A 72089-nucleotide genomic window follows, 5' to 3' on the forward strand; every position below is an offset into this window, starting at 1 on the left:
AATTGGACACTTGTCTTATACCTGGCCTAAAGGGTATACTTCTTAAGACCAACACTTAATATAAATAATCAGCGGTAGGGAATACTTCAACTCTCAAATATCAATCACAAACATTTTGTATTGGGCTGTCACTGTAAAAACTTGAAATTGACATTACTTGACAGTAGGGTAAACCTACAGAAAAAGCTGAGTTCCGTTTGCACTACAGATTCTGATCACAGCTTGTGGAGAACATTAAAGGGGTATTCCGGGAATGTTTAATACGAAAACCCATTATGCTACTCTAAATAGTTAAATACAACAGAACTCAATGTCACTAATCACAAAATTGCTTTTATGATTCACAATATGTATGAGCTTTCTAAAGTAAACTGACACAAGATACTACAATTCCCATCATCTCTCAGTTCCCAGTAACATCTCCTCTCTAATATGCTCTACTCCCAGTGATGATCTAATAGACTGTTCTGCTCTGTTACCATAGTAATGATGTATGTAACTGCTATCACTGCACATTACCTCACTGAGATGGGTCTCATCCCAACACTGGCCGTACTGGATGCACTGCAACCAACCGACTACAGCCAAACATAGGAATGATCACGCCAAGCTAGGTGCAGGACACGTGAAGTGGACATGTGGCCAGCAGCCATCTTCTGTCCTGTGTCTTATTCACAGGGACAAAATCAATGGACTGTTTAAAGGACCAGTAGCATTTACATTTTTTATTATTTTGTATGTCCACAACAGTTTTCGGCTAAGTAGAGCAAGATTTTAAATAACAACTAGTTACATGTTAGCTTTTATTTCAGGGACATAACTAAAGGGGTAGCAACCATGGAACCTGCTATGGAGCCTAGAGGACCCCTCGGAATCTTGTGTATTAAGTGTGTATATGCTATGTGTGCGTATGGTGTATATATTGTATGTATGTGTATGGCATGGTATATATGTGCGTATTTGCTGTATGTATGTAAATGTGATATGTTTATGCTAAATATCTGTGTATATGCTGCATGGGTGTATATGGTACTATATTAATGTGTGTATTTTCTGTATGTATGTATGTATGTATATATGGTGTGTATATACTGTATGTATGTTTTTACTGTATGTGTGTATATGGTGTTTATATGCTTTATGTGTATGTATATAAGTATATAAATGGGTGTATGAGAGTAAAAAATGTGTGTGAAGCATATGAAATGCTTATTCCCGGAATACCCTGGTTGTAAATACCAGGAAAAAAGGCATAGTTTTTTTACTTGATGAGTATTGGGTCAAACAGTTGTGAATGAGATTGGAGAGCTGTGCCTGCATTATCTTGTGCTATGCAGGTCTGTCTTACTGCAAAGTAATTTCAGAAAAGCTCCCTGGCTCTCTGATTGCAGTGTTGGATTACTGCTTCAATCATGGCTTATCATGGCTTTCCACAAAAGACAACTTACCAGCAGCGTCCTTTGGGGAATCCAGATTTAAAAGCCAATTTTAGCAATACCTACCACTTTTCCAATGGAGAACGTAATAATCTGTGATATTACACATCAATTTATGGAAGCAGTTGAATCAGAATTTTTAATCAACAGGGAGCTGTTTTTTTTGCTGTAGAGATTATAGCAGGATCACACTTTAACATGTTCCTTGCTTTAAGATGATTTACATGTGGGAAGTCTGTGTACACAGCATTAATTCCCAACCCTCACATGTTATATTCTGCGATAGAGGATAGGATGTCCATGCTGCAAATGTAATGGATAATGTAATGCCTAGAGCATAGCAAGATATGACCAGAAGTAGCTTGAGGCTCTTCCAGGGTCTAAATTGGCTTGTTCTATGACAGGCTCTCGAAGCTTTGTATACAGAACTCAAAGGAAATCTACCATCAAAATCCATCATGATAAACCAGGAACACTTTTTTATAGATCCAGGCACCGTGAATGTGGTAATCTTCTTATATTTTTTTATCCAAGGACTCCTTCCTTCTAAAATAACCTTTTACAATTATGCTTATGAACCAAAGGGGCTCTGGTGGGTGTTTCCAGAGTCCCCCAGTGTCACAGGATGTTACAATGTGCAGAACATGTTTCCCCCTGCTCTCTCTCTCCTCCCTCTGCCTGCGTAATCTTTCAGCAGCAGGAATATCATGGGAAGGGGAGACCTGCTCTGCTCATTATAGCAACCAGTGAAAATCACTGAGGGGCTCTGAAAACACCCATCAGAGCCCCTCAGGCTCATTAGTGTTATTATAAAAGTTTATTTTACACAAAAGGAGGCCATGGATAACAAATACAACAAGATTGCCACAGTTACAGAGCCTGCATCTAAGAATAAGTAAATTTGGTTTATCACAAAATATTTTGATGGTAGATTTTCTATAAACGATTAACACCCATGATTTGTGCCAGCACCCATCGCAGATGTTAGTGGGGGATATTTGCTTCATAATGCAGCATAATGAGCCCTCTCCATACATCCTTAATGGCACCATGACATGCTACTCTGTCAAATGTCATTAAAGAGTTAATTCTTCTTGGTACTGAGTAATAAATAATAATAATTAATAATTCCTTTACTTATATAGTGCACACAGATTACGCAGTGCTACACAGAGCTTGTCAGATCAGTCCCTGTCCCCAATGGGGCTCACAATCTAGTATTGAACACTGCTGCAGTTTGGGATGGGTGACTCAGGTTTGTGCTCTTTCTGATTTCTCATTCATTGTCCAGATTTGGTTGTATTATCCGTTTGTTTTTACACAGTCCTAGTAGCTTAGCAGCTCATCTTCAGAAGAGAGGAAGACATGCTGGAGAAGCTCCCCCTCTACACAGCAGCCTGATACCCATGAGGTCTCCAGGTCTACCACAGATTCATATGAATCAGAAGCAGTCATTACTGTATTTGCTCCATTGTTTAGTAGTCTTCGGTCACAGTTGAGAGTATGATTTTCTTATACAGCTCCCACGCCTAACAGTTAGGGTGCATTCACACTGCCATTGTGGGGACATATATACGACCGCAAGTTTGCAGCAGTATATACGTCCCCATAAACGGCAATAGGCTCCCAGCGGCGGTGTGACCATTTACTTTTCACTTGTACTTCTGATATGGCACATCATTTGATAGCTAGTAGTGACTATGAACTGACTGTCTTCTCTTTTGAGATATTGGGGCTCATTTACTAAGGGCTCTAATCGGTAATTTCGTCTGGTTTCCCGAAAATTAGCGGTTTGCGCCGAATTGCGCCGTTTTTTTGGCACACGCGATTGGATTGTGTTGCATCAGTGCCGGTATGCATGCAACAGAAAGCGGGAGCGTGGCGGTCGGAAAACCCGACGGATTCTGAAAAAACCCTTGACACGCACTTACATGCACCAGAAATAGGATTGTGAACTCCGGCGGACCTCGGTGTAGCAGCGACACCTGGTGGACATCGGGTGCACGACCTTAGTGAATCGCTGGAAGACCTGAATCCTTGTCAGAGAACGTGCCGCTGGATCGCGACTGGACCGGGTGAGTAAATGTGCCCCATTATCTTTAACTGTCTGTTCCATCTACCAGCAGTTGCCAGGCCAAGACAAGTTCACCTTTGTTCTTCATTGCCTATTAGCAGATAATTTACCATTATCAGGGAAGATTGTCCTTTAGAAGGTAAATTAACCATAACTCGCCTGTCAGACAGTCAGCATCAAGTCTGGCTGTGGATGTGCCTTTAAATGGACTGGTTCTACAGAATTAACAAAGGAGCACTGCCTATACAATGTATTGTTAGATATACAACTTTTTGCTGCTTTTTTTATTTATATATTTGTTTTTAAATTATTGGTGAATAAAGAATATATATTTGGAATAAATTCTCTTTATTTTTTTGTTAATTTATACATTTATTATACCGTTCTCCGCCTTTAACCAGACTGGGGTAAATACAAGTGCAGTTATATTCTTTGTTGGCTTAAACGGCTGCAGACAATGCCCCCCACTTTCTAGATAACCTATAAACACTGACTACACTAATTCAATCTTATTAACGATTCTTTGGGTTTTACAGATAATTAAATTGCAAGTTAGAAGGTTAGCAGTGTTTTCTACGCACCCATCTCCAGGGAAATGACAGGTACACATTCTGCAGCGCTGGCCGTGCATGCGTGGCCCGCACTCAGCGATCTGCGGCCACTTACAAGCGCCAGCATCCTGTGTGCGTGCACATGTGCCACACACAATGTAATGCTCGTGGATGGCTGCATAACATATATGGAGCCAGATTGAGCTAGTGGAACTTGCAGAGCGTGCACGGTGGTCGTGCACGCTCCACAATACTAGCGCACAGCACAAGCAGCCAATGGGTGCTGTACGGTGCATTCTGTGCACGAGCACACTCTGCTCCATGGGAGAGGAATATCATGGGACTTGAAGTCCCCATGCGCAGTGCTGCGGCCATCTTGATTCATCGATCCTGGAATTCAGGAACCATTGTAAAAATAACGATTTCCACATGATTTAAGTGGAAAACATTGTATTGGTATGAGTAAGACTTTTTTTTGGTTTGGGGATCGTATAAGGATTTCCTACTGATTTTGATCATGGTGTACAACTGGATTTTTAATCTTGGAGAGCATTCTGTAAACCACCAATAATTTCTCTAGGCTTTTACATTAGCTAATCGTTCCCACAGTAAGGATCAAAGATATTAGATAAAGCAATTTCTCAAGTAACATAATAGTAAATTTCATATAGATGGAAGGGGGAAGCAGGCTTCTTGTGTTCTATAACTTTGTGTAACAGTTTGTGAAAATCCGAAACACATCAGGAAGATAGAAAAATAGTCGGCACTCACCGTTTTTCTTTAAAAATGCTTTTTCTTTTATTTCAGGAGTTTATATACAACAATCCCACAGACAATAGGAATCGAGGCCATTGAGAAAATATTGACCGGGGCAGGAAAAGATCCTTAATTGTCAGTGAGGCCACACACTTTATCTTATCCAATAACATGGATAAATTTCAGGAAAAATGGTTTAGGCAGTTGGATGGAACGGCTATGGAGACCCCCATGGCATGCACCTATGGTAACATCTTCCCAGCCTTTTTTGAGGACAAGTACGTCTACACAATAGAAAATATATATCTGAAATTTATCCAGTATTATTATCGCTATGTAGAAGATATTTTCATCGTCTGGTCAGGCACACAAAAAGAATTCCAGGAGTTCGTTTCATACCTTAATCAAAATATCATGGGTATGTACTTTATGTACAACTTTGGAGGAGAAAAAATGTAATTTTTAGATGTGGAAGTGTCAGTTAAGAACAACGAATTGGTCATGACCATGTTTAGAAAATCCACAGCCACCAACTCATATTTGCACTACACTAATTATCATCCTCATCACGTGAAACGAGCCATACCTTATGGTCAGTATCTCCGCTTACAACGGATAAATAGTGACACAGAATTATTTCCAAACAGGCAGATGAGTTAACCAATTGACTCTTAAAGAGAGGTTACCCTCCCCTAAATAAAGCGAGAGTAAGAGCCGAAAAATTATCCCCTGAACTCTTGTTAAATCAAAAAAATAAAAGAGAAAATCATTTAACAAAATGTAATTTTGCTTTTGACTTTAGCCAGATGGCTGACAAAATAAGAAATGCTATCTATAAAAATTGGTACATAATTAAATCGAACCCACAATTAAAGGGAATAGCCGAAAATGGTCCCACCGTGACTTTTAGAAGAAGCAAAACTATTAAAGACTTCGTAGTACGAAGTAGACTGCCTGAGAGAAATAATGAAGGAAATTGGCTAAAAAAGATGGCCCCTTTAGGGAACCACAGATGTGGTAGTTGCAACCATTGTTCCCAGATGTTTCCAGTGGAAACTTTACAAATAGGAGGCAGAGACCACAAAGTGAATTCCTTTAATTACATGTAGAGCGAGTTTTATAGTTTATGTCATTTTTTGTCCATGCGGACACTTCTATATAGGTAAAACCATTTGGACTTTGTTTACCCGGTTCAGGGAGCACAAAAATTCTATTATCAATGGTAAAGGTGCTCCTCTTCTAATAGAGCATATTAGGACGGCACATAATGGCAATCCTGATATTTTGTCATTTGCGGGTTTGGAATTAGTACCCGCCCCGGTCCACAGGGATAGACAGAAAAAGCTCCTCAGAAGAGAGGCATGGTGGATAATAAAAACAGAGGCTCTTGGAGCTTTAGGTCTTAATGACAGAAACGATATGGGGGTCTTTTTATGAGGCAAAAATCTGTCTTTTTGAAAATGTCATTGCATTAATGTTTTGTTATGCTTGTACCCCTAGGCTCCTCCTCTTTCAATTGTGATTGGAGAATAACGTATTAAGCTCACGCCCACGGTGGGACAAATTCTCCCATAACCACACTATCTAGAAAGAACAGATTTCAGTCCTCTTTCAGGTCCGCGCCAGTTTCCTGGCCGGGCTAGACATCCTCCCTCCACAATGTATTGGATATCGTATCCTCTAATCCCCTCCCCAAAGTCGTTGCATCACGCCCCTATTCATGACGCGGGAGACACACGATCATGCCTTACAACCCAGTCTTTACTAAGGTCCATTTTGCCTCCAACGCATAGCTACGCCCACTTAATCAGTGATTGGAGGAAAATAGAGAAGTAGTTTCCCTTCTGGTCCGACGCAGCATTTAGCCTTTCCAAGGGTGCGGTCGCATTTCGACTCCTCCCCTGTTCATGTTTTTAACCAATTGTAACAGGTTAAAGTTGTGGGTGTGTTCTGACAACGTCAGTGAGTTTTGCATGGCGGCCAACATAAATTGTTTCGAACATGAAGTAGCAGGCAAGATGAAGCGCTAGGTTAGCGCAAAACGATTCATCCCTCCAACTCTCACTTTTTTCCTGCTGTCAGATGTCTCTCCTTGTGAAACAGAACATTTTTTAACGATATGAAATAAAAGAAAAAGCATTTTTAAAGAAAAACGGTGAGTGCCGACTATTTTTCTATCTTCCTGATGTGTTTCAGATAAAAGACTTCTTTAATCTTTATTAAGTCACCATCTGTGTTGCTTTCTTCCCCCAGAAAAGATGGACTCTCTAAGAAATATTATTTGTAAGCCCCACATGCCAGAGGCTAGCACTCAAAATTGAGGCTACGAGCAATGCCCCTACATTTCTTCTATTGTCTCCTAGTGGTATCTCAGCTTGTGAAAATCCACATCATTTTCATCTTTTCCTAAATTCATAAGTAGAATTATATTAGGAATTCCCTCCTTCTATTCTTTGGTGTCTTGCAAACGATATTTGAACGTTTTCACTTTTTTTTCAAAAACACTAGTTTAGAGAGAAGCATATCAAGCACAATCCCTTGGATATCTGTGATCCTCCCTGGTATTCTATAGGGTCATATAGTAACTAGAGATGAGCGAACATACTCGTCCGAGCTTGATGCTCGATCGAGCATTAGCGTACTCGTAACTGCTCGTTGCTCGGACGAGTATTTCGCCCGCCGTTTTGCTTTTTGGCGGCCAGAAACAGAGCCAATCACAAGCCAGGAGACTCTGCACTCCACCCAGCATGACGTGGTACCCTTACACGTAGATAGCAGTGGTTGGCTGGCCAGATCAGGTGACCCTGGGATAGACTAGCCGCTGCCCGCGCTGCTCGGATCATTCTCTGTCTGGATGCCGCTAGGGAGAGAGCTGCTGCTGGTCAGGGAAAGCGTTAGGGTGTTCTATTAGCTTACTGTTAGGCAGGAGTGATTCTAAAAGAACCCAACAGCCCTTCTTAGGGCTACAATAACGTTATATTTTTTTTTTTTTTTTATTTGCAGCTAGTACCATATTGTGAGGAATTTGCAGGGGGACTTGCTACCGTTGTGTTTAGCTCTTAGTGACACACATATCCACCTCAAACACCAAAGTGGGAAAATTTATTAGGGGTTTGAGTAGAATTAGGCACAGTCTGCCAGTTTCTTTTTATTTTACGTTTATTGTTTTAATAACTCAGTGTCATCTCATCTGGCATAGTAGTGTGCTGTAATACTTGGCTAGAAAGTAGCCATAGGAGAATACAAACGGCTTAATTACGCCTACAGTAGCGTTATATATATTTGATTTCTGGTTGATCTGCTGGTGGCTGTAGTTGTTGCAGTGCATCTACTAGCAAATTGTGAGCAATTTGGAGTCAGACTTGCGACCACTGTGTTTTAGTGACGCACATATCCATCGCAAAGACCGAAGTGGGAAAATGTATTAGGGCCCAGGGTTGTATTTCAATTAGGCACAGTCTGCCATTTCCTTTTTTATTTTACGTTTATTTTTTTCATAACTCAGCGTCATCTCATCTGGCATAGTAGTGTGCTGTAATACTTGGCTAGAAAATAGCCATAGGAGAATACAAACGGCTTAATTATGCCTACAGTAGCGTTATATATATTTGATTTCTGGTTGATCTGCTGGTGGCTGTAGTTGTTGCAGTGCATCTACTAGCAAATTGTGAGCAATTTGGAGTCAGACTTGCGACCACTGTGTTTTAGTGACGCACATATCCATCGCAAAGACCGAAGTGGGAAAATTTATTAGGGCCCGGGGTTGTATTTCAATTAGGCACAGTCTGCCATTTCCTTTTTTATTTTACGTTTATTTTTTTCATAACTCAGCGTCATCTCATCTGGCATAGTAGTGTGCTGTAATACTTGGCTAGAAAATAGCCATAGGAGAATACAAACGGCTTAATTACGCCTACAGTAGCGTTATATATATTTGATTTCTGGTTGATCTGCTGGTGGCTGTAGTTGTTGCAGTGCATCTACTAGCAAATTGTGAGCAATTTGGAGTCAGACTTGCGACCACTGTGTTTTAGTGACGCACATATCCATCGCAAAGACCGAAGTGGGAAAATGTGTTAGGGCCCGGGGTTGTATTTCAATTAGGCACAGTCTGCCATTTCCTTTTTTATTTTACGTTTATTTTTTTCATAACTCAGCGTCATCTCATCTGGCATAGTAGTGTGCTGTAATACTTGGCTAGAAAATAGCCATAGGAGAATACAAACGGCTTAATTACGCCTACAGTAGCGTTATATATATTTGATTTCTGGTTGATCTGCTGGTGGCTGTAGTTGTTGCAGTGCATCTACTAGCAAATTGTGAGCAATTTGGAGTCAGACTTGCGACCACTGTGTTTTAGTGACGCACATATCCATCGCAAAGACCGAAGTGGGAAAATGTATTAGGGCCCAGGGTTGTATTTCAATTAGGCACAGTCTGCCATTTCCTTTTTTATTTTACGTTTATTTTTTTCATAACTCAGCGTCATCTCATCTGGCATAGTAGTGTGCTGTAATACTTGGCTAGAAAATAGCCATAGGAGAATACAAACGGCTTAATTACGCCTACAGTAGCGTTATATATATTTGATTTCTGGTTGATCTGCTGGTGGCTGTAGTTGTTGCAGTGCATCTACTAGCAAATTGTGAGCAATTTGGAGTCAGACTTGCGACCACTGTGTTTTAGTGACGCACATATCCATCGCAAAGACCGAAGTGGGAAAATTTATTAGGGCCCGGGGTTGTATTTCAATTAGGCACAGTCTGCCATTTCCTTTTTTATTTTACGTTTATTTTTTTCATAACTCAGCGTCATCTCATCTGGCATAGTAGTGTGCTGTAATACTTGGCTAGAAAATAGCCATAGGAGAATACAAACGGCTTAATTACGCCTACAGTAGCGTTATATATATTTGATTTCTGGTTGATCTGCTGGTGGCTGTAGTTGTTGCAGTGCATCTACTAGCAAATTGTGAGCAATTTGGAGTCAGACTTGCGACCACTGTGTTTTAGTGACGCACATATCCATCGCAAAGACCGAAGTGGGAAAATTTATTAGGGCCCGGGGTTGTATTTCAATTAGGCACAGTCTGCCATTTCCTTTTTTATTTTACGTTTATTTTTTTCATAACTCAGCGTCATCTCATCTGGCATAGCAGTGTGCTTTCATACTTGGCTATAAAATAGCCATAGCAATAGGATAGCATCGTTTGGTTTTAAAAACTAAAAAACACAAAAAAAAAACAAAACAAAAAAAAAAAAGTAAAAAAAAAAATTCAAGTTATAACTCTCATTTTCAAAATGTTTAACCCGAGGGCTAGGGGTAGAGGACGAGGGCGGGGACGTGGGCGTCCAACTACTGCAGGGGTCAGAGGCCGTGGTCCTGGGCGGGGTGAGACACCACCTGCTTATGAGGGAGCAGGGGAACGCCGCAGAGCTACACTCCCTAGGTTCATGTCTGAAGTTACTGGGACTCGTGGTAGAGCACTGTTGAGGCCAGAACAGTGCGAACAGGTGATGTCGTGGATTGCCGACAATGCTTCGAGCAATTTGTCCACCAGTCAGTCTTCCACGCAGTCCACCCATGTCACCGAAATCGGCACTCCTCCAGCTCCTGCACCTCAGCCTCCTCCCCCCCAGTCTGCCCCCTCCCAGCAAAATTTGCCATTTGAACCGGCATACTCTGAGGAACTGTTTTCTGGACCCTTCCCACAGTCACAAACCACTTGTCCGGTTGCTGATGAGCAATTTTCCGATGCCCAGGTTTTCCACCAGTCGCAGTCTGTGGGTGATGATGACCTTGTTGACGTACTGGAAGAAGTGTGTAAAGAGGTGTCCGACGATGAGGAGACACGGTTGTCAGACAGTGGGGAAGTTGTTGTCAGGGCAGGAAGTCCGAGGGGGGAGCAGACTGAGGGATCGGAGGATGATGAGGTGACAGACCCAAGCTGGGTTGAGAGGCCGGGTGAACACAGTGCTTCTGAGACGGAGGAGAGTCCTCGACCAGAACAGGTTGGAAGAGGCAGTGGTGGGGCCAGACGGAGAGGCAGGGCCAGAGCTGGTGCATCAGCGCCAAATGTGTCAACTAGTGAAGCTCCCGTGGCGAGGGCTCCTGCGGCGAGGGCTAGATTTTCAGAAGTCTGGAGGTTCTTTAAGGAAACACCGGATGACCGACGGACTGTGGTGTGCCACATTTGCCAAACCAGGATCAGCAGGGGTTCCACCACTACTAGCTTAACTACCACCAGTATGCGCAGGCATATGAATGCTAAACACCCCACTCAGTGGCAACAAGCGCGTTCACCTCCGGCCGTGCACACCACTGCTCCTTCCCCTGTGTCAGCTGATAGTCAGCCCCCTGCCCAGGACCCTGCCACAAAAACCCCATCGTCGCCTCCACGATCCTCCACAGCATCCACCAGCGTTCAGCTCTCCATACCCCAGACGCTGGAGCGGAAATGCAAATATAGTGCAACCCACCCGCACGCCCAAGCCCTTAATGTGCACATCTCCAGATTGCTAAGCCTGGAGATGCTGCCCTATAGGCTAGTAGAGACCGAGGCCTTTCGCAGCCTCATGGCGGCGGCCGCCCCTCGGTATTCGGTCCCCAGCCGCCACTACTTTTCCCGATGTGCCGTCCCAGCCCTGCACCAGCACGTGTCAGACAACATAATCCGTGCCCTGACCAACGCCGTTTCTGACAAGGTCCACCTGACCACGGACACGTGGACGAGTGCTGCCGGGCAGGGCCACTATATATCTCTGACGGCACATTGGGTTAACTTGGTGGAGGCTGGGACCGAGTGTGACCCTGCGGCTGGTCATATACTGCCGACGCCGAGGATTGCGGGGCCTACCTCGGTCCAGGTGTTTGAGGCCTACTATGCCTCCTCCTCCTCCCACCCCTCCTCCACCTCCTCCTCCGAACGACCATCCGTGGGCATGGCGCCATCAGTCGGTAGCTCTAGGCACAGCAGCAGTGCCGTCGCTAAGCGACAGCAGGCGGTGCTCAAACTGCTGAGCCTAGGCGATAAAAGGCACACCGCCCAAGAACTATTACAGGGCATCACGGCGCAGACTGATCTGTGGCTGGCACCGCTGAACCTGAAGCCAGGCATGGTTGTGTGTGACAACGGCCGTAACCTGGTGGCGGCTCTGCAACTCGGCAGACTGACACATGTGCCATGCCTGGCCCATGTGTTAAATCTGATAGTTCAGCGTTTCCTCAAGACATACCCCAATCTGTCTGATTTGCTCACGAAGGTGCGCCGCATCTGTGCGCATTTCAGGAAGTCCAGCACAGATGCTGCCACTCTCAGGGCAGCGCAGCGCCGCCTCCAACTGCCCGCTCACCGACTGTTGTGCGACGTGCCCACGAGGTGGAATTCAACACTGACCATGTTATCCAGAGTTTACCAGCAGCGCCGAGCGATTGTAGACTGCCAGATGTCAACTTCCACCAGAACTGGTAGTCAGGTCAGTCAGCTTCCTCAAGTCTACAATGAGGAGTGGACGTGGATGTCTGATATCTGTCAGGTGCTGAGTAACTTTGAGGAGTCAACACAGATGGTCAGTGGCGATGCCGCCATCATCAGCCTCACCATCCCGCTGCTTGGCCTGTTGAAAAACTCTCTGGTCAGCATGAAGTCGGAAGCTTTGCGCTCCTCACAAGAGACGGGGGAAGAAGATTCCCTTGTTGATAGCCAAAGCACCCTTAGGTCTGTTTCTCGCATATCGGAGGAGGTGGAGGTGGAGGAGGAAGAGGAGGAGAATGTTGGCGAGACACAAGAGGGGACCATTGTTGAGTCCTTCACTGTTGAGCGTGTATGGGCAGAAGAAGAGGAATTGGAGGAGTTGGAGGAGGAGGAAATGGACAGTCAGGCCAGTGAGGGGAGCGAATTCTTACGCGTTGGTACTCTGGCGCATATGGCAGATTTCATGCTAGGCTGCCTATCCCGTGACCCTCGCGTTCAAAGAATTTATTCCAGCACCGATTACTGGGTGTTCACTCTCCTGGACCCACGGTACAAGCAAAATCTTTCCACTCTCATCCCTGGAGAGGAAAGGAGTGTGAGAATGCATGAATACCAGCAGGCCCTGGTGCACAAGCTGAAACAGTATTTCCCTTCTGACAGCGCTAGCGGCAGAGTGCGTAGTTCTGCGGGACAAGTAGCGAGGGAGAGTAGGCGAGCAGGCAGCTTGTCCAGCACTGGCAAGGGTACGCTTTACAAGGCTTTTGCCAGCTTTATGTCACCCCAGCAAGACACTGTCACCTGTCCCCAGTCTCGGCAGAGTAGGGCTGATCTTTACAGAAAGATGGTGAGGGAGTACGTAGCTGACCATACCATCGTCCTAAATGATCACACAGCTCCCTACAACTACTGGGTTTCAAAGCTGGACATGTGGCACGAACTGGCGCGGTACGCCTTGGAGGTTCTTGCCTGCCCTGCCGCTAGCGTCTTGTCCGAGCGGGTTTTCAGTGCAGCTGGTGGCATCATCACCGATAAGCGTACACGCCTGTCGACTGACAGCGCTGACAGGCTGACGCTTATCAAGATGAATAAAGCATGGATTTCTCCTAATTTCCAATCTCCAGCAGGTGAAGGAAGCTCAACCTGAATAATTTATCCACTCCTCCTCATTTTCCTCCTTCTCCTGCTCTTTGTACAGTAAAGCAGAGGAAACTGGCTATTTTTTGACAGGGCCCACTGGCTCTACCTATAGTACTTTATGCATTTAATTTTTCTGGAGGGCCACCGACCCGGTCCTCTGTTTTAAACAATTTTTGGGAGTGCCACATACAGGCACTCAATCTATTCAATTTTTCTGGAGGGCCACCTACCTGCTCCTCTGGTTTGAAAACTTTTTTGGACTGCCACATACAGGCACTCAATCTATTCCATTTTTCTGGAGGGCCACCTACCTGCTCCTCTGGTTTGAAAACTTTTTTGCACTGCCACATACAGGCACTCAATCTATTCCATTTTTCTGGAGGGCCACCTACCTGCTCCTCTGGTTTGAAAACTTTTTTGGACTGCCACATACAGGCACTCAATCTATTCCATTTTTCTGGAGGGCCACCTACCTGCTCCTCTGGTTTGAAAACTTTTTTGGACTGCCACATACAGGCACTCAATCTATTCCATTTTTCTGGAGGGCCACCTACCTGCTCCTCTGGTTTGAAAACTTTTTTGGACTGCCACATACAGGCACTCAATCTATTCCATTTTTCTGGAGGGCCACCTACCTGCTCCTCTGGTTTGAAAACTTTTTTGGACTGCCACATACAGGCACTATCCAAATTAAATTGTCTCCATAGCAGCCTCCACACGTTGTCTCCATTGCTTCCTCCAAAAGTCGTCCATATAGCTGCCTCCATACATCGTCCCTTTATCAAACGAGGTGTGTCAGGCAGAAATTTGGGTTGTTTTCATGGATTCCACATCAAAGTTGTTAACTTTGTCGCCACCCAGCTGTGTTATCCACAAAATATACTGGCAAACTTTTATCATTTACCAATATTATTTCAGCGCTTCTTGCGCTTCTGTTTACATTCCCCTCACCCGCCATATCCTAAACTTATAAGAACGCTACTACACTTGATCTTATACAAAAGGTTCTTAGAAGTGCTGTTTGGGGAGTAGCCTAGAGACACGGGCTTGGATTGGCGAAAGCTCGCCTGGCAGCGGAGCGCCAGCTCCATGCCAAGATCCAACTAACATAGTTTTAACTGCAGCACCTTTAATCTACTACTAGTTCACTGCCTCCATACATGGTCCCCTTATCAAACGAGCTGTGTCAGGCAGAATTTTGGGTTGTTTTCATGGCTTCCATGTTAACTTTGTCGCCACCCTGCTGTGTAATCCACAAAATATACTGGCAAACTTTTATCATGTACCGATATTATTTGAGCGCTTCTTGCTCACCTCCTTTGGTTCCTCTCTGCCACCCATTGGTTTGAAGCCTGAGTCCATTTAGGGTATGTCGCCATGCCACTCTCTAGCCTGCCGCTGCTGCCGCTGCCTCTGCATGAAGTCCCCTATAGTGTCAGGGTCAATTATTGTATGTTTTAGATGCTATCTAGCTTCATTCTGTCACTCTGTCATGGCCATGCTGTTGCCCATAATTTTGGCATAATGGTGCGATTAAGCAGCCTCAGAGGCATCCATGCATGCTGCCCCTGCTGTTTCCTGTCCATTTCCGTGGTGTTTCCATCCTTTTCTGAGGTTCCCAGGTGTTTGGCCAAGCTTCCCTGTGCAGAGCCTTGGTCCCCTTGAAAAATGCTCGAGTCTCCCATTGACTTCAATGGGGCTCGTTATTCGAGACGAGCACTCGAGCATCGGGAAAAGTTCGTCTCGAATAACGAGTACCCGAGCATTTTAGTGCTCGCTCATCTCTAATAGTAACACAAAATGTAATTGATAGTCTGTATCATTTGATCATCAATTTACCTGAATTGAATTAAAGGGGTATTCAACAAATAAATGTTATTGTTTGTATAATTAAAAGTTAGACAAATTTCCAATATACTTTCTGTATCAATTCTTCACTGTTTTCTAGAGCTCTGCTTGCTGTCAATCTATAGAAAGCTTCAATGTTTACTTACAGTGGACAGAAATCTGACCATGGTCACACAGGTGAGCAGCTTGTTAGCATCACAGAGAGTAATCAGAGTTGTGTGATATAACAAATGTGAGAAATTGACACAGAAAGTATAATGGAAAATTGTGTAACTTTTCATGATACAAGCAATAACAGTTATTTGCTAAAATGCGAATATCCCTTTAAGCTTTAACCCCTTAACACTCTGCGCTGGAGCTCTACGGCGCAGAGGTATAAGGGATGTATGAAGAGGGCTCACGGGCTGAGTCCTCTTCATACAGAGGTGGGGGTTGTTGCATATTGCAGCAAACCCCCATCGCTAATAACCGCGGTCGGTGCTTGCACCGATTGCGGCTATTAACCCTTTCAACGCCGCCGGCAAAGTCTTTATTACGATCACCGCGCCCCCGAACGTCATTTGGGGGCGGCGATCAGTTGCCATGGTAGCCTCGGGTCTTCGTTTGACCCGAGACTATCTGCCATCTGCAGATTCGTTACAATGAGCCAGTGGCTCATTGTAATGAATGTGCTGCAAAAATGCCATATATTGCAATACAGAAGTATTGCAGTATATGGTAGGAGCGATCTGACCATCTAGGGTTAATGTACCCTAGATGGTCTAAAAAATAGTGAATAAAAAAAATTAATAAAATATTAAAAGTTCAAATCACCCCACTTTCCCTAGAACGGATATAAAACATAATAAACAGTAAAAATCACAAACATATTAGGTATCGCCGCATCCCAAAATGCCCGATCTATCAAAATATAAAAACGGTGACCTCCGAGGCGGGAAATGGCGCCCAAATGTCCGAAATGCGACTTTTACACCTTTTTACATAACATAAAAAATAAAATAAAAAATGATCAAAATGTCGCACAGACCTCAAAATGGTAGCAATGAAAACGTTGCCTCATTTTGCAAAAAATGACCCCTCACACATCTCCGTGCGCCAAAGTATGAAAAAGTTATTAGCGTCAGAAGATGGCAAAAATGTTTTTTTCTTTTTTGTACACATTCGTTTAATTTTTGAAAATGTATTAAAACACAATAAAACCTATATAAATTTGGTATCACCGCGATCGCACCGAACCAAAGAATAATAATCTAGGCATGTTATTTGGAGCGAAGAGTGAAAGTCGTAAAAACTGAGCCCACAAGAACGTGACGCACGTGCGTTTTTTTTCACTTTTTCCACATTTGGAATTTTTTTCAGCTTCGCAGTACTTGGCATGTTAAAATAAATAATATTACAGGAAATTCAAATTTGTTACGCACAAAATAAGCCCTCACACAGGTCTGTACACGTAAAAATGAAAAAGTTATGGATTTTTGAAGTTGAAGAGCGAGAAATGAGCCGAAAAACCCTGCGTCCTTAAGGGGTTAAAAAAAGGATTGACAAGGCAGTTAACTTCAAATTTACACAAATACCCATAGAAAATGTTGTTTTCAATAATTTAGTCATTCTCAGTGTATTTAGGAGATGACCATAGCATATTAAACAATGATGTTACGATAAACTCAAAATCATCTAAAACTAGACCCAGTATATACTGTGGTTACAAGTGTAACATAGACAAAGAATCCTCTGCTACTCCATAAGTGGAGTGTTTAATGTGTTGTGAGATGCCTGCTATTCACTGCACTAAATAATAGCTTTCTGGGTTTCTTGAAGGCTGCTGTTTCATGCACACTCATCTGTGACCTACATCAAATTAAATACTGGCAGAAGACGGCTGTTTAATATTCAGGTTGGGTGTGCATTAGCACTCTTGGCTTCACCTAGGAACCTAATTACCTCTTCTCGCGTTGTACTGCAAGCAACCTGCTCAGATTCACATACTGACCTACTATCACAAATAATTTGAGTGTTAAACATTGGAGGAAGAAAAGATGCAAGTCCATGGATAGTGAACAGTTTCAGGAGCTATTTGTAAGAAATGCAAAAAAAAAAGTGTAAAAATTATTTCCTGTTCCTAAGCAATGAATCTTGTAAATATGCACAGACTCTGCATCTTTTTCGATTGTACACAGAAAAAAAAGTTTTTCTTCATTCTTTTTTTATGAGGTTTGCAAATGTTTAGATTAAAAACAATATTATTGTAAACAGAAACCTTAACTCATAATAATGAAATATTGCTTACATCTATAGTCAGCAGTTTGTAGGAATTTGTGTGTACGAGTTGCACTGGATCAAGGGATTAGGCCGGCCACCTAGCAATAGCAGCTGCTTCCATCCTCATGAGAAAAGATCATGTGATGAAATCATGCAATTTAATGGAAGATTAGTTTAGGATTTTTCCCATCCAGAATATTCAGCAATAAGTGACACAGCATTAACCTATAAGATATTTTCCTTTCATGTTCCTTCTCATATTTTTCTTTGTGGAACATCACACTAGCTTGAGACCAACCAGGTTTCCTTGCGCAGTCGCACTGGTCTCATATCGGCTGTGCAAGAAAAGTGCTTCTGCGCATGCTTGAGACTTGCAGGCAGCCGGTTGAGGTCACCGGCTATCTGTTGCGCTTGCAGGAGGGACATTACATAAACTTTTACTACGTGCATAATTTATTAGCATCCGGAGCCAGGAGATGCTTGGCCGACGTATGGCTAAGCGCCTCCGGCTCATTACCATATTTTTATAAAATCGTTTTCTTGGACAAACGGACCTTACAAAGCTCGAGACCAACCAGCAGAAAACTGACCACCACTACATCTGGTGGTAGATGTCCTTAACTTGACAAGAAGTACAGTGTCTCTTTCAGAATGGGAGAGATGTCTTTGCTGGTGCTTCTTGAGAAGTCCTTTGCGTTGTAATGGAGGTTTTATACTACAAATGACTTCCTGATCCTGTACTTTAACTTGACACCTTGAATACAGTTTATTCAGTACAATAACTTTTAGTTAGCTTTTCTGGACAATAAATTTTTTTGATATTTATCATTAAGTGAAAAGAGTTTTTCTAGAAACTCTTGGTAACATTTTCCTTGCACTTGCATATCTAACATCGTCTCAGGAGCCCACAGGAGGGCAATGTTTTGTGGGCCGTGGGCAGCAAAAGGAGCCTTTAGACTTTTCTTAGCTGGGGATACCTTGGGAGGCAGCCTTATGAGACTAACCCAAGAATATATTCACAAATTCCAGGCAAAGGAAACTGAAGAGTAACTCCAGGAAACAAATGGTGCTATATTTTACACTTTTTTTGCTTTTTGACTCTTGCCTCTCTTCCCCCCCGCTCCCCCTCCCCCCCCCCCCCGAAAGAGGTCTAGTCCAATATGATTCAGGCTACCTACATTGGTTTCAGAGGGTGAGAAAATAATATAAGTAGCTTCTGTAGGAGAATAGACTACCTTGACATTCTATAGGAATGTATTTGGACACATAGTACAAGTATATGACCAGTCCATGCTGAACACCAGATGGCAAATAGACTGGTCAATGCCCTGGGAAGCCAAGTTCATTGTCAAGACATTCCTTTCATCTGTCTTTTCTCCCTCCTGATAAAAGAAAATAATGGAAACCTGCACTGGGAATGGCAAATAAGCAATAAAATTGATAAGCCCTTTACATGAGAAATAATGTACCTGTAGGTTGTACTTGTAGAAGTATGTTTGCAATCAGGTTTTCCGATGTTCAGATTCACCTTATTTTTCTCCAAGCATTCCTTGTTAGTGTCCCAGAGTGTCAGGCAGAGGTCCAAGAGGCCAAAGCCCAGTGATCCAAAGTTGCATATTAAATTCCAAAACAAACTTTCACTTCAGTGGAAAGGTAAAAGTCAGCTCACTTAGTTTGATGACTGGATGTGGATAAAGAGATTAGTCCGTGCAACGAATCACCTGGGCGTCTCAGGCATAGACAACTTCCAAACAGAAAAGAAGTTCTGCTGCAGCCAAACTTCTCAGAAATTTTCTTTGGAGTTTATTGAAAAAATTATTAAAAATCCATACAGGCAGTAGAAAACATCGGAAGGCACCCAGTAGATTAGCAGGCTAAGCCTACGCATTTCCATATAATCTTACTCATGGATGATTTAACTATCTCATATTTCCTGTTAAAAACACTTACTCCCAGAAGTTTTGTCTTAATTACTACAATGCCGTTCAGCTGATAAAAGGACAACAATGCCCAGCAACAGAGAGAAAAGAATAGCTATAAAAAAAATAGGTAACATACATTATATAATGTGTATTTCATTATTATATATATTAAATATCTTCTTACAGTATGCCCATACAGAATGCTACTCTTGCAACATGAAATTCTTTATATAAAGCATTACATTTGTCCCATTTTAATAAAAATACATAAAATCTTGCCTTTTATTTAAACCATTGGGGACCCTAGTATTGAGGGTGAATATCCAGAAAGCCTCCCTATTAAGGAGCTTTCATTTATGGTCTCCCCTCTCGTTGGTTTGCACACTTAATCTATAGCTTGACAAGCAAAGGAACTGCAATTACCAGCGTGTTTGTCACCGAAATGTTTTGAAACCGCTAATATGTGCACAGCGGTACTATTATCTACATCGGACAAATGTCTTCGTATTCTCATTTTCAGGGAATTTGTGGTACAACCCACAAATTGGATTTTACATGTTCTGCAGTACACCAAATACACCACAAACATTGGGGTTCATTTACTAAGGGTTCATCGAACGCATTTTCGTCAGGGTCTCCGGACGATTTACATTTTGCGGCGAATTGCCCTGGGATTTTGGCGCACACGATCGGATTTGGACAAACCATGGAATTTAAAAAAGGATTTGTGTCACCAGATCAAGCACTCACATGCACCAGGAAGAAGAAGGTGAACTCCGTCGGACCTCAGCGCGGAAGCGACGGATGTAGGAACACGGGCGCACAAGCTTCGTGAATCGCGTCAGACCAGAATCCCACACTACTGGATCGTGACAGGACCGGGTAAGTAAATGTGCACCATTGTGTTGCAATTGATGTACTGCTGCACCTTAAATTGTTTTCCTGTAACTACAGAACTAAAATGCTTTGACAGAGACACGTATTGGCAAGATTTACAAATATTATGGCTATAGTTAAACGAGCATTGTGTTGTGAGCCAATGTTTCCTTTTGGCATTATCGCTGGAAAAATAACTTGGCTAAAGTAGGTGCCTTTCCAGCTACAAATTGTATTGTAGTGTCTAATACTTTCTAAAACTTTCTCTTTGCGGCTCACTAATGTAGGACTACCCCGGCCAGCGGCTAGGATCGTTAGAAAGAAAACTTCTCATTTCAATGTGTTTTGAAGGAACACAGCCATCAGGATGGAGAAGATGGATGGAGTCTTAGGCCCCTTCTCCACTGGCGTTTTTCACGCGCGAGTTCTGCGCGTGCATTTGACGCTCAGAACTCGCATTGCACTCTGTCCCATTGTATTCAATGGGTCTTTCTCCATTAGCGTGGTTTTTAACGCGCGTGCTTGCGTTCGTTTGCACGCGCGTCAAAATCGCAGCATGCTCTATTTTTGCGGGTCACGCGCGTTTTTCACGCCCCATTCAAGTCTATGGAGATGCATCAAGAACGCATTGCACTCGCAATCATTGCAAGTGCAATGCGAGTGCAATGCGTTTTAAACGTAAGGGTTGCTAGGTGACCAGAATAACATTATTTCCCCTGCTCGCGATCGAGCATTTAATTAAAAAAACACAATGAAGAACAGTGAAGAATAGAATAAAAACATTGTACACAGTGAACACAGTGAACACAGGATCATTTAAGATAAAAACACAGTGCAGAACACAGTGCAGAATAGATTACAGATGTTCGGCACATCTGCTTACTTGTCGGGAGATACGCGCGGAACGGTGCGAACAAAATAGCATGTGAAGAACAATATATATGTGTGAAGAAGACATTGCAGATGTATTTAAACATCTGCAATTTGTTCTTCACACACATATATATTGTTCTTCACATGCTATTTTGTTCGCGCCGTTCCGCGCGTATCTCCCGACAAGTAAGCAGATGTGCCGAACATCTGTAATCTATTCTGCACTGTGTTCTGCACTGTGTTTTTATCTTAAATGATCCTGTGTTCACTGTGTACAATGTTTTTATTCTATTCTTCACTGTTCTTCACATCTGCTAAATTGTCGGGAGATAATATACGCGCGGAACAGTGAAGAATAGATCGCCGATGTTTGCAAATTATCAGAAGACATTATTTTTCAATTAAATAACACATTTTAATCCCAAACCATGGTCCCTTTGAAATATGCTCGAGTCTCCCATTGAATCGCGCGTCAAAAATGCGCCGAAAACGCAAAAAAAACGCAAATTACTCCAAGGAAAAATGGAACAAAAACGCAGCCAAAACGTCAGTTTTTCACGCATTGCACCCGCACGTGAAACGCAACGCTAGTGTGCAAGAGGCCTTAGGCGCTTCCTTATAAAGATCCTCATCGGAACTGGTGATATTGGTGGGACCTGTATTTCTGCTATACTGCAACCATTAGTTTACTCGTACCTTACTATAGACAGGATATGTAAACTAAATGTAATTTTCATTGATAAGGAAAGGAAAATAGGGTGGATGGAGAAATGGGGGCAGACTGAAAATTATTATTAGGACTAAAGTGCTGGCGGTCATCATAGTAAAATCTCAGTCACTGAAACTTTGTTTTAATTTTATTTAATACATGAATAGAGTAAGAACAAAGTAAATACATATTGATAAAATATAAATTATATTGAGAGTAAAAATAAAAATAGAAAATGTATTATTCATAATCAAAGAGAAGGTTAAAAAGCGAATTGTTCAATTTCCATTTCTGGACATTTGTTGGATATCATCACCTGCCTCTACAGTCTTGTCATATTTTTTTTATACAGAACAACAAGGAGCCAAAGCATCCACCATATTTACTCTTAAAATGTTTAGAGATGGGGAATCCCTCAAAGTTCTTTTTGATATTACGCATATGTTCATTTAGTCTTGTTACTAGTGACGGTTTGGTCCTGCCTATACAGTAAGAAGCCTGAGCGCCTCCGGCTCAATTGAATATTTTTATAACCTTATTTTCTGGCTCTGACAGAGGCCCTGGAGAAAGCTAGTCATCCCTGCAGGTAACAAGGGTGTGTTATAGGACACAAGTAGCTGATAAGCAGAAAATGGGTCAGGTTCACTTTTCACCAGGTGCACAATCCAAAAGAGGGTCTTTCACTCCCTTGTAATAGAGGCAGTAGATAAAAGAAGTTGATAGACACTTACAAAATCCATAGAAATCTTTGTGCAGCTTTATTCATCCGATAATAGGTACAATACAGGCAAATGGCAGTAACAAGGAATAGGATGCCATACACATCTGACGTGTTTCAGACCATCTGTAAGATATAATTTTTTGCAGGATAAGCTGATGTTTTCACTGCTACTGTTTTAGGGTCTGACAGTGACATTTTGGACAATTTCTATTTTGGACTCACATGGTCCAACAAAGCTTCATCTCTTGTGGGATCTTCTACAAGCTGTACCAAAATTATCCTGCAGAAAGTTGATAAAATGTCTCCCCTTCACAGATGAAGAAGAGCCCTGACCCCAATTTATATTTGGAAAGTTAAAGTCTCCCATGTTCAATACTGTCCCATCCCTAACGTTTCAGCCTCCTCACATGCTGCATTCACCACTGTCTCATTCACGTTCGCTTTTAAGTCTCTTCTGACATACAGACACACACCACCTCCCCTCCTATTTGCCCTGTCTTTCCAAAAGAGTGTAAAACCTTGAATATTAACAACCCAATCATGTGATACATCTAGCCATGTCTCCACTACACCAACTATATGTAACTGGTCCTCTAATACCAGAGCCTAATACCTCAAGCGCACCCATTTTGCTTGCAATTCTCCTGGCGTTTGTGAACATACACTTTAATTTTCAACAGTTTTATTTGATGTATAGTAATTTTCCTGGCCCATATACACTCACTATTTTTTGTAACTCTCTATCCACTGCCTTACTCCGCCATTTTACTTTGCCGCCAACCATAGGCTGCCCCCTCTCTAACCTATCTACACCTTTAGTTTCTTCCTTTTCCTACTCCCCAATCCTAGTTCAAATACTCCACCACCTCTGCTATGATCTTCTGCCACAGCACAACTTATCTGCGGAAAACAGCTTGTACCCAAATGAAAAGGCAGCCCAGTGCTCTGGAAACTCAAATCCCTCTGCTCTACACCAGGATCTGAGCCATGCGTTTAACTCCCTGAGTTCCCGCTGTCTTCTTTGTGTAGTGCATGGCACACATAGGGGCAGATTTATAAAGCTGTCTGAAAGTCAGAATATTTCTAGTTGCCCATGGCAACCAATCACAGCTCCCCTTTAAAATATTCATGAGCACTGGTAAAATGAAAGCTGAGCTGTGATTGGTTGCCATGGGCAACTAGAAATATTCTGACTTTCAGACAGCTTGATAAATCTGCCCCATAGTGTTCCAGAGAATACTACCATGGAGGTCCTTCCCTTAAGCTTTAAACATAATTCTTTACACGTACAATAGATTTGCTAAGTTATATTATGTAACCACCAATGAGACATAGGCCACTAGCTAATACTGTACATGGCTATAAAATATTCTCCACCAGTTTATGGTTCATACAGTGGGTATGGAAAGTATTCAGATCACTTTAAAGTTTTCACTCTGTTTCATTGCAGCCAATTGGTAAGTTCAAAGAAAGTTCTTTTTTTGCTCATTAGTGTACACAATAAAAATTATCACATGGTCATAAGTATTCAGACTCTTCTCTATGCCACCCATATTTACCTTACATGCTGTCCATTACCTTCTGATCCTCCAGGAGATGGTTCCTTTTTCTTCATTGTAGTCCAGCTGTGTTTAATTCAACTGATTGTACTTGATTAGGAAGGCACACACCTGTCTAAATAAGACCTCACAGCTCACAATGCATGTCAGAACACATGAGAATCATGAGGTAGGTCTAAGGAAATGTGCAAGGAGCCCAGAGACAGAATTGTAGCAAGCCATGGATCTGGCCAAAGTTACAACAGAATTACTGCATCACTCAAGGTTCTTAAGAGCACAATGGACTCCATAATCCTTAAATGGAAGAAGTTTGGGATGACCACAACTCTTTCTTAACCTGCCAGTCCAGCCACATTAAGCAGTTGTTGGTGAAGAATCGTGGTGAGAACCCCAAGATCACTGTAGCTGAGCTCCAGAGATGCAGTAGCGAAAGTTCCACAAAGTCAACTATCCCTGTAACTATCAACTATCACCAGTCCTTGGTGCAATACATATCGAAGACTGCAAACAGTTTGCGGAAAACATGAAGGACTCTCTGGTCTGATAAGACAAGGGCCAATCTACTGAATGTCGCCTGCTCAACTGTCTTTACCCAGGAAAATCCCCTGGTGGAAGACACAATGAGAAATGATGTAAATTCTCTTGGAATGCTGGAAGAGGTGCGGTGCCACCTCACAACCACTAAGATAAATCACCGGGGCCAGATTGCAAACAACCCCCGGTTCTACATAAACTATGTACCACGATAGACAGGCCGTTATTTTTAATATTTGAAGATTTACTGAGGACTGGTTATGTTCCACAGGACTGGCGCATAGCAAATGTGCTACAATATACAAAAAAGGATCAAAAAGCGATCCTGGAAACTACAGACCTGTGAATCTAACTTCTGTGTTCGGGAAAATATTAGAGGGGTTTGTTAGAGATGCTATCCTGGAGTATCTCACCGTACATGATCTAACAACCCAGTATCAGCATGGATTTATGAGAGATCGGTCCAGTCAAAAAAATCTGATTGGCTATTATGAGGAAGTAAGTTTCAGACTGGATCTGAGGGACGCTGCGGATATTGTATATCTGGACTTTTCCAAGGCATTTGACATTGTGAAGCATAAAAGGTTGGTACATAAAATGAGACTGCTGGGACTAGGGGAAAATCTGTGTATTTGTGTGAGTAATTGGCTTAGTGATAGAAAACAGAGGGTGGTCATTAATGGCACATTCTCAGATTGGGTTGACGCTACCAGTGGAGTGCCACAGGGGTCAGTATTGGGACCACTTGTGGGAGCTTGATGAGTGGGCAGAGAAATGGTTGATGAGGTTTAATGTAGATAAATGTAAAGTTATGCACTTGGGCCATGGAAACAAAAAGTATAATTATGTTCTAAACAGTCAATTACTTGGTAAAACTGGAGCTGAAAAGGACTTGGGGATATTGGTGTATGGTAAACTTAATTTTAGTGACCAGAGCCAGGCGGCTGCTGCTAAAGCAAATAAGATCATGGGATGTATCAAGAGAGGAATTGATTCTCATGATAAAGGCATAGTTTTGCCCTTATACAAATCCTTGGTCAGACCAGGCCTGGATGACTTTCTGGAGAGATAAAATATCACGGGTTATGGGGAAAAAACATTTATTTAATTCTTAAAGATTGGACTTGCGTCTTCTCTGGCCATATATACTATGATACTGTGAAACATTGAACTTTTTGGTGTCAATTCTAATTGGTATGTGTGGAGAAAAACAGGCACTGTCAACAGTGAAACATGGTGGCTTTTCAGCTGCAGGGACATGACAACTGGTTGCAATTGAAAGAAAGATGAATACGGCCAAGTACAGAGATATCCTGGATGGAAAACTCTTCCAGTGTGCTCTGGACCTTAGGCTGAACAATGACCTTAAGCACATGGCTAAAATAACAAAGCAGTGGCTTCAGAACTATTCTGTGTTCATTCTTGACTTGCCCAGCTTGAGCTCTGACCTAAACCCAATTGAGAATCTCTAGACAGACTTGAAAATGGCTGTCCACCAACATTCACCATCCAAGCTGAGGGAACTCGAGAGGAACTGCAAGGAAGAATAGCAGAGGATCCCCAAATCCATGTGCGGATAAATTGTTGTATTATTCCCAAGAAGACTCATGGTTGTACTAGCTCAAAAGGTGCTTCTGCTCAATTCTGATCAAAGGGTCCAAATACTTATGACCATGTGATTTTTCAGTTTTTTTTCTGAATTGTCTGAATATAGTTAGATGGTTTGGGAGTCTTGAAGGAAATGTGAATATTTCTTGCTGCAGTTTCAATGCCATTTTACATTCATATTTACTTTACAAGGAAGATTTGGTAAAACGTAAAAAAAAAAACAATTTGGTTCCTTTACTGACCAGTCTAATCAGATATCTAAAAAGTCTTAAAGAGTGCAACCAATAACAGTCCACTTTACATTTTTCAAGAGAAAAATATATAAACCGCATGGCAATTAGATTTTACATTATTTATAGCTTATCACCTGTATATCACCTATAAATCTAAGGATCAGTGCATAATGTATAGATAAACCCACTACATCACACGTCAAAGGATTACAAATACGGCCACATTTTGGTGTTTTTTTGTTTTACCTCCAAGGTTGTTATTTCCAGGTTTAGTGGAATGGGGTCGGCCATATCCTCCTCTTCTACCTTAGAATCAGCAGAAGTCCCGTCAACCAAGATCTTCCAATCTTTGTCCGACTACAAACAAAGAATCAAAACAGAAACAGTAATCTTTGCTTCTACATTTCTTTCCATTTTAAACACTATTTGAATTTCTCCCTTTTGGCTCTGCAATTCATTCTTAGGACATTTCTCAAGAACTTATTCTGCCTTTCTTTTATGTCACCAAACTACTTTTGTATTTGCGGGTTGGAATGTAATTTCCCGTACTTGGCGTGCAGATGGGCTGAGAACTGCTCCATGGTCCTTGTCTTCTCCTTATAAATCCTCAAATGGAGCAGCTCATAGCTCTGATCATTGACAAAGGTGATGATGTTATCGAGCTCTGTGTAGGAAATGACCTACGCTGGCTGCTGCTGCCCTGGTTGTCATCTGTAAAATCAAAAAGGCATGATATATAATAATGTTTTTTTGTGCTGGATTTGTGAGACACACTTTGAATTCTCTGTTCATTATCTTTTCTTTTTAAAGTGGATAAGAAAGATGGCTTAATGTTTCACTTTTATTTCACATTCACATCAAATGTAAATTTGTGTCATCCATTATGTTCCATCACACAGGTATCCGCTATACTTTTTTTAAAAAAAAGTTTTACGTTAGGGTAATTCTTTTCTGTAATTCCTGCTTTGCCTGGATCTGTTATTAATATACAGTATTTACCAGAAGGTCGCCATGTTGTTTTGAATCTTCTGTGGTCCAGCTGGATAAACTTTTCCTGGAGATTCCACTAAAGTGGGTATATCTATGTGATGAGATTATAAGGAATGTTGACACTCAATACATTAGGATTTGTTCAAGGCAATCTACCCTTAACATCGAAGCCACTTTTCACCTTCCTGACACGGCCCATTTTTCCAAACCTGCCCTGTGTCACTACAAGTGGTTATAACTTCAGAACGCTTTAACATATCCAAGTGATTTTAAAATTGTTTTCTCATGACACTTTGTACTTCATGTAAGTTGAAAAATTTTTGGTGGTATGTGTTGCATTTATTTATGAGAAAATCAGATATTTGGTGAAAATTTGGAAAAATTCTCAATTTTTGAAATGTCTTCTTTATGTGGACATGGTTTTTATGCATACTCTCATTTTTGCTGGAAATGCAAAATCCTGCTATTGAGGAATCTGCTCAGGTTTTTAGTCACTTTGAGAGGCCTAAATAAAAGTAAAACCCCACAAATTACCCCACAATAGAAACTACACCCCTCAACGTAGTTAAAAAACATTTTATAAAGTTTGTTAACCCTTAATTGTTTTACAGGGGTTAAAAAAAATTGGATGCAATTTTGAAATTAAATTTTTTTTGGCTAAATAATGTTTTTCATAAAATGTACAAATTCTCAGTGGATAAAATAACAAAACGCTCCACAAAGTTTGATATTGGTAACCTGCTGTATGGGCGCACGCCAGGGCATTGAAGGAAGCTGCACCATTCAGAGCAGATTATGCATGGTCATTTTTATTGGCTATACAACCTTTATTTTTTTGGCAATTTGGACATATAAGGGCTATTTTTTGTGACATGAGATGCACTTCACAAAATACTTAATTTTAGCGGGTCTGTAGTTTATTGATGAAATTTTACTAACTCTTGAATGTATGGAGGAAAAGAAAATTGTCAATTGGGTTTTTTTTTCCTTTTGTATTTTTTGGGGGTTGTACAGCTTACACTAAAAATACTATATTATCTTTATCCTATAGATCACTATGATTACAGTGATATCTCATTTACATAGTTTTTTAATATATTTTTACAATTTTACTGGTAAAAAAACTAAAATACAGACAATGGGGGTCATTTACTAAGGGCCTGATTCGCGTTTTCCCGACGTGTTACCCGAATATTTCCGATTTGCGCCGATTTCCCCTGTATTGCTCCGGGATTTTGGCGCAGGTGATCGGATTGTGGCGCATCGGCGCCGGCATGTGCGCGACGGAAATCGGGGGGCGTGGCCGAACGAAAACCCGACGGATTCGGAAAAACCAGCGCATTTAAAAAAAAGAAATGTGTCGCTTGGGACGCGCTCACCTTTACTTGGTCTGGCCCGGTGAACTCCAGCACATTCAGATGCTTTTCAGCGCAGCAGCGGTGGACGGCGGAGGAACTACCTTAAGAATGCGCCGCTGGATCGCGAACGGACCGGGTAAGTAAATCTGCCCCAATCTCTTTCGTTTTTGTATCACCACCTTTTTGGAGATATAACTTTAATATTTTTTGGTAAATAGAGCTGGTTTAGGGCTTATTTTTACGTGTTCAGTTTTCCTTTTCAGTGGTACCATTTTGGCACACATAACTTATTTTAATCACATGTTTAGGGGACTTTTATTTTATTTAATTAATTATTTTTATTACAGAAACTTTATTAAGTGTTTTAAAATTTTATTTTTTATTTTTTAACTGGTTGGCTTGAAGAAGTGATGCTGTGATCCCTTGTCCAAGCCGCTATTCATATAACACAGTGTAATACAGATGTATTGTACTGAGCGGCGCATGCTCAGTGTGTCACAGCCAGGTCCTGATAAAAGCCAGAACCCGGCTCCCGGAAGATGATTGCGCAGCCCTGGGGTACTGGCAAGCGCCGTGGGGATCCGATTTACTTGAGGTGCCCCTTACAGGCCGCGGTCAAGGAGATTCTTCCGATCGCGGGTGTTAGTCGGCTATAATAAACAGCTGACACCAGCAGCATCTGGCGCCAGCTCCATTTAGCTTGACATAATAGTACTGCAAAATGCGGGAACGCACCTCACGCCATGCAGTACTATTACGTCCAATGTCAGGAAGGGGTTAAACGTGATTCTGTTTGTGACCTGCTAATGGTATTTAATGTTTTTTTATCTCTGTCTTCCCCCTTGGCCTCTATTTTGTGCTAATTTCAAGCTGGATTGTGCATTGATCTGTGGGTTTTTGGAGTGTTTTTCAAGTACCTTGCTGAACTCACATGTGGAAATGATGGTAGTCAACTCCTGTTTTCTTTCTCCTTCTGTGACACAGGGGGAGTATAAGTTTGTGTTGTGCCACTTTTTTATTTGTACATTTGCATGCTTTGTTTCGTGCGCTAGAAAGAGATTGGTTCATTAGAACATTAACAAAGGTGGACCACTGTATAGGGGGAGGCAGGAGGTGTGCCGTACAGCAAAAGAGGGCACTGAATAGAGGTGAGGCACTATAGGGGTGGAAGAAGGCAATGCTGTATGATTTGGTAGAAAAATCATCACTGCTCTTCACTATACTACAGGGGTGCTATACAGGCTATAGTATAATGTGGGAAGAAATTAAAAGTACATTAAAACATAAGTGTTCAGATATAACTATACTACAATCACTTCTGGTCTGCAGTGTGTGGGTGCAGAATTAGTCTATATTGTTTGGGGTTTTTTCATTTGCATTATATTTATATTTTCTTTTATTCAATATCAGTATGATGGTATGGTCACTATGTTATGGGATTAATGGTAGAGATGATGATGTGGCTGTATTATCTTATTCTTGTGGCTGTATTATTCGCTTCTTGTTTAGTGATATTATTGGTAATATTGGTCTCTATAAAGAGAATATTTACTTAGGAACAATAAGCGTTCAGTATCAGCTTTTAAATATTTACGGGTAGTAAATCTTAAGTTACAATATATATTTATTTAGTAGGAGTGGACCCAAACCTGACTTTTGCTATGAGGCCCCATGATTTCTAGGGGGGGGGGGGGAGTAATGCAATGCTAAATGAGTCCTTTAAGGTTTATTATAATTAATTGGGGGGGTGGGGGGGGGTTCTATTCTAATGAATTTTATGGAGAGCATTTTTTTTTTAATGGCTTTGCTACTTTTTTGAGCTTTGCTCAGTTAAGTTGCCTAGAACCAGCCTTGTATGAATGGTACAAATTGGCCAAACAGAGATTCAAGTCATGCAAAATTAAATTTTAAAATCTATTTAGTAATCTGGAGAAATAAAAAATGGTATCTATCGCTCCCACTCCCTGCCGCAGCTCCTAGTCTCAAATGATTCCTAGGGCAGGACACTCAGTCGGTCACTGGTTGCTGTGGTACCCTGCCAGTGATTGGTTAAGGGACCTTGACTAATCTTTCCTTCAGTGAGAGAGGTGGGACCAGAGTGCCGAGTAATTATTTGTTATATTACTGGCCTAATAAAGAGCCCCTTTAAATCTATTTTTAATAATAACTGAGAAACCCCTTTCGTGATTTCGTGATTTTTTACCTTTCTTAAAACAAAGGATATATTACTACTAAAAGATTTTATGTCTGGACATGATTTACCCAGGTTCTGTCTGGATGTTTTTTTCTTCTTTAATGGCAGCTAATTAGCAAAACAGAGGAAAAAACTTCATTAACATCCTGTGCTTCAGTGACTCCACAATTCTTCATATCTGAAGACAGGCCTGCAAATTAAAATGTGAATGTTAAGTACTCTTCAATTGCTTGGGAAGGAACCAAGTAGCCGGCACACTGTGTCCCTGTTAGAATTTTGCAAGGTCTACGGCTTTGACACGTACACAGCCAGTAGAAGGAGTGCATATGAATGATACGGTCTTCAACACAAAATGTTGTAGCTGAAGATCAAAACTGACTTTTATTGTAAAGATGAAAAAGAACTGCAGGGATTGTGTAGCTCAATTGGATCAGTGCTTAGTGGCATAAGTAAATTAAAAATCATTTATTTTAGTATAAAGATTAACTGTATGTATGTGTGTATATAGCGAGAGGGAAAGAGTGAGAGAAATATAGAGATAAAGATTAGTCATAACATTAAAAACAATGCCAGGTTGTAAGAACATAATATTGATTATCTTGTGACAGTGTTTCCTGTGAGAAGAGGAAATATTAAGCAGTAGTCTTAGCAGTCCTGTAGTTGATGTGTTGTAAGAAGAGACAATTATCGGTGATGACCGAGAAGCAGACAATAATTGACTTTATCATTGTAAACAGAAAAGAAACTTTAGGCCAAGAGCCATCTGACAATTCACATTTTCTGATTTATGTCTGATCCATGAAGGCCTTAACAGGAGTTAAGCAGCTGCTGCTATTGTCTTGGGTCCAAATACCAAGTGACTCCTTCAAGTATTTTCATGGTAAAGTTCATGGCTTCTTCAGACATTATATAGTGGAAAGCATTGACAATAATAAAACATACAAATTATAATTGGAAATCAGAGTTAATCCCATGGAGGTCTGAGTGGAATGATACTCAAAATGAAAGGGGAAAATCGAATTTCAGGCTGATCCAACCTCAGTGGAAATGCCACGTAAATGAGGCTCAGTAGTGTGTATGGCCTACACATGCCTGTAGGACCTCCCTACAATGAATTCTCCTGAGGAAGCAGACAATATTATTATGAGGATTAAAGCATCAGTTAACTCCTGAACAGTCTGTGGTGCAACATGGCATTGGTAGATGGGAGAAGACATAATGTCCCAGATGAGCCTGATTCAGGTCTGCGGAATTGGCAGGCCACTCCATATCATGAATGCCTTCATCATGCAGGAACTGCTGACACAATACAGGCACATGATGCCTAACATTGGCATACTTCCTATGGCCTCCTCCACTTCACCAGGTATACTGGCCTGTCTTCTTGTATCTGTTCCATGTTCTGGATATTTTGACATTGCCTCATGCTTTCTTTTGTTTTGGTCACCAAAGTGATGATGGTATGGTCACTATGTTATGGGGTCACCAAAGTGACCAAAACAACAAATGATCTGTGGTCACCACCTACAGAACCACTCCTATATATGGATTGTTTGCTGATTGCCTATTATTTCTACCTGTTGTCTGTTTCATTTGCACAACAACAGAAGAAACTGATTCACAGTAAGTGTTGATTGTTAAAATATATAATATTTCTGCACTTCACTAAAGTTATATGTACTGATATAGATCCTGCAGTAAAGATTCCAGCTGCTGGTGGAGACAGAACCAGCAGTATTGTCTCAAGGTCCGTGACTATGTCGCACTATCTGCAGTTGGTGGAATAGATGCCGTTTATTTGTGTGTGAACTGCGGCTTACTGCTTGTGTTTGCATTATCTGAGCCACACCCTGCTCCTTGCATTTCTGTCCAGCCCAGCAAGGGTTACTAGCCTGATGGATGGTTTTCCCCAGTGTGCTGCTGGAGGTGTGTCCAGGATCGGCCTTATATACCTGCCTATTCCCATTATAACTTGCTGGTTATTTTGAGTCTTGTCTTCCCTGTGTTTCTAGTTCAGTTTTACCTGTCTCCGTTTGTCTGCCTGTATCTGTACCTGATCTGTATATTACCCGCTTGATCTTGACCTGACCTGTATATAACCTGTTTGATCTTCACCTGACCGCCTGTACCTGTATCTGGCCTGTGATTATGTGCCTGAAGACCTGTCTATATCTGTTGTTTTTTTCTCTGTCTCAGTCCTGTGTTTGTATTCTGTGCACCAGTGTGAACACTGATCTTTTCCTGTATTCTGGTTACCTGTCCGCTCCACCATCCAGCAGCTGCCAGACGAGGTAAGTCTTCCTGTCATCTTGTAGGGTCGCTCAGGGACCTTCAGTTAGGTTCCTGATAGTGGGTTTGCCCTTATCAGGGCGGTTTATCTGCTTTAGGCAGGGCCTTAGCCCACAGGGGCATCACAGGGTGAGTTCACCACCACTTACCTAGTCTGACAGCTAGCACCAAGCCTGGTTGTGGTTGCGCGTTTGCTGGACAGGTACTGACACCTGCACTAGCATACACTGGATTGTGGTGAAAGAGTTCCTAAAAAACCTACCAGGACAATAGAAAACACTACTATAGGTTACTATATATGCATACTGAGAATCATTAGGTGACCTATAGCAGTGTTTTCTATTATCCAGGTATAGGTTTCTAGGCACTCTTTCATCACAATCCAGTGTGTGCTAGTGCAGGTAATTTTTCTAGTCTGGTGCTGATTGACTTGGATTTACATGTTGTTGATGTGTAACCTTAGTTTTGTAGGAGTAATATATTTATATATATTCTAGTTTCTGACCAAGGTTACTTATTTTATCTGAACAGTAGAGTAGTTTCCTAGAATTTAAAAACAGTAAACGGGCTGCTTGCTACAGATGCATGCAACATTTCCAATAATATTTAATCTAAGTAACAGGTATAAAAAAATATTAATTTATTATTAACTGTATATACTTGAGTATAAGCTGACCCTAATAAAAGCTGAAGCACCAAATTTTACCACACAAAAAACTGGGAAAACGTATTGACTTGAGTATAAGCAACAGCTAGCATTTCCAGCAGCATTTCCTCATCATTGAAATGTTTACTAGTCTTCCCTTATTACTAAAATGTTCACAGCAGCCCCTCCAATTAATAAAATGTTCAGCAGTGCTCCCCAATAATAAAATATCTAGCAGATTCCCCTCCATAATAAAATATCCGGCAGCCCCTCAATAATATAATGTCCTGCAGAGCCCCCTCAACAATAAAATGTCCATAACAGAGCCCGCCCTTTATAAAATATCCAGCAGAGCCCCCAATAAAAAAATATCTTGCAGAGGCACCCCTATAATAAAAGATATACTGATATTCTAAAATGATATAAAAGCAATCCATGCAGTCCCCTACTTAAGAACACCTTACACACAGACAACCCCTAGTTGCAGACCTCTCTGCCCTCTGTGACCTCTGGTGAAGCTCTAGTCCCAGGCTGCAATGATCAGCTGTAAGGTGTCTGTAATGAAGTATTATTGATAATTCTTGTTCCCATGACAGCAATACATTTTGAAAATCCGATTGTCACAGGGACAAAAAAAAATTGTCTGGAGCTACAATTATAAAATATACCTGTTAAGACGTACACACAAATCCCATCCAAAGTTTCATTAAAAAGTTTGCTCAACGAAGATTGCCAGTATGTAATTTAGCTTCCATTTAATCAGTAATCAAATTACTATTGACAGAGCCTGTGTGAACAAATGACAAATTTCTATCATTAGCATTATGAAAAGCCAATGTAACAGTGACAACCAGTATTGCTACACGTATTGTCATGAATATAAACATGGCTAAGAAAGAGAAAGAGTAAGCAATACTTAAATATTATTTGATGCAATGTTTTCTTATAATAATCCTAATAGGATCAATATTCTCACTTCTTCAACTATCTCTCAGACTAGAGATACAGCCATTCAGCTAAAACTTGTAATTTCAATGTGTTTTCTGAAGACCTAATTTGAAAATGTGTTTGTGAATTTAGCTTTTGTGGATTTATGTAATTTAAATTTCACCCTTTCAAACTCATTAGTTAGAACATTTAGGATTCTTTTTAAGACCACATCTAAATCTCCACCAGTGTCATGAAACAGACATTTCTATTCTCATGTCACCAGCAGTGTGAAGATGTCTGAAACAACTTCATAGGGAAATAGTGTCAATCCTTTTAATCCTTTCTGAATAGCCGCTTCTTCATCTCCTTAAAGTATCCTTCTACCTTGTCATAGGTGCTTCAGTTTCCTTCTGTAGATGTCTAAGCAATTTTTCCTATTATGTATGCAATTTAACAGCCAGACATTGAAAGTATTCCCTGGAGTACTCCTATGTTCAATATCTAACTGCTTCAATATATATTAATTTCTAAATAAAACAGAAGTTTGAAATATCTGTAATGTGTAATGGATCTGTGTAGGCATTAACAACAAGTTGCTACTCCATATTTCATACTCATAACCTTTCTACTTGGTCTACCATGAAAATGTATAAATGAGATCTCCCATAGATTATGAGAACATTGCAGAATTTTGGGTAGTAGAAAGCGAAATTTCAAGAGATACTTTAAAATATTTCTCAAGAAAAAAAAAGGCCAACAAGCTTTGATTTAATCTAAGGATAGGAGTTCTCATCATAAGACCCACTTGTTCTAAGAGTGTGACAAACTGCCGCCTTTTCTTACAGCCCTTTCTGTCTCTGAAGGTTTCTTTGACAGCATCATACAAAGGTTAAGCCACATATTAATTAAACCGGAGGTTTCCTGAAGAAGTAAACCAAATCCTATTAATTATATGTATGTAATTGTGTTTATGATGGTAATGTATGCCATGTACTGAATTTTGAAAGTTTTTGCTAAATTAGCAGGAAACACTCATATATATATATATATATATATATATATATATATATATATATATATATATATACACCTCTCAAACTTTGACAAATACAAATAAAAAATTAATGATATTTTTGTACTTTAAAGGAAATCTTTTTTTTCAGTAGTTCCAGAGTTAGATGTGGGGCAAGGAGTAGCACCTGTGAACTCCGATGCCCCGAGTATGCGCAGAAACCAGGGACCGGGAGCCCAGGGCCCTGGTTGCAGCCACTATGCTTGCGCAGTCCGTGATGCAGGGGGTGGCACTGCAGAGGCTACTTGGGGCATGGAATAACCTCAGGCAGCAGAGTTCACAGAGGCTACTCCACATCCTGGTTAGGCTCTGAAAATAATTTCCATAAAGACATATTAAAGTCTGTAACACAATAGGCTGCTGTCTAGGAAATTATTAAACATCCTCACAGATGAGCCACACATAGGCTATCTTACAAAGGTAGATAGCCTATGTGAAAATAATTTCCAGACAGTAGATTTCCTTAAAATCTGTTTTTGACTGAAAAGAATAAAAAGAATTTGTAAAAACAAAATGCATTTTTTACTAGGTTTATCTTCACATTTTACAGTAGCTTTGTCATTGACGGCCCTTGATCCTTCAGGTTCACAAACACAAGTCATTGATTTTCCTTCCTTTTAAAATACTGTACCATAAAACTACAGACAATGGAAAAGGAACAAATAAAAGAATTTTGAAAATGCTTAAATATTCCCTGTATGAGATTATGATTACATAAATAGCCCAATTCTAGTCAATGGATTTTTCCTGGTATTGTAAATCACATTGTGAGACAATTCAGATTTTCTGCTACCACCATGACCACCTGCACATTTGAAAAATTGTAATTTAACCTTTCATTTCTAAGATAGAGGGTGCCCTAAGAATTTTGACTCATCCTTTTATGAACTTTAACACGTAACATGTTAAATTAAGGCAACATTCATACTGCTCGGGGATAGTAAGAGGAGGTGGGAGCTGCTCACCCCCGCCCCTCTCCATAGGGATATATTGCGCACTCCGCCGTATGCCGTGAAAAGATAGGACATGTCCTATCTTTTCACGGGGTACAGATCGGTACGGTGCCGCACGTGTGCCACACCGTACCGCTCCCGTAGGGCGCCGTGCGCCCACTGCCGTCTATGGGGGACGTATATCAGCCGTATATACGGCGGCCTTTTATACATTCCCCATACGGCTGTCTGAATGTAGCCTAAGCCAACAGAGTTTCAGTTGCTAAGGGGTAGGGGTTAGGTTTGAAATATTTTTTGACATTCAAAATCGATGGACTGTGGAAGTTGCCTTAAATCACTTCCCAGACTCATTGGGAGACAAACATTGCTCCTCTAATATAATTGGAAATTACCTTTGATTTGTTTGCCTTGTCTATGATCTGTTGTGTATTGTTGGTTCATTTGAGTTTGTATTTATCAAATTTTAATACCTCTTAAGACCAGATGTTTCTATATGATGGCCTGATACATAAAACCGTGTAATTCAAAGATGAGAATACTGTTTTGCTCAGATAATAATACAAGATTGATCCTTTTTAATAAAATATTTTCTTTACTTTCTTTACTTTCGAAATAGGTTGAAAAAATCTAACCAAATCTAAAAGGAGCGAACATGATTTATAATGTAATGAATAATATCTCCTTTATTTTGTTGAAGATTTAACAAGGGAAAAAATAAAATTTATATCCAATGTAATCCCCATTTCATGCAGCTTACAGAGGTTTTCTTTATAGGGCAAATATCTTAATGTTAGATGAGGTAGTAGCACCTGTGAACTATTACTTCTTATCAGCTGTGACATGTCTTATATCCAGTGATAGGACTAGGATCTATAAGCCCCCTATGTCTGCATCACACTGACTACCGGCCTGAGCAGAGTGAAATCTAATATACTGAGAACAGTATTCTTCTTTCCAAAGGACATTGCATTGTTCTGAATCCTTTTCATTCGCCTCCAACCCTTTGTCATTTTTTTATTTGAAACAAAGGATACAAATAAAAGAGGAAATTGCTGATAAGGTTCCTTTCAGCACAAATCCATAATTCATCCAGCGATCCTTATCGAAGAATGATTAAGCAATGGGAAGTCAGGGTTGGCTTGAATTCATTCTCCTCGGGGAAATGTGAGGCTTTAGATTGTGGTTTTAACTATTAATTGCCCTGTTTTTGACACCTATCACCTCCCAGGGGGCTCTTAGTTTAACCTGGCAATAATTAATATGGCTCAAGACATGTTATGGTAAAAATGGACATCAGAAAATGGATGAGGCCTGTTTGCTTTAAATTATTTTCCCTCTGGTGCACTCTTGTGGCTAAATGCAGTAAAAATGCATTGGATAACAGGAACTGTATTGCATCAGGAGTCATGATAGAACCGCACTGTCCTAGAAAATAAAGACATTTAAGCTTAGAAATGAAAACAGATAACAGCAGGTTATGTAAATGGTTTCTTAATATATGTGTTTTCATTTTTTGTGTTCTGCTTGTTAATCATCATGCATATTTAGGTTTTCGATACATTAGTTTATTTTTGTATGAAACATGATGTAAATATGCAACATGCAAAATCATGCAACAATCTTTATCTCATGAGGTTCCTTGCAGATATGGACACCCTGGTTGGAAAATATGAAAAAAGGGTTCCCTAAACTGGATGATTGATGATTTACTCTAATACTGCCCACAGAATATATTTCTCCCCAAAAGATTTGTACAGAATATGAATTAAAGCAAATCTGTCACCAGGAATATCATTTTAAGCTGGGAATAGATACCAATAGCCTATGCTAGGCTTATTTTAAAAATGCTTTTGTCTGCATTTTGAATTATTCCAGTAGTTTATAATAGTTTATTTTACATCACCTGGCTCTCTGCCAGACATAGTTGCACACGGGCTGCAGCTGCCTCTCCCCTGGGAATCACCACATGGTGCTGGTAATATAAGTTAAACTTATATAAACTACTAAAATGATTCAGAATTCTAACAATTTTTAAAATCAGCATAGCATAGGCTATTGGAACCTGTCTCCAGCAAAAAAAAGACACTCCTGGCAACAGGCTCACTTTAAGGAGGACTCCTATTTGTGCTAGATGTCAGAGACTAGATTTTTATCTAAGCATATTCACTGAGCATGTCCAAATATTGTATCGTTTTGGGTGAATGTTTGTGAAAAAACACCCACTCCTGCCATTAAGAATATAATTCTATACCTTTGCAGTCATGACATTCTATAACTGCATGTAACTTTAATTCTATTTTCACTAACCTTCACAGATTTCCCCTCCTGTCTATGTTATCCCTGAGAACTTGATAGCAATATACAGATTATTCTTAAGACTCATGCACCCCATGCAGTTTAAGAACATTGTCAATGAACAGAGTGGCAGATTTATTGGCATTAGGCAACTTCTCAAGCGGAAAGAAATGACACACTGAGATATGAGGTCAACAACCACCAAAATTACAAATCGAGGAGCAGGGGATTCCAGTGGGCATTCTCTGGAAACCTTGGTCTTAGTACAATTACTACATGTAGAAACATATTTCTCAACATCATGCGACCATTTAGGCAACCAATAAGATTCAGAAATCACATTTCTAGTAGCAGCGACTCCAGAATGTGTAGTACCATGACATTCCTCCATAACCTTAACCCAGTGTTGAGTAGGTACAAATAACTTATCTGCAGGGGTGTTATCAGGAGCCAGATGTTGATTATTACAGTAAATAAATCTGGATCTCTAGCAGACACATCAACCTTAGAAGGAAAAACAGACACAGGTTAAGGGTTTTGTGTACCACATAACTCAAGGTTAATGGACTTGTAGTGCTCGGACCCAGAATTAACAATGGCCTTGTCAGACATCTTATCCTTAGTCAAGGAACCAACAGTTGACCTCATCTGAGGTTTCTGAAATACCTGGGCACCTAAGTGACCTCCTCGATAATCACCTAGATGCTGATGCTTCTTCACCGGAGGTCTGATAGGACAGGACTCGATGAAATGACCGGAGTTCCCACAGTATAAGCACAGGACACTCCTTCTGCGAAGATCTCTGCGTTGCAGAGGTGACATGACTCCCACTTTGATCTGCAATGGCTCCTCCACTTCAATCTGCATGGGTTCTACAGTATTTCCTAGGGTCTCATTAGATATAGCAGGTAAGACAGTGGAAGAAGATAGAGAAGAATGATCAGGTAAGACAGACTCACGTTCATGCTTACGCTCTCTATGACGTCTGTCTACTCTGACTGCTAGAGTCATGGCCTGTTCTAAGGTCTTTTGCTCAGGATGTCCCACAGATTTTTAATAGAATCAGACAGGCCCAATCTAAATTGGTATCTTAAAGCTCTATCATTCCATCCGCTTTGAATGGACCATCTCCTGAACTCAGAGCAATAATCCTCCACAGCACGTTTACCCTGCTGTAAGGCAGTTAACTGAGCTTTAGCAAAACTGGTTTTATCTGGTTCCTCATAAAAAGATCTACTGAGATCTACTGAGGACACCTTTGGGCATCAAGGGCTAAAGAAAATGGAGCTGTCAATCACAGGCAGCTCTAGGTGTGGTTTTCCGGTAAGAAACCTGAAACCACATCCCATCAGAACGATTTGCGAGTTCTGACACCTGTCTTGAGAGAGAGGTTTTTATGGCATTCCAGAGAATTGGTGCAGCTAAGGAGATTGGAAGGGGGATTAGTTTAAATTTTATTTGGAAGGGAATGGGCAACCAGTATAGTGACTGGCATAGACTGAAGGCATCTGTGTGGCCTCTGGATTGAAAGATAAGTCTGGCTGCTGCATTAAGATTGTAGAGAGTTTAGTTAGTGGAAGACAAAATAATAAAGTTACCTTAATCCAGGCAAGAGTCAATCAAAGAAAAAATTAGGGTTCTAGAATTTCAAAGATGTACAATGGAGAGCTTGAAGTCAAGCAGAACCCCAAGATGGCCGCCCTGTTGTCTAGGAATTATAGTGATACCACAGATGTAAATGGAGATATTGTTTTTTAAACACCCCACAAGTATTGGCAGTGTCACGGGTGCTCCCGCGATCCGATCCGTGCACCCCCGTTTGCCCCCGCTGCAGGCCGGTCAGTGAACTCACCTCTCCCGGCTCCTGCTCTTCCCCGGACTGCCGTGCGCGCGCGTCCCCGCCTCCTAGGGCGCGCGCGCGGCTCCTGCCGAAAATTTAAAGGGCCAGCGCACCGCTAATTGGTGCACTGGCTGAACCTCACCTTTAAGAATCCTGCCTCTTCCTGTGTCCCCTGCCGGATCTTTGTGCCTCATAGCCTTAGAGAAAGCTTCCTAGCGATTATTCCTGCGTTCCTGTGTATTCCTGCGTTCCTGTGTATTCCTGCGTTCCTGTGTGTTCCCGCTCCTGTGTGTTCCCGCTCCTGTGTCCTGTGTTACCCGAGTTCCTCCGTGTTGCTGTGTTCCCGTTCCCACCTGCCTGGACCTCCTGTTGCTGACCCCGGATTTGGACCTGACGTTGCATCTCTGCCGCCTGCCCTGACCCTGTGCCTGGACCTGTCTACGAGATTGTCATCCGCTAAGGTACCTCGACCTCGGCTGCCACCGTGGGCTAGTCACACCTGGGAACGACCTAGTGGTATCCTGCCGCAGCAAGTCCAACCCGCTTTGCGGCGGGCTCTGGTGAATACCAGGTGCCGCTAGGCTCCGGTTCCGGGTGTTGGCTAGTTACATCTCCCGCGGTGGTCCAGAGGATCCACTGATCCTAACAGTAAGATCCGGCCATGGATCCTGCCGAGGTTCCGCTTCCCACTCGACCAAACTTTGCCGCCATAGTGGTCCAGCAATCCCGGGAGATTGCCGCTCAACGCGAACAGCTGGATCAAGTCACCTCCATGCTGCAACAGCTGCTAGCCGCCCAGCAACAGCAACAGGTTCCCGTGTCTGCTCCCGTGGCTCCTGCAACTCCAGTCTGCCTTCCTGTTGCTGAACCACGACTACGGCTGTCTATGCCCAGCAAATTTGACGGAGACCCCAAACAGTGCAGGGGTTTTATTACTCAATGCTCCCTACAAATAGAACTTATGCCTTCGCAATTTGTCACGGAGCGTTCCAAGGTGGCATTTTTCGTCAGTCTTCTCTCTGGGAAGGCCCTGGCCTGGGCCACTCCTCTTTGGGACAGAGGCGACCCGGTCACGGCTACTCTTGCGGCTTTTCTGGCGGAGTTCCGGGCTGTTTTTGAGGAACCAGCACGGGCTTCTTCTGCCGAGACTGCGTTGTTGAATCTGCGCCAAGGCAACTCATCTGTGGGGGAGTATGCTGTTCAGTTCCGCACCCTGGCCTCTGAACTTGCCTGGAACGATGCAGCTCTCATCGCCACCTTTAAGAAAGGACTCTCGCCGCAGGTCAAAGATGCGTTGGCGGCTCGGGATCTACCGTCAACTCTGGGTGGTCTCATCACACTGGCCACTCGGATAGATGTCCGGTTTAAGGAACGCGCCGAGGAACTTCGCTCTGAGCATCCTCAAGCTCAGGTAAGACGTTTTCCTCGCCTCGCACCTGCCTTCCAAAGACCGCTGCAGCCTCTGCCTGTATCGTCTGCTGAGGAACCCATGCAGGTGGACAGAATACGGCTCTCTCTACAAGAGCGTTCCAGAAGACGACAGGAGAACCTATGTCTGTATTGTGCCAGTCCAGGGCACTTCATCGGGACTTGTCCTGTTCGTCCTCCACGTCCGGGAAACGCCAGCACCTAGGGCTCTTGGGAGAAGCGTCCCTAGGTGTGTGCAAAGCTTCTCCACGTCTGATTATTCCTGTGCTCCTCAGCGTAGACACCGGCACCCAGATTCAAGTTTCCGCTTTCCTGGATTCTGGCTCTACAGCGAACTTTATGGACGCAGCCCTGATCTCCCGGCATCACTTCCCAGTGGTTCGTCTTGAGAAACCATTGTCCATTGCCTCAGTCAGTGGCCAGATTCTTTCCGTGCCCATCCGGTTTCGCACGGAACCCCTGCTTCTGCAAGTTGGAGCCTTGCATAAAGAAAGACTTTCTTTTTTTGTACTACCCCAAAGCACTTCCACCCTCCTGTTGGGTCTCCCCTGGTTGCAGCAACATGCCCCTGTGCTGGACTGGTCCTCGGGGGAGATTCTCCGTTGGGGCCCGGCTTGTTCTTCTCATTGTATGGATGTCCCTCGTCCGCTCCCTGTCTGGACTTCCACCTTGTCTCCCAAGCCCCTGGAGGGGCTCCCCGCGCCATACTTGGATTTCGCAGATGTGTTCTCCAAAAAACAGGCAGAGACTCTTCCTCCACATCGTCCTTATGATTGCCCCATCGACTTGCTGCCCGGCTCTTCTCCTCCACGGGGTCGGGTGTACCCGCTCTCAGTACCCGAAACAGCCGCCATGTCTGAATATATTAAGGAAAATCTGCAAAGAGGTTTCATACGTAAATCCTCCTCTCCAGCTGGCGCAGGTTTCTTTTTTGTCACCAAGAAAGATGGCTCTCTTCGCCCCTGTATAGACTATCGCGGTCTTAACAAAGTCACCGTTAAGAATCGCTACCCCTTGCCGCTGATCACGGAGTTGTTTGATCGTCTACGGGGCGCGAGAGTCTTTACCAAGTTGGATCTTCGTGGTGCCTACAATCTTATTCGCATCAGGAAGGGTGACGAGTGGAAGACTGCCTTTAACACCCGTGATGGGCATTTTGAATATTTGGTTATGCCCTTTGGACTTTGCAATGCACCAGCCGTTTTCCAGGAATTTGTTAATGATATCTTCAGGGACTTATTGTACAGCTGTGTTGTGGTTTACCTGGATGACATCCTCGTGTTTTCTGCTGATCTCGAGTCCCATCAGTCCCATGTACGGCAAGTGCTCGGTCGCCTCAGGACTAACCATCTCTATGCCAAACTGGAAAAATGCCATTTTCATCAAAGGAGCCTTCCATTCCTTGGCTACATTATTTCCGACAGAGGCCTGCAGATGGATCCTGCTAAACTATCTGCAGTTCTTCAGTGGCCACGCCCAGTGGGACTGCGTGCTATCCAAAGATTCCTGGGCTTTGCCAATTATTATAGGCAATTCATTCCACATTTTTCTTCCCTGGTAGCTCCACTGGTGGCGCTAACAAAGAAAGGTGTCAATTCTCGTCTCTGGCCCCCCGCGGCTGAGGAGGCCTTCACGAGATTAAAGACGGCATTTTCCTCTGCATCTGTTCTTACCAGACCTGATACCGAGAAGCCATTCTTTCTGGAAGTCGATGCCTCTTCCGTAGGAGCTGGAGCGGTTCTTACCCAGAAGGGGCCTAGGGGCCGAACTCTCTCCTGTGGCTTCTTCTCCAAAACATTTTCCTCCGCAGAGAGAAATTATTCTATAGGGGATCGTGAGCTTCTGGCTATCAAGCTTGCCTTGGAGGAATGGCGTCATCTGCTGGAGGGAGCTCGATTTCCAGTCAGTATTTTCACGGACCACAAGAACCTCCAGTACCTGCAGACAGCTCAACGGTTGAACCCACGTCAAGCCCGGTGGTCCTTATTCTTTTCCCGTTTTGACTTCCAGATCCATTTTCGCCCAGCTGAGAAAAACATCAAGGCTGATGCCCTATCACGTGCTTCCGATGTTATGGGGGAGGACTATGCTCCGAGACACATCATTCCTCCAGAGCGGCTTGTGCTGGCAGCGCCGGTGGACCTTCGGCAATTACCTCCTGGCAAGACTTATGTACGACCTGGACTTCGAAAGAGGATCCTGACCTGGGGACATTCTTCTCGAGTGGCTGGGCACCCTGGGCTCTGTGGCCCTGATTTCCCGTTTCTATTGGTGGCCTGATTTGGTCAAGGACGTTCGGGATTTTGTGCGGTCTTGTGCCTCTTGTGCTCGCAATAAGCCCTCACGACAAAAACCAGCTGGTCTTCTGTTGCCGTTACCCGTGCCTACCTGCCCGTGGTCTCACGTGGCTATGGACTTCATTACTGATCTGCCGCCATCATCTGGCAATACCGTTATCTGGGTGGTGACAGACCGCTTCTCTAAGATGTCCCATTTTGTCCCTCTGCCAGGTTTGCCTTCAGCTCCACGTCTTGCCAGTCTCTTCTTCCAGCACATCTTCCGGCTTCATGGCCTTCCCCGGCACATCGTTTCTGATCGAGGTGTTCAGTTCGTGTCCAAGTTCTGGAGATCTCTGTGCAATCAGCTGCAAGTGAAATTGGACTTTTCCTCTGCCTATCATCCTCAGTCCAACGGCCAAGTGGAGAGGGTGAATCAAACTTTGGGATGTTATCTCCGCCACTTTGTGTCCGCTCGTCAGGATGACTGGGCTTCTCTTTTACCATGGGCGGAGTTTTCCTACAATTCCCTGGACTCCACTTCTGCTGGTTCTGCTCCCTTCTTTATTAATTACGGACTGCACCCACGGCCTCCTCTTCCGTTACCTGTGTCTGCAGATGTTCCTGCTGTGGAGGACTTGGTACAGGATCTAAAAGCCATCTGGGAACAAGTCCGTACCTCATTGCTTCAAACCTCTGCCAAGACCAAGCATCAAGCGGACAAGAAACGTCGGCCTTTTCCTGTCTTAGCTCCTGGTGACAGGGTCTGGTTATCCTCAAGGTACGTCCGACTGAAGATCCCTGGCTACAAATTGGGACCCCGGTTCTTGGGTCCATTTGAAATCCTTAGTCGCATCAACCCGGTAGCCTACAAATTGCGGCTGCCTCCTAGCATGCGCATACCCAACTCCTTCCACGTTTCTCTCCTCAAGCCAGTCGTCTTAAACCGCTTCACCCAACAAGTTCCTCTCCCTCCGGCTCCACAAGCGGACTCTACTGATGTCTTCGAGGTGAAGGAGATCCTGGATACGAAGACAGTGAGAGGTAGGCGGTTGTTTCTGGTAGACTGGAAGGGATTTGGTCCTGAGGAGAGATCTTGGGAGCCAGAGGATAACATCTTGGACAAGAGCCTGCTCCAACGTTTTCTCAGGCCCAAGAAGAGAGGGAGGCCGAAGGGGGGGGGTACTGTCACGGGTGCTCCCGCGATCCCTGTCTCGGATCGCGGGCGCATCCGTGCACCCCCGTTTGCCCCCGCTGCAGGCCGGTCAGTGAACTCACCTCTCCCGGCTCCTGCTCTTCCCCGGACTGCCGTGCGCGCGCGTCCCCGCCTCCTAGGGCGCGCGCGCGGCTCCTGCCGAAAATTTAAAGGGCCAGCGCACCGCTAATTGGTGCACTGGCTGAACCTCACCTTTAAGAATCCTGCCTCTTCCTGTGTCCCCTGCCGGATCTTTGTGCCTCATAGCCTTAGAGAAAGCTTCCTAGCGATTATTCCTGCGTTCCTGTGTATTCCTGCGTTCCTGTGTATTCCTGCGTTCCTGTGTGTTCCCGCTCCTGTGTGTTCCCGCTCCTGTGTCCTGTGTTACCCGAGTTCCTCCGTGTTGCTGTGTTCCCGTTCCCACCTGCCTGGACCTCCTGTTGCTGACCCCGGATTTGGACCTGACGTTGCATCTCTGCCGCCTGCCCTGACCCTGTGCCTGGACCTGTCTACGAGATTGTCATCCGCTAAGGTACCTCGACCTCGGCTGCCACCGTGGGCTAGTCACACCTGGGAACGACCTAGTGGTATCCTGCCGCAGCAAGTCCAACCCGCTTTGCGGCGGGCTCTGGTGAATACCAGGTGCCGCTAGGCTCCGGTTCCGGGTGTTGGCTAGTTACATCTCCCGCGGTGGTCCAGAGGATCCACTGATCCTAACAGGCAGCACATGATATAATTGAAGATTTATTGACCAACTTGTTGGGCAACAGGAGTTCATAGTTGTCCAATTGGTGAAACCAGGGTAAAAGGTCTGTGTATACAAAATGTAAAGGTCTGTACATTCACTGTCTGATTCCACAAAGGAGACACAGTTAATTACTTCGTAACACAGAGCGTATTGAAGTATGAAAACAATCTGCCCTGCCTGATAACTATCCAATGTTCATGTATTGAGATATGATTAGTTTTTTATCACTAAATTAAATTCCCCCTATTGCCTGTCGTCTCGTATTAGATCTCTTGAAATCTTAATAGACTTCAAGCTGCAAGTGTGGGAAGAAGAAGATAATTCACTTGCAGACCAGCTAGAGACCAAATAAGAAAGCATTATGTGTTTAACCAATAGAACATGTATCCAGTCAGAGTTGTTCATAATTCTAACCATGTGTAAGATAACCCATGCAACTTTTGGCACTATGTTCTTTTAGTGTAAAGGCATTACACATGTAACCATCTAGCCAAATGTGACATCACTTCTGACCATAATGTCAAATAAATGTGTTTAGCCATAAGCCTTAGGTATACACCAATGTGTGTTATTTATGGTTATCATTTTGTCCAAGTCACAAGTCAAAGAAGGTTAATGTCACTGATGAACACAACCATTCCCCTTCCTGCAACTGCTGAGGCCTCATCCAAAGAATCTCAGGAACAGGATACCTATTATTTTACCTCTGCTGTGGCCACCATTATAACAGGAAATGACTTTCAATTTAATACAGTACTGTGGAAATAATACAAAAAAGGCCATAATGTATTGTTTGAAGTATTCATTCCACTGTAACTTACATTTAGAATTTTTTAAGAATTATTTGGTAAATCCTAATTACATTTTAGGTCCCAGATGTGATCTGTCATAAACATACCCTGGTCTGGTGTCTGCCGACCCCAAGAGTCCATGGAGTTCAAAGGATTCAGTGAAAAGTTTTTTTATGAAAAATTTGTGGCCGTTCATACCCCTTAGACCAATATGTCCTGTGCATAGGATCAAAAGAGAATGGGGTGCTTAGTTTAGCTTATTTCCCACCAAAAGTGCAAAAACAGACAAAGGAAAATGATATCTATGGAATGGATTGGATAGAACCCATAGTTATTAGCTTTCACTAACAGGATAGTGTCCGGGGGGTTAGCTCTATCATCCTTGCAAATTTGGAGTAGGTAAGACTCCAAAAACCCTAAAACACCCCCATTTCTGTACATAAACCCATCTTGCCTGGCATGGCGTAAAAGGTAACAAGGTACCCAGGAGATTGGGGGCAGTTGCACAAATATTTTATCATCCTATAAAGAGTTATGGAGTTTAATAAAAAAAACTTCTGCAAAAAAGGTAACTCACGGAGGGGAGGGGTAACAGGTGAACCTCCTCTCATTGACATCACAGTAAGGGAGTGGGACCAAAAATCCAGTGAGTTTAAAATAGAGAGTCTAAGAAATACACATTGTCAGTTTTTGGAGGCACCATTTTTCAACTGGACAGACTTTACAAAAGTTCTTCTTCCACACCACCCAGCCACATAAGTCTTCTCTTTCAGTATTAAAGTCTATTGATTTTATTTCCTTTTATTTTACAACTGTTTCTATCTGTATGTCTGCATATATATTCTTTGTAATCCTGTGTTTTCTGACAATTGTATTTTTATGTCTGCACTGCACATCCATGTATTAAATATTTAAAACTTAATAAGCTTCTACTTGTAGCCTTAAAGAAAATCTACCACCAGGATGAAGGATTGTAAACCAAGCACAGTGATATACTGGTGTGTGCCCCCTCTGTTAGGATCTGCTATACTTTTAGTTTCTTTTGCCCTCATTGTTAAGAATAAAAAGTGTTAAATACTATGCAAATGAGCCTGAGGGACTTCAGACTCTATTAACACCTATGATGCCTGGAGTCCCTCAAGCTCATTTGCATAATTTGTAAAGCCTTTAAAAAAAAAAAAAAGGGTGTAACAAGCTAAAAAAAGAGCAGATTCTGTCAGGAAATTGATAATTAAGGAATCCCTCTTGGCAGCTGGACAAAAGGCACCCATTTTGGGTCCAAGTGGGTGGAGAGCCAAAAGTCATCCCTGTGCCGGATGTGACATCACATAAGCCTGCTGGTCGCTGATTGGCTTGCATGTCTGCACGTGTGATTAAGGCTGTTCCTTTCTTCCTCCCAGAGTTCTCTGCCCCATGTAACACGTTGTGCTCAAGGCCATTTTGCTAATAAAGGGGAAAAAACTAAATTCATTGCCATGAATCACCGTAAAATGCGAATTCGCACTGAACCAAAGTTTTCCTAAAATTCCACTTAATTCGAATCGATTCGCCCATCTCTAATTATGACATCTTTATTCTTATTTCAGCATTAATGCAGGGGATTTATCACCACATTGATGGCTCTAGCTATAAAAGCATAAAGTACAAATTTAGAGCTATTCAATGATTCTGTATATTGTGTAATTATCGACCAGGCTAGTTCCTTGAATCTAAAAAGTGACAGGAAATTCAGAAAAATAATCTGTAGATAAATTCATTTAGTATAAATAAGACATACAATACATTTTACCATTGTCCTTTCTGACCTTTCCTCTTAGTAGGACAAGTCCAACGTCTTTTACGAGTTTCTTTCAAAACAATACTGTCTAAGGATATTGTGTTACAGAGTGATATGACATACCTGCTTATTCAGCTAGTTATTGTACAGCTTTTCAAGGTTACAACAGATTTCAAAAATAGAGTTAAATGTGTATTCCCACGAAGACAAGTTTCTTAAATATACTCAGGATAACAAAATAACACATTCTTTAATTCACTATTATTAACAAAAAATACAGAATTTCACAGATATAATTCCAACCTGTCTCTATCAGTCTTGGTGAACACAATATCAGCACCCCAGGTTTCCAACCCTGTATCTTCTGACTAGGGTATGCAGCCATCTTTCCTGATGCTGTGAACAGCTGTGAACAGCTGTTCTCTTCCTCTGCTCCCTGCACAGGACACTCCCCCTGGCTTACAGGACAAGCTCACACTGACACACACTGACTTCCTGCTGGCAAACAACAGCAGCAGAGAGAGGTGAGCTACAAGCTGCAGGCAGAAGTTATTTATCCGGGGAGGGGGAGGGAGGCACATCTGACAGTGTGTGGCAGAGATGTAGCCGAGCTGACTGTGTCACTCTGTGTAATATGCATCTCTTGGATATCATCATCTCATCTCTAATCTCTCTCATGTCTCTTTCTATGTATCAAATACTTGTACAATGTTCAGAAAGAAAATTAAAGTGTATATAAACCTTGTACCCTGATAATCTGATAATAATGTGTCTGCTTAGAGAGTCCTTGCCCACACTCTGGAATCCACCTGCCCCAACTAATAGCAAAATGAATGATAATATGCCATGGACTAGTTTAGTCAGTTGTATCTGAATGCACAGGATGTCAACATATATTTTAACATCAGCTGACATTACTGTCTTTCAACATGTAGGAATACCAAAATCTTTTTAAAGTAAGTTTATTACACAGTATCCTAGAGTTTCGAGTTTCCAGTTAAGATCATTCCTGGCTAACCACTTTAAACTACTAGTGAACACATTTGTACATATCAATTCATTTACCACATAATGCTTTTATTCTATATTGTTTAACTTGTTTTAACCCCATAGAATTATCAAGTGTCAGTCTATTATTAGGCTTCTTGTCCCGAGTATAACATGTGTGAAATAAAGGAAAACATCAATAACACCCCAAACTATGTCTGACATAAAAAAAAGTCTGACATAAAAACCCAAATTTAAAAATTCAGTAATGCCCAAAATCAGCGTTGGCAAAGTCGCCATCGACATTTAAACTAATTCTCCCACTGTGCACCCCTGTTTTGGGGTGGGTTGTCAATCCAGATGACCTCATGGCAGCAGCCAGCTCATCATCATGTCTTCATAAAGAAAGTTTTTGTCTGCATATTGGAGTGCTGGAGATGCCTCCTTGCTTCTGTATTCCATTAGGCTTTCTTTGCTGACATGGTGTCTTCCTTCCCTGTCTCTGTCCACCACTAATACACATCGATGTGATTGTGATAAAGGACCATAATCTGGTGAGCTGACTATCTCTATACTTACTTTGGATATTTTAGAGTGATGCTTTCTCAATAAGAATGAAGGTCTACAGTAACCTATGAGACATTTTTTTTTATTAATTTATAAACATAAACATGAAGAGGTATTTCCCAAATAAAAGCCCATTTTACACTTGCTAATCTATATCATGAAACTATATAATTCATCCTTTCATTTATAAACACATCTAAACCTCCCTTGACTTTCTACTTTTTCGGCTGAGCAATAGATCTCGTGATACTCTTAATTCAGCTTTATATGGGTTTCAGTGGGAATAACCTTTTTATCATGTTCTGCAATTTCCTGAGCACAATTATGCTCCATCAAATGGATCTAACAGTGCGTCTACATGTGGCTGCTGGAAATATGCTGTAGAGTGATTTCTTAAAACATTTGACCTCACTCTGTCTCAATTTAAGATTTCGGTCATGGGGAGATAATTTGATTTGCTCAAAGTCACTAGGATACAAAACAGTTATAGATTGCAACATGTATCATCATTCTCAATGATGGTTCTGACTTTCTTCACAGGTTTGAGGGTAAACACTCGTCATGTATCACTAATCCTCCCAACATGTACCATCAAACATGTATAGATACTCAATGTCATATTTCAGAAAGAATCATGATTCTGTTGTAAATTAAAGCACTAGCAGATTTTCTAATACTGTCTGATTTAAAAAAGTCAAAAACTGTAGCAGACTTATCACATTGGCTGATGCTGGATAATAAATAAATACTTGATGAAGGTTATTAGCACCTTTTATATGTGCATTGTAAAGTATCATTTCAATAGAAACTATCAGACGGGACAAACAAGTCACGGGACAAACAAGTGGACCAATCTAGAAAAAGAGCCTCAAAGAGTCTAAGAGTTTTTGCAGTTGCATTGGGGAGAGGGGGTATTCTAGTAATTTTAGCAGACTTAATGTACACCAGGGTTGAATCCATCAAGGGAATACTCCAGTCAAAGCTGATTCATTGAGTTAGACCTTGTACAGGGCCTGGAGTGAGGAGCATGACTGTAGGTTCTGACAATGTTCTAGGAATACAATAAAATTAGTCCTCCTATACCATGCATTAGTCAATGGATTGGCTTTGACTGGAGTGTTGGTTTAACCCTTTTAAAAACCTTGATTGTAAAAGAATTTATTCATCCTGAGGGTATCCAGCTTGCTAGTGTTCAGCTAAGGTGTTTGTTGTTTATCTGTGTTTTGTTTGTTTCTTTGCCTATAGGCCATGTCACTGCCTGACCATAATGCCATGCTCTGGTGCCATCTGTCTTGCCTGCGCCCACTTCCATTAGCACCAAACCAGTTTGGCAGTACTGTAGGTATCATTAAAGAAGTATTTCCTTGAAGACAAGTGCAACATCCCCCACCGTGGCCTAGCCTTTTCTTGGGGCCTGGAGGCAGCCGTTGTCCAGAATACTGGAGTGGCTGGCGATTGCGGCCTAGGCACTCTAGTGTCACGGTGCTTGGTATGGGGACAGGAGGGCTGTCCCACAGCCTGGCAGGTCTCCAGCAGGTGGTGTGTGCAATAAATTATATGAGGGAGAGGCTGTGGTACTAGTTCTCCCTGGGGCAACCCTTTGATTCTGTAGTATGTGTCCCTGGATGGTGGATGAGAGAGCCCTTGATGGTGATACAGCCGTAGCAGGGACCAGACGGAGGCAATGTTGTGCATAAAAGTAACTTACAGTTCTTTATTCGAACCAACAGCAGCAACAGGACAAACGGTTTTGTACAAAGGCAGATTACTGGAGTGATCTTGGAGAGGGGACCTCAGGAGTTGGGTCATCAGCCTGGATGCAGGTGCAGGCTGGGATGTAGCTGTGTCCAATGCTGGAAGCTGCAGCTTTAATCCTGGGTATGGTTCAGTATCAGCCCTGATGGTGAACTGACACAGTAACCCTTGCCTATCCAGGCAGTTTTAACCGCTGCAATATTACCTAAGCATATGTATAGTATCCTGCAGAGGAGCTGATCAGACTCTCTACTAGGGGAACACACATATTAGGGGCTTATTCGCAACAACTCCACTGCCTTGCATTGGCAGGGGTGTTGCACAAGATTCTTAAATATACTCAGGATAACAAAATAATACATTGTCTTATTCACTGTTATTAACCAAAATACAGCATTTTACAGATATAATTCCTACCTGTCTCTATCAGTCCTGGTGTAAACAATTTAGGTTGCCCCTGGATCCAACCCTGAATCTTATGACATATTGCGCTCCTGTCAATACTGCACTGACTTGCTCTCTGCACTCCAGCCCCCACCCTTGCATTCCAAAACTAGCTCACACAGAGACTTCCTACTGGCAAGCAGCAGATTGTGAAAAGAGTAAAGCTACATGTTACAGGAAGATAATGTCTTTATCCAGGGGAGAGAGACAAGACATATAGCAGAGCAGTGTGTATGTTATGGCTGTTATAGCAGAGCTGAGAATGTCATATGTAATATGCATCTCATGGATCTCATTATCTCTCATCTCTGATCTGTCTCATCTTTCTTTGTGTTAGATACTAGTAAAAATGTTCAGAGGCTAAATGAAAGTGTATATAAATCTGAACCCTGATGATCTAAGGACATTTTCAGCACGCAGCATCTCCCAGAGCTAGATGGATCATAATGTGTCTGCTTAGAGACTTCCTGTCTACACTCTGGAATTTTACACTTACCACCACTGAGTAATAGTAGCTAAAACAGCAATAAAACTGAATCAAATTGTAAAGTAAGGGGTTAAAAATTATCTTCATTGTGTAAACATCATTAGGGGATTGAAATAGAGAATTTTCTTTCATGGGCAAACCTCTTTAACCTATAAAAAGAACTTCTGAGAGCATCCTGTTCAAAAAAATATATTGCATGCAGAAAGTTTTCAGACCCTTTCAATTTGAATTTAATTATATTTTTTGTTCAAAATTGCTCTTCTTTACTAAATACACCATAATGGCATAGCTCATAATTGAAATGGACATAAGCAATTGGATCTTTGCTATGATCCTCTTTTCTTCCCCACCTTGATTAGTGTCCAACCATGGTAAATTCAGTTGAATAAATATTCAGTTGTAAATAAGGACTCAAAGCTTTGTAAAGCTTGACAAAGGTTTCCGAATATGAATCAAAACATTGGGGAACATTTACCAACCCGGTCCAGTCGCGATCCCACGGTGCTTTGTCCGACGAGGATTCGGGTCTGCCGGGATTCACTAAGGTCGTGCGCCCGAAATCCAGCAGGTTTTCGCTGCTGCACCGAGGTCCGCCGGAGTTCACCTGCTTCTTCCTGGTGCACGTAAGTGCTTGACACAAATCATTTTTTAAATTCTGCGGTTGTTCCGAATCCTTCGGGTTGTCTGGCGGCCATGCCCCCCCCCCATGTCTGTCGCGTGAAAGCTGGCACCTATCCGCCACAATCCGATCACGTGCGCCAAAATCCTGGGGCAATTTGGCGCAAAACAGAAATATTCGGGAAACCCGGCGAAAGTGCAGCGTTCGCACCCTTGGTAAATGAGCCCCATTATTTTTTTGCAATAAAGTACCCTCACATGTTTTATGCAAATGAGCCAGAGGGCTTTTATGCAAATGAGTCAGAGGGGATCCAGGCTCCATTAAAATCTAAGGAGCCTGGATCCCTTCATGCTCATTGCATAATTCTTAATTTTTTTCCTTAAAAACAAGGGCATAGAAATCTTAAAGGACACCTGTCATCAGGTCTGTGTCACTTGTCCTGTCACTACTACCTGTTGGAGCAGCTTACAAGGATCCCATCCCAGTCTTTATCTAGTCATTTCATACATTATTCATTGTAAAATCACATATTTTTTATCAAGTAAATGAAGCTGGTCACATGGTCAGAGGCAGTGATGTCACCCCTGTTACTCCTCCCCTCTCCTCCCCCTGCTCATGTCTGTGTGTAAAGTATAGTAAAGCATGGCTAGTGTGTGTGCTGCATCTGCTGACATGCTGCATCCTCCTAATACACAGAGACACAGACATCAGCTACACATGAATCTGACATGTTCTGCTGTAACATGGCTGCCTGGAGCTGTTGTATCTCTCCTAAACACACCCACATGCACACACAGGCTGCAGGGGGCGCCAGCACCAGGAAGCACATCATTATACAGCCTCACATCATTATACAGGCTGTCAGTCATGCACTGGGGTGTGGCTGTGCCTCCCACTCATGAATAGAGTGGACATCTTGAATATGCTAATGCTTCATTGGACATTTCACAGGTCACTTGCATACAGCTTTAGGACCTCATTGCTTAGGTTTACAGGCATGTAGAGGGACAATGAAGGGATAGAGGCAATGCTCTCTAATGGCAGTTTATGAAAATATATTTAGTTTAGGGGGGTTATTTTGCATGACGGGTTCTCTTTAAAGAAGAAAAGATCTTGCCAGAGTGGGGCACACACCAGTATATCGGTGTGCCTGGTTATCAATCCTTGAACCTGGTGGTAGATGTCCTTTAAGGACGCCCGGCTTACAAATGACCCCTAGTTACAGTAAAGTATTGCTTTACTTTACTGCAATAATCAGCTGTAAGGTGTCTGTAATGAAGTTTTATTGATAATCGTTGTTCCCATCTGGAGTAACAATTATAAAATATACCAGTTCAAACTTATAAATATATATAAAATATATGCTTATATACTTATATATAATATATATACTTATAAAACATATAAATTTAACTTGAGAACAAACCTAAAGAACCTATCTTGAGTGGGACTGACTGTACATAGTGTATGTATATTTCTGTAGTGGATATATAGCTATAACTTCTCAATTATAATGTGTGGAAGGGGATCTCAATCCAAAGTTTGCACTGAGGCCCACTAAAATCTTGATCAACGCCTGCCTGATCTTATCCATACAGTGAAGTGTGGTGGTGACAGTATGAAGCTGTGGTGTGTTTTTTAGGATCTGGGACAGGGAGACTGTTCAAGGTTAAGTGAAAAAAAGGCTGAATGTATTTTACGTTTCCTAGTTAATAAATTAGCAGAAATTTCTAACATTTTGTTTGTACAGGCAGTCCTCGGGCTACATACAAGATAGGGTCTGTAGGTTTGTTATTAAGTTGAATTTGTATGTAAGTCGGACCTGTATATTTTATAATTGTAGCCCTAGACAGAATTTTTTTTTGTGTCTGTGACAATTGGATTTTAAAAATGTTGGGTTTTCATAAGAACCAGGATTAACAATAAAGCTTCATTGCAGACACCTTTAATAACTGTTATAGCTGTTTATTGTAGCCTAAGGCTAAAGAACAGTAAATTACTAGTATCCAGTGTTCCGTTTGTAACTAGGGGTCGTCTGTAAGTCGGGTGTTCTTAAGTAGGGGACCACCTGTATCATAAAAGAGTTTGAGTACAAAATGATGGCCAAGATTTAAAAGATATTATCATTTCAGCATAATTTTACAAAATGTTATATGCCTCTTAGCTACCTCGCAAGACAGCCCCCTTAACATTAAGCATGACTTTAAGAAGCCTTATGACATGATGTGAGATTATAGCTAAACCAGTATATCTATCCCAATAGAAATAGATTCCCAACTGTGGGCAGCACTGTTTCGATGTGTATGCATCTTTGCAGTGTAGGGAACTAGTTTAGCTGAGTGAGAGGCTGGAGACAAGATTTGGGAACCTAGGTAGTGGACCTAGATCATAACTGACATGGCAGTGGCAGGATGATCCTAAAAGAACACAACTCAACATTCACTTGTTATTAGATGTGATTAGAAATGTATTTGACATTCATGTCACAATAAACTTATAACTGAGTTGGTGCAGAAAAAAGCATATAAACCTTTGCACTGCACCTGAACTCTGCTGCAGTACTTACTTCTCAATGGTGCTATGAGCAAGACCGCAGCTATAAAAGAGAACAAACAAAATCTATTTCTTTGTCGCTCGAGGGAACCCGGCGGCCGAACACTTCTAATAAATGCTTCCTTTGCAGCAGTGTGTAAGTAAAAACAACAACTATAAAGAATAATGTATGGGAAGCAATACACACTGGTCGTTACTTTATAGAGGTGATATGAATGAAAATAAAAGTGGGCTCAATGTCTTCTTGAGTCTCATATCATTCAATGCTATTTTAGTGCTATAGTAATTTTTATATTTTTAATATTCACAATCAAGCTGCATATGACATTTTTCATAGTATCATAGTTTATATGGCTGAAAAAAGACACATGTCCATCAAGTTCAACCAAGGAAGGGAAGGGATTGGTTGAGGAAGGGATTTAGGGAAAACAATTCTATATAACATAACCATTTATGATATTTAGGTGTAAAAAGGCATCTAGACTAGAGATGAGCGAGCACTAAAATGCTCGGGTACTCGTTATTCGAGACAAACTTTTCCCGATGCTCGAGTGCTCGTCTCGAATAACGAGCCCCATTGAAGTCAATAGGAGACTCGAGCATTTTTCAAGGGGACCAAGGCTCTGCACAGGGAAGCTTGGCCAAACACCTGGGAACCTCAGAAAAGGATAGAAACACCACGGAAATGGACAGGAAACAGCAGGGGCAGCATGCATGGATGCCTCTGAGGCTGCTTAATGGCTCCATTATGCCAAAATTATGGGCAACAGCATGGCCATGACAGAGTGACAGAATGAAGCTAGATAGCATCTAAAACATCCAATAATTGACCCTGACACTATAGGGGATGGCATGAAGAGGCAGCGGCAGCAGTGGCAGGCTAGAGAGTCTCATGGCGGCATACCCTAAATGGACTCAGGTTTCACCAAAGGAGGTGAAATGATTTCCTATGTGAACAAAAGGTTGACGGTATATTTAGTCGATAACACAGCATGGTGGCGACATAGTGACCAAGTTCCATAACGTATCTGGTGAAACACCCGAAAAATGAGCCTGACACAGCTCTTTTGATAAGGGGACGACATGTGGAGGCAGCCATGGAGACGACTTCCATGATTAAGAGCGACAGTATGGGGCATTCATATTGCGCTGCTATGATTGCAACTTCAGGTCTCCAGCACGGTGGCGACAGATGGGCCGTGTTCCACTATGTATCTGGTGAAACACCTGAAAATTCTGCCTGACACAGCTCGTTTGATAAGGGGACGATGTATGGAGGCAGTGAACTAGTAGTAGATTAAAGGTGCTGCAGTTAAAACTATGTTAGTTGGATCTTGAGATGGAGCTGGCGCTCCGCTGCCAGGCGAGCTTTCGCCAATCCAAGCCCTTGTCTCTAGGCTACTCCCCAAACAGCACTTCTAAGAACCTTTTGTATAAGATCAAGTGTAGTAGCGTTCTTATAAGTTTAGGATATGGCGGGTGAGGGGAATGTAAACAGATGCGCAAGAAGCGCTGAAATAATATTGGTAAATGATAAAAGTTTGCCAGTAAATTTTGTGGATTACACAGCAGGGTGGCGACAAAGTTAACAAGTTTGATGTGGAAGCCATGAAAACAACCCAAAATTGTGCCCGACACAGCTCGTTTGATAAGGGGACGATGTATGGGGGCAGTGAACTAGTAGTAGATTAAAGGTGCTGCAGTTAAAACTATGTTAATTGGATCTTGAGATGGAGCTGGCGCTCCGCTGCCAGGCGAGCTTTCGCCAATCCAAGCCCCTGTCTCTAGGCTACTTCCCAAACAGCACTTCTAAGAACCTTTTGTATAAGATCAAGTGTAGTAGCGTTCTTATAAGTTTAGGACATGGCGGGTGAGGGGAATGTAAACAGATGCGCAAGAAGCGCTGAAATAATATTGGTAAATGATAAAAGTTTGCCAGTATATTTTGTGGATTACACAGCAGGGTGGCGACAAAGTTAACAAGTTTGATGTGGAATCCATGAAAACAACCCAAAATTCTGCCTGACACAGTTCGTTTGATAAGGAGACAATGTATGGAGGCAGCTATATGGACGACTTTTGGAGGCAGCTATGGCGATGACGTGTGGAGGTAGCAATGGAGACAACGTGTGGAGCCAGCTAAAAAGACGACATGTGGAGGCTGCTATGGAGACAATTTAATTTGGATAGTGCCTGTATGTGGCAGTCCAAAAAAGTTTTCAAACCAGAGGAGCAGGTAGGTGGTCCTCCAGAAAAATTAAATAAATTGAGTGCCTGTATGTGGCAGTCCAAAAAGTTTTTAAACCAGAGGAGCAGGTAGGTGATCCTCCAGAAAAATTAAATAGATTGAGTGCCTGTCTGTGGCACTCCCAAAAATTGCTTAAAACAGAGGACCGGGTAGGTGGCCGTCCAGAAAAATTAAATACATAGAGTACTATAGCTAGAGCCAGTTGGCCCTGGCAAAAAATAGCCAGTTTTCTATGCTTTAGTGTACAAAGAGGAGGAGAAGGAGGACAATGAGGAGGAGGAGTGCATACATTATTCAGGTTGAGCTTCTTTCACCTGGTGGAGAATGAAAATCCGGAGAAATCCAGGCTTTATTCATCTTGATAAGCGTCAGCCTGTCAGCGCTGTCAGTCGACAGGCGTGTACGCTTATCGGTGATGATGCTACCAGCTGCACTGAAAACCTCGGACAACACGCTAGCGGCAGGGCAGGTAAGAACCTCCAAGGCGTACAGCGCCAGTTCGTGCCACATGTCCAGCTTTGAAACCCAGTAGTTGTAGTGAGCTGTGTGATCATTTAGGACGATGGTATGGTCAGCTACGTACTCCATCACCATCTTTCTGTAAAGTTCAGCCCTACTCTGCCGAGACTGGGGACAGGTGACAGTGTCTTGCTGGGGTGACATAAAACTGGCAAAGGCCTTGTAAAGCGTACCCCTGCCAGTGCTGGAAAAGCTGCCTGCTCGCCTACTCTCAAAGGCATAGTAGGCCTTTGAGACCAGGACCGAGGTAGGCCCCGCAATCCTCGGCGTCGGCAGTATATGAGCAGCCCCAGGGTCAGACTCCATCCCAGCCTCCACCAAGTTAACCCAATGTGCCGTCAGCGATATATAGTGGCCCTGCCTGGCAGCACTCGTCCACGTGTCCGTGGTCAGGTGGACCTTGTCAGAAACGGCGTTGGTCAGGGCACGGATGATGTTCTCTGACACGTGCTTGTGCAGGGCTGGGACGGCACATCGGGAAAAGTAGTGGCGGTTGGGGACCGAATACTGAGGGGCGGCCACCGCCATGAGGTTTCGAAAGGCCTTGGTCTCTACCAGCCTATAGGGCAGCATCTCCAGGCTAAGCAACTTGGAGATGTGGACGTTGAGGGCTTGGGCGTGTGGGTGGGTTGCACTTTACTTCCTTTTGCGCTCCAGTGTCTGGGGTATGGAGAGCTGAACGCTGGTGGATGCTGTGGAGGATCGTGGAGGCGAAGATGGGGTTTTCGCAGGGGAGGTGTTTGGGCCGTGGTCCTGGGCAGGGGGCTTGGTGCCATTGAGTGGGGTGTTTAGCATTCATATGCCTGCGCATACTGATGGTAGTTAAGCTAGTAGTGGTGGAACCCCTGCTGATCCTGGTTTGGCAAAGGTTGCACACCACAGTCCGTCGGTCATCCGGTGTTTCTTTAAAGAACCTCCAGACTTCTGAAAATCTAGCCCTCGCCACGGGAGCTTGACTACGGGAAACATTTGGCGCTGATGCACCAGCTCTGGCCCTGCCTCTCCGTCTGGCCCCACCACTGCCTCTTCCAACCTGTTCTGCTATAGGACTCGCCTCCGTCTCAGAAGCACTGTGTTCACCCGGCCTATCAACCCAGCTTGGGTCTGTCACCTCATCATCCTCCGATCCCTCAGTCTGCTCCCCCCTCGGACTTCCTGCACTGACAACAACTTCAACACTGTCTGACAACCGTGTCTCCTCATCGTCCGACACCTCTTTACACACTTCTTCCACTACGTCAATAATGTCATCATCACCCACAGACTGCGACTGGTGGAAAACCTGGGCATCGGAAAATTGCTCAGCAGCAACCGGACAAGTGGTTTGTGACTGTGGGAAGGGTCCAGAAAACAGTTCCTCAGAGTATGCCGCTTCAAATGCCAAATTTTGCTTGGAGGGGGCAGACTGGGGGGAAGGAGGCTGGGGTGGAGGAGCTGGAGGAGTGCTGATTTCGGTGACATGGGTGGACTGCGTGGAAGACTGACTGGTGGACAAATGGCTAGAAGCATTGTCCGCAATCCACGACATCACCTCTTCGCACTGTTCTGGTTTCAACAGTGCTCTACCACGAGTCCCAGTAACTTGAGACATGATGAACCTAGGGAGTGTAGCTCTGCGGCGTTCCCCTGCTCCCTCATCAGCAGGTGGTGTCTCACCCCACCCAGGACCACGGCCATTGACCCCTGCAGTAGTTGGACTCCCATGTCCACGCCCTCGTTCTCTACCCCTAGCCCTCGGGTTAAACATTTTCCAAATTAAAGTGTAAACTTTTAATTTTTTTTTTTTTTTTAACAAAACGATGCTATCCTATTGCTATGGCTAGTTTCTAACCTACACTGACAGCACACAACTGGATTTTGTGCTGTGCCTGATGACTTTGAGCTATAAAATGAAATAAAGGTAAAAAAAAAAAAATCAGCAGGTCTGAGGTGGATATGCATGTCACTAAGAGCTAAACACAACAGTCGCAGGTCTCCCAGCAAAATCCTCACAATATGGTACTAGCTGCACTACTAATGCCAGCAAGCCCAGCCACAAGCAAACTAAAAAAAGGAAAATATAACGCTATTGTAGGCCTAAGTAAGCCGTTGGGGTTCTCCTATGGCTATTTTGTAGCCTACAATGAAAGCACACTGCTTTGCAAGATGAGTTTGAGCTATAAAATGAAATAAAGGTAAAAAAAAAATCAGCAGACTCTGCCTAATTCTAATCAAACCCCTAATAAATTGTCCCACTTTGGTGTTTGAGGTGGATATGTGTGTCACTAAGAGCTAAACACAACGGTAGCAAGTCCAAAATTCCTCACAATATGGTACTAGCTGCACTACTTGTGCCAGCAAGCCCAGCCACAAGCAAATAAAAAAAAAATGTATAACGTTATTGTAGCCCTAAGAAGGGCTGTTGGGTTCTTGTAGAATCACTCCTGCCTAACACTATTCTAATAGAACACCCTAACGCTTTCCCTAACCAGCAGCAGCTCTCTCCCTAGCGGCATCCAGACACAGAATGATCCGAGCAGCGCGGGCAGGGGCTAGTCTATTCCAGGGTCACCTGATCTGGCCAGCCAACCACTGCTATCGACGTGTAAGGGTACCACATCATGCTGGGTGGAGTGCAGAGTCTCCTGGCTTGTGATTGGCTCTGTTTCTGGCCGCCAAAAAGCACAACGGGGGGAGATGCCATTTTCTCGAGCGGGAGAAGTATTCGTCCGAGCAAGGAGAAGTTTCGAGTACGCTAATGCTCGAACGAGCATCAAGCTCGGACGAGTATGTTCGCTCATCTCTAATCTAGACCCTTCTTGAAGCTTTCTGCTGTCCCTGCTGTGACCAGCGCCTGAGGCAGACTATTCCACAGATTGAAAGTTCTCATAGTAATAAAGCCCTGTCGCCTCTGGTGATCAAACCTTGATATCTCCAAACGGAGACAGTGCCCCCTCGTCTTTTGATCTGTTTTAATCTGAAACAACTTACCACCATTTTTTGTATGGACCATTTATATATTTATATAAATTAATCATGTCCCCTCGCAGTCGTCTCTTTTCCAGACCAAATAAATCTAGTTATTTTAATCTTTCCTCATAACTAAGACTCTCAATACCCCGTATCATTTTTGTGGCTCTACGTTGAACCCTCTCAAGCTCCAGGGCATCCTTTTTATGGACCGGTGCCCAGAACTGGACAGCATATTCCAGATGAGGCTAAACAAAATCCTTGTACATTGGTAATATTACATCCCTTCCCCTAAAGGTCCATACCACTTTTGATACATGACAAGATCCTACTGGCTTTTGAGGCAGCTGATTGACATTGGATGCTGTTATTCAATTTATGATCTACTAGTACTCCCAGGTCCTTCTCAACAAGGGACTCTCACAGATTTACTCCCCCAAGGACATACTTTGCCTTTGAATCATTAGCCCCCAGGTGCATAACCTTACGTTTAACCACATTGAACCTCATCTGCCCAGTGGATGACCAAACACTCAATTTGTCCAAGTCACCCTGCAGCCTATGAACATCCTCCATAGACTGTATTACACTACATCCTTTTTTGTCATCTGCAAAAAAGGATACAGTGCTATTAATTCCTATCTCTATATCATTAATAAATAGTAGTGGGCCAAGTACACCATTAGGGGTACACCACTTATAACTGGTGACCATTCCTAGTAGGAATCATTGACCACAACTCTCTGGATACGATCCTTCAGCCAGTTTTCAATCCAATTGCAATTGATTCCTGCCAAACCAATTGACCTTATTTTACCCATCAGGCATCTATGAGGGACAGTATCAAATGCCTTTGTAAAGTCCAAGAACACAATATCCAGCTCCTCCATCCAGGCATCTGCTCACCTCTTCACAGAAGCAGATCATGTTAGTCTGACAACTTCTATCCTTAGTAAATCCATGCTGGCTATCACTTATTATACCATGTGATGTCACATACTCCAGTATATATGCTTTTGCTAACCTTTCCAATATTTTCCCCACAATGGAATTTAAGCTTACAGGCTTGTAATTGCCGGGCCGAAGTTCTAGAGCCCTGTTTATACATTTGCCTTGTGCCAGTCACTTGGCACCACACCAGACATTATGGAATCCCAGAAGATTTTAGACAGCGGTACAGCAATAACAGAACTAAGTTCTTTAAGAACTCTGGGGTGTAACCCATCTGGTCCAGGAGCCTTGTACAAATTGATTTTATTAAGCTTAGATTGGATCAAGTTTACACTGGCACCACCCAGGTCAGAAGTTCTTTCTTCCATCGTATAAATGGAGCTAAAAAAAACCATTAAGTATCTCTGCCTTCTCTTGGTCTCCAGTCACCAATGCCCCATTTTCAGAATGAAAGTGTCCAACCTACTCACCTCCTTTTTTTTTTGCATTGATATACTTATGCTATCTTTAGCCACCTGTCTTTCATTTTGTATTTTGGATGATTTGATTTCCTTTTTGCAGATTTTGAAGTTTTTTGTAAGTATTGAAAGTCTCAGGTGACCCGTCAGATTTGTATTTTGTGAATGCCCTCTTTTTAACATTAATTGCAGTTTTAACTGAAGCTGTAAGCCACGTGGGCTGTAAACTTTATGCTAAAGTTTTTTTAAAATTTGTTTTTATATATACATTTGCATGAAAGATGAAATCAGTGTATATGGGGTTAAGATCTGAAAGAGACTAAAAAAATTGAGTCAAGCATCAAGCAGTTAGAGTCATGCAATTTTACCATTCCTAGGATGCAGATACCTCCATGAGAAACATCAAAATTATAAGAGGTAGACACCACATGGCTTGAAATTCCTCTACTTGGCCCTAAACAAGATCAGGATGCTTGGGCAATGCAAACAGTACCCAGAGTAACAATATCCTATCATCCTAATAGTCCATTGGGGGGTTCTTGCAACATCTGTTACCGTGGTCATATAAAGCTGATGCCCTGTATAGCGGAGGTAACATCTTATATATGGAATAATTCATATTTCTGCCACATGCTTGTCCCTAATAACTCCGTCCAGGTCCCTGCTGTTACTGAATGGCACCCCAACTACAGGAAGCAATTAAATAATTTCCATATTATTACTGTTATCCTCGTGATTAGTATTTATGCATGCAGAACATCATGAGGGAAAATATGGAAGTAAGACCAAGTTCTTTGGATGTCTGCATGACAAGATACCATCATTTAAGGATTTTGAGGCATAAAGGTGTTATAAAAAACTTGGTCGTAAATGAACATTAACATATACCAGGCCTTCCTTCTGTTATCACAAGAAGTGGGGCTGGGGGATTTTCGAATCATGCGTAGGTTAAAGTTTTCATATAGAAATTGTTGATTCCTGGGGATTCCTAGCAAAAGGATTGATTGCTTATTTCTGCATTACATGATGTTATAAGCACCAGACTTGGTATTAATGTTTTAAGTTCTGTTTTCACCCCTTTTATTTTATTTTACCCAAATGTATTTTGCATTGTATGTAGTTGTCTGTTTAATAACCCCCCCCCCTGTTTATAAGCACTGTCCTTTTTATATTAAAACTTCACTTTACTAATAACCTTCTTGTGTTGTAATAATTCCATTAACTCAGAAGAGGCATTACCTAAATTGATTGCTTCATTAGAGAGTATAATATATGTGGGCATAATCTATGCAAGGTGTCCCGTTATCCTTGCATCTAACAAGTGGTGAAAGCTTGAATCACTTAGATTCATGAAGGGAGCCTGCTGGGTCACTTTGGACCATCCTCTGACAGATCCTGATATTTAAAGGGGTTGTCTACTTTCAGCAAATAACTGATATTGTTTGTGTGAGGAACAGTTATACAATTTTATAATATACTTTTTGTATCAATTTCTTAAGGTTTTCTAGGTCTCCACTTGCTGCCCTTCTATAGAAAGCTTTTATGTTTACTTCCAGTGGATAAAAGTCTGTCCATGGTTCAGTAGAAGTTCAATTTCAAATATTCTATATTAAAGCATCAAGCAATCCACATCTATTTTTTTAACATTTCGGTCTATGTTTGACCTTCTTCAGAGACCAGATTGCTGGTGGGTAGAGATGGAGAAAAGAAAGTCAGCCCAATTGGGACAGATAAGCGCCTTGTGTATTTAAGCACACTGACCGCATAGGAAGCAGAGCTGGTCATGGTCATGTGATGTACACGCAAGTTCATGAGCTGTAAGCATGACATGTCTGATTATTCGTGGACATGCACCTGCACGTCCTTCACAAGACCAAGGACAGATCGCTAACCAGTGGAAATAAACATAGAAGTGTTCTATAGCAAGACAGCAAGCAGAGATCTAGAAAACAGTGAGGAATTGATAGAGAAATTATAATGGAAATTGTATAATATAACCAAAGATTTAGGTGTCTAAACTAAGGTCCCCCTCCAGCCTCGTACCATGACTCATCTCTTGAAAAAGATGATAGTTTTCTGCTCATTTTCTCATGGCTTTGGAGAAGATATAGGTAAATGTGTAACATAGGCAATGTTAGAAAAGGTATTTTATACCTTACCTAAGGGTGCTGCTAGTCTAGTTGGCAAAAAACTGGTTACAGGTTCCTTTTAAGTAGCCCTAAATATGATAAAATGACATTAACACTTTACTTTTTTGATAATTGGTATCTCTAATGGCCTATCTTGTTTATAGAATCAGTTCAGAATCAGAATCTGTTTACAGTGGCCTTTCTGTCGACTTGTATTTTTTCTCAGCGCCTTTGCCTAAAGGTGACGACAGATATAAGATCAGCTATCCACACTAGTTTTCCTAACAATGTGCAGATTTGTCTCATCCAAATGTGCTTGTTATTTCCATGTGTCAGGAAGATGAACAGCTGATTATGTTTCCATGACAGCATTCTTGAGGCTAGGGTCTTCCAGGCCCCATAGACATAAGCTTGTCAGCGGATCCTGCCAAAATTAGCAGTATCTGTTGAGAAAAGTCTAATGTGTCTTGAAAGGTTTAGACAAAAGAGCACAATAAAAAGGCCTATTGGCTGAATGTCAAAGCAGTTCATTCTACTTATAACACATTGCTAATTTACCTCCAACCAAAAGAGTGTGTATCACACTAGCAGAAAAAAGTCCATCCTTATCATTTATCTACAGGTAACAAATAATTGCTAGCAGGATTAGGAATTTAAACATTACTAACAGCTGATATTCCAGTGTTTCCTTTCAAAAGATGAGGAATTTGACAATAATTTTGGTATTTCAGTAAATTAGGCAGCTGCCTATAAATTACTGCCTGATTTGATCATTGTGACATGAATTAGGATACTGGCCAAATTAATACACTTCTAGCTATAGACAGGGCAGTTTTAACGTCTTTACACCTTGTCAGTACAGACAGGGCCGGTTCTAGACAAAGTGGGGCCCTGGGCAAAACTAAAAGTGGGGCCCCAAAATAAAACTATTTTATGAACATTCACAGTCAGCAAGAGGCTCCTTTAGTATGGTAAAACAAACTGTAATATGGGAGAATTTTATAGGAGATAGATAAATGATAGGGAGATTTATGGGTAGCACGGTGGCTCCGTGATTAGCACTACAGCCTTGCAGCGCTGGTCAACATCTGCAAAGATTTTGTATGTTCTCTCTGTGTCTGCGTGAGTTTCCTCCGGGTCCTCCGGTTTCCTCCCACACTCCAAAAAATTACTGGTAGGTTAATTAGACTGTGAGGCCCATTGGGGAGAGGGACCGATATTTTCTGAAAGCAGACACTTGCCCCATTTTCAAAATTGCATCAAAGATTTTATAAACATAGGCGCCTTCATGCAATTTTGATTCAAATTGAAACATTTTATTAAAAATACTTAAAATTTGACTTTGATGGCAAAAAATTTGATCCAAATTTGATGTGCCCTATTGATATGTTCACATGAATAAATCCACATAATATCACTAAAACTGTAATAACTAGATATCTGCTTTTCAGCTAGACATTTTTAGACAGTCACAACCTGCAAAATATATCAATAAAACAGAATAAAAAGTAAAGGCGCCATAAAACCTATATAATTTTGAAAGCAGACAACCAGGCGATGCATTTGGTAATTAACATTCAAAATTTCCTCTAAAATATGTACAAATCCAGATACTTATATAAAGAAAATCTACTTTCCTAAAACAGTAAGATGTGAGGAGATCATACATACCCCACATGTGTATATTCACCAAAATATGCAGCAAAGGGAACTGCAGAAAATTCACACAGATCTATCATTGTCTGTTCCTTACACAATGGTAACCCAAATAAATAACTACAGGCGGTCCCCTACTTAAGAACACTCGACTTACATACGACCTCTAGTTACAAACGGGCCTCTGGATATTAGTAATTTATTGTACTTTAGTCCTAGGTTACAATGATCAGCTGTAACAGTTATCACAGGTGTCTGTAATGAAGCTTTAGTGTTAATATTCATTCTTATGACAACTCAACATTTTTAAAATCCAATTGTCACAGAGACCAAAAAAAGTTCTGGCTGGGATTACAATAATAAAATATACAAATCCGACTTACATACAAATTCAACTTAAGAACAAACCTACAGACCCTATCTTGTATGTAACCCGGGGACTGCCTGTATATATCCATAAACCTCTCTAATGATATAATAAAAGTCACATTTAGATGTGCGTCATTGTATTAGCCGCATAATAACAGAACCCTCCGCGCTTCATAAGAATGAAAGTGAGAATGTCATAATAAAGGTGTAAATAATGGAGGATGATGGGAAATAAAAACTTTATTCCAGGACATGTGTGTGTTATTGGTGTAACATATAACTTTATGGACATTTTCTGGTCGCGTGTAGTCACATTAGGCGAATGTTCATCGAATCAGTCAATTCTCCCAACAAAAAATAACTATCACAAAATAAAAGGGAATAAGAGAGAATGGGCCACATTTATCACTTTTGTGCGCCTAAGAGTAGTAGTTGCGCCTAAATTCTGGCACACTGTTTTCCAGAATTATCACAAGCTACAACCATCTGTGATAAGGTAATTTCCTGCCTCTTATTAATCACTTTACTTTAACACAGTTTAGGCGCAATTTTGGCGCAGTTTAGGCGCAATGTTAGATTCAGGCAGTTACATGTGATCCTGCTACAAGCTCCTCTCTGCTTCTCCTACAGCCCAGAATGAAGATAACACTCACAGCAGCACCCAGGTGTGTGACACCCTGCACCCAGTGACCTCCTCAGCAGTGGCTTCTCCTGGAGGGGATCCCCCAATGCTGGTCTCCTGCTGCACCCCTGTAATTCTGCACAGTATCCCCCTTAGACACACTGGTGATACTGTGCAGAATTACATGGGGGACACTTGTCTGTACTATGTGCAACATTCTGTAACGTTCTCTTCTCTCTTGCTTTGAGCTCAGGATTCTGCAGAATGTTTTGTAAGTAGAAGGTGATGAAGTGTAAATAGAGTATGCAGCTCCTGTCTGCAGAGTATCTAATGACTGTATTATCTGTACTAGTGTCTGCAGAGTATCTCATGTCTGTATGATGTGTTCTAGTGTCTGCAGTGTCTGGATGAGCTCTGCTGCTAGAAATGAGCTATTCTGCAAAGGGGCTCAGTGCTTTCTTCTCAGTTAACGCCAGCTTCGGGCTGGAGTGTTTTTGCGCCTAAATGAAAAGTCGCAAGTGATGAATATTATTAGGCGCATCAAAACATCTGGATTGCTAGGATAAATGAGGGAAAGCTGGTTATTTTTGCTGCGCAGCTAGTTTGGCATTTAGTCGCAAAAATGGCACAAAACGGTGCGCCTGAATGAAAAGGCGCAAAACCAACAGAGAAAAACGATTGATACATGTGGCCCAAAGTGTGTTCTTAGATTTGCATAGAGAAGGGTTAAAAACATGAATATTAGTTGATGTTATCCCTTCTCAAAATGTAGTAACATATAAAGTGAATATTTCCATTATCTGTGAGGTGCAGCAGCTCCTGTGTCCAGCAAATGCTCCCGCAGCCTGATGGCTAAGAATCTGGAGATGGGGGGTCACTTCAGGGGGCTGTATCTCTGGGTCTGTGAGACATAGAACCTCACTTCTTTTTTCCTATGAAAGAAGAGAGTCTCCTCTTTTATATGAATCTAAATTTGTGTTTCTAAAATGTAGGAAAACGGAGATATTTATATCTAAAAATGGCACCTGATATTCTCACTTTAAACCTGAATATCTCTGGATCCATGGCACCTAGAAACAAGATTCAAGATTCATTTGAAAGAAGAGATTCTCCACTTTCTCCCTGGGGGCCCTGGGCAATTGCCACCTTTGCCTACCCATAGCGCCGGCCCTGAGTACAGAATAGGGCCGTGACGAGGAACCTATGGCACAGGTTCCAGAGGTGGCACTCAGAGCCCTCTGTTAAACCAGCAAACAGTTCGCCAGACAGGACTGCTATCTGAGAAAGCCCTTGAGCAGTGCCGAATTACAGGGGGGGAGGGTGCTGGGGTGCGCTTCCTGGAGCCTCCCACCACTTTGCCCTTCATAGTATCATAGTATCATAGTATATAAGGCTGGAAGGAGACTCAAGTCCATCAAGTCCAACCTTCAAGAATTAAATAAATGTTTTATCCCCATAACCCGTGATATTTTTTCTCTCCAGAAAGTCATCCAGGCCTCTCTTGAACATGTACATAGAGTCGGCCATAACAACCTCCTGCGGCAGAGAGTTCCATAGTCTCACTGCTCTTACAGTAAAGAACCTTTGTCTATGGTGATGGTAGAACCGCCTCTCCTCTAGGCGTAGAGGATTCCCCCTTGTCCTGGTCACAGGCCTAGGTATAAAAAGATCTTTGGAGAGATCCTTGTACTGTCCGTTCAGGTATTTGTACATTGTAATGAGGTCTCCCCTCAGTCGTCTTTTTTCTAAACTGAATGATCCCAAATTTTGTAATCTGTCATTGTATTCTAGTCCCCCCATTCCCCTAATAATCCTGGTTGCTCTCCTCTGCACCCGTTCCAGCTCTACTTTATCCTTTTTATACACTGGTGCCCCAAACTGTACACAATATTCCATGTGTGGTCTGACCAGGGATTTGTATAAGGGCAGAACTATGTCTTTATCATGAGAATCTATTCCTCTCTTGATACATCCCATTACTTTATTTGCTTTAGCAGCAGCCGCCTGGCTCTGGTCACTAAAATTAAGTTTACCATCCACCAATACGCCCAAGTCCTTTTCAGCTTCAGTTTTACTAAGTAATTGACCGTTTAGAACATAATTATACTTTTTGTTTCCATGGCCCAAGTGCATAACTTTACATTTATCTACATTAAACCTCATCAAACATTTCTCTGCCCATCCCTCAAGCTTCCACAAATCCCTCTGTAATGCTAAACTATCGACCTCAGTATTTATTACTTTACACAGCTTAGTATCATCTGCAAATATTGAAACTTGACTGTGTAAACCCACTACAAGGTCATTAATAAAAATATTAAAAAGAAGTGGCCCCAATACTGACCCCTGTGGCACTCCACTGGTAACATCAACCCAATCTGAGAATGTGCCATTAATGACTACCCTCTGTTTTCTATCACTAAGCCAATTACTTACCCAGATACACAGATTTTCTCCTATTCCCAGCAGTCTCATTTTATATACCAACCTTTTATGTGGCACGGTGTCAAATGCCTTTGAAAAGTCCAGATATACAACATCCACAGCGTCCCCCAGATCCAGTCTTGAACTTACCTCCTTGTAGAAACCAATCAGATTAGTCTGACAGGACCGATCTCTCATAAACCCATGCTGACGCTGGGTTATAAGGTTGTGCACAGTGAGATACTCCAGGATAGCATCTTTAATAAACCCCTCAAATATTTTCCCAACCACAGCAGTTAGACTTACGGGTCTGTAGTTTCCAGGATCGCTATTTGATCCTTTTTTGTATATTGGTACCACATTTGCTATGCGCCATTCCTGTGGAACATAACCAGTCCTCAGTGAATCTTCAAATATTAAAAATAACGGTCTGTCTATCACCGTACATAATTCATGCAGAACCCGGGGGTGTATGCCATCTGGTCCAGGTGATTTATCTATCTTAGTGGTTGCGAGGCGGCGCCGTACCTCTTCCTGGGTTAAACTGTTGACATTATAAAAAGAATTTACATTATTCCTCATTGTGTCTTCCACCAGGGGATTTTCCTGGGTAAAGACAGTTGAGAAGGCGACATTCAGTAGATTGGCCCTTTCCTCATCTCCTTCCACCATGATCCCCATGTTATTTCTAAGGGGACCCACACTCTCTGTTTTTAATTTCTTATCATTTATATACTTGAAAAATAATTTGGGATTATTTTTGCTCTCCCTGGCAATATTTCTCTCAGTCTCTATTTTTGCGGCCTTTATCTGCTTTTTACAGGATTTATTTTTCTCTCTATAATCCTGTAATGCCTCATCGCTACCTTCACGTTTTAGCACCTTAAACGCTTTATCTTTCTCGCTTATTGCTTTCCTTACAAGACTAGTTAGCCACATAGGCTTTTTCTTGTTCCTTTATGCTTTTTCCCATAAGGTATGTGTTTCTCACAGGACTTTT

This window comes from Engystomops pustulosus, chromosome 1, assembly GCF_040894005.1.
Source record: "Engystomops pustulosus chromosome 1, aEngPut4.maternal, whole genome shotgun sequence".
Lineage (NCBI taxonomy): Eukaryota > Metazoa > Chordata > Amphibia > Anura > Leptodactylidae > Engystomops > Engystomops pustulosus.